Here is a 72,089-nt window from a genome sequence, read left to right as displayed (position 1 = left end):
GTTGTCCCTCTGGGCGTCATTAGCTTTACTACATCTAAGTAGGTCATACTATATCATAACTCTTACTTCGATTTATCGTTACTGAGGTTTGCTACCAAACTCCAGGTTACTCTTGTTGCTTATCCTATATGCATAAAGCTAAGTCTTTTAACGCTTCTTCATTACTGTTCATCTTAAGACTGATGGCCTAATCTCATCTCATTCTTTGTAACGTTTATCCATCCATTGTTGATTTACCTCAATGTTGATTTACGACCTTCCATTTATAACTTGAAACTTCTTACGTAATGCATTGCCACTAGGTCTTATGTTGCATCGTGGAACATTTGAAGTGACTTTCCTGATCTCCTAGGGGCAATACTGTACTCCATAACCCTATTTCATATCATAGCCATCCTAATGTGATTCACCTTACGTGGATATTTTAATCATGTACAATTCATGAAATCATTACTCAATCGATGGCCCAAACGTCATCCTTTATCTATCACAATTACAACCTTATTCTACTACCAGGACATCATTCCATCTCTTCTAAATGCTATTAGTCTTAGACTCATTTGAGTTCATTCAGGTTATACTGAACTTTCTATAACTTAGAGAAAACCATTAACTCTCTTGTTTTTATGGGCTTAAACCTGAGGACTTATCCATTCTCGTCACCTTCTCACTTGCCTTTTCTTTATCCTTGCTCCTGTCTTCCTAAAACCATGTTGCTTTATTATACTTTAGCTTGCTACCGATTTTCTTATGTTATTATGGAACAACAAGCGAGGCATCATAGCCTCTCAAACCCTTTTTTACTCTTTTAGCTAGACCTCTCGATATTTAGAAACCATAAGTTGGAAGATAAGCCATTGACGAAGCCGCTATCATTCCTGGATACCGAATCCCAACGCTACTATCCTTTTGTTATAAGGACTATTCCTAACCTTCTACATTTGAGTATCTCGTACGTTGTTCACCTTTACCTTATCTGAAAAGTTCGCATCATATCTTCTATCTATTTTATAACCTCCTTTCCACATAGGTATAATTTACATCCACAACTTGAAGCTCTATTCTAATACTTGTACCTCTGGTGCATATACAATCCGGTGGGAGCTTCATACTGACTTCTTATAAGGCTGATACTCTTCTAACTGGCTTTTTCATAGAGTCGTTATAGAATATGGCTACTGTACTATCTCTCTTGTACCTCTGATATTAAAAGTGATTATACATTGTTCTCAATCATGATGTCTATAACTTTCTAGGTCTAATAATCAGACTCCTAATTTACTTAGTTGATGTAATTCTTTAGTTTTCTCTTCCCGTTGATCAACCTTTATGTAGGCTTAAGCTATCTTTCGATCTGTAGCTCATGGTATGAGTTATTACTTTAACCCTTCATGGACACTGTGGAATATCCATGATATAATCTTCTAACAATTCAATTCTTTGTCTATGACCTGGACTCAATTCTTTATTTTAACTTATACCGGAGTCTTATATGTCTGCATGATTGTCAACATATATATTGCATGTATAAAACTCTGAACTCTTAAGTGTGTTCTTAACGTAACTAACTCTGGGTCATTAATCGAATAATTCTTTTTGTTCCTTCTCAGCTTTTTTTAAATGTAAGCAATTAATTTTCCTGCTCTTTCTGCCCCTTGTTACGTTCATACTTAGCTTACCTTAGTGCCCACACATATTGTAATTCCATACAACTCATATGATCTTGAATATCACTTCTAATTTTACTTCCCGTTTTTATCCATGGTAGGTGCCATTTTCTTATGGAGTGCATACAATGTTGTTGCAAGACTGTTGTTATAAGACCATTTCCTCCTTAGGTTACTGAGCTTAGATTGAATCATTCTTCCTTACTTCCTCAGCTAGTCTTTCATTGTAGTACTTAAGGAGGATCCTCTGACACTTGTAAAGTTGCGAGCTTATTACATGGTATACTCGATGGATTTTTTTAATGTCTTTCCTCGCCTATAATTATCTGTAATTACTTACTTCCACACTCTTGTGCTCGTATGGTTGCTTATGAACTGAAGTTTTGACTATCTTCCCAGTGGAACTCTCTTTTATTTCTGTAACATTCATACAATACCTTTAACTACCCCAACTCCTATCTGAATATTTCTCAAGGTACACGATGTCATATTTGCGAGACTGAATTCCCCATGTAGGGGTTCACTATGTTTATCTTGCAAGATCTGTTGATTTGTCTGTATCTTCTTGTCTAGCTATAACTAGGCTCTTCCTGAATCAACTATTAACTACTCGTTGGCCCATTCTCGTATCAATATTCCACATAATCTTTCTTGGGTTATTCCCTTTGTCTTAATTTACCTCTCGCACTGGCTCCTTATTTGTCAATAACATCCCGGGCATGAACCCTTACTTTATTTCCTTGACGTCTTGCTTGCATAATGTTCTGGAATCGTAGCATATCGGTAGGATTTGGATAAGTTCAATCTAATTTCTTCCTCATTTTATCGCATTCTTCCTTTACCATTCCATAGTTACTAGAATCACTTAATTCAGACTTAATGCCACATCACTCCTTATTCTTCCCGTTAGGGGAGTACTAATATTTAGAGCTATGACGATGTACCTATAGATGTTTTACCTCTTCATCTTTAGTGTCTTTTCACATAATCAATGACCCTTACTCGCCTTGCAGTAATCTTTCTATATCAAGGATAACAAAATTCCTTACTCACAAGGGTGACAGTGTAGCTGGCACACATAGTCCCTTAAGCTTAACTTTGCTCACATTGCATGTTTTAGGAAAGCGTCCTCCTGAATGACCATTCTCTAAATTTCTCATGAATCTTCTTATGTTGTCCATTCTATTATCGTCGGAACAAAATCTGAAATTCTCATGATGTCGACCATTATCCAATCGTTCAGTCCCTAATTCATAGTTAATTTATCTTGTTCACCAGCCCATAGTGATTTCTATTATTCTGGGGTCTAACTTTTTCCTTCTGGTAGTCGCTTTGGAGTCATGAACATATTTCTCGAAATGAGAATATGACTTTATGGCCTATACTCTTTTGTTGTCTCAAGGCCTATCACCTCTCTTATTTTCCTTCACTTGACTATAGACTCCATAATACTGTCATCTTTTTGATCTACTATTTCCATCCATGTATCACATCTTACTCATAATGCTTCATTAACTTTCTTCTTATCTCCCGCTAACACCTATGTCTATCACTTTATTCTGAAAATTCGAACAAGACATTCTTTTGCTTTTAGCGCCCCTTGCTCCATCCATTGGCTCTTCGAATTGCCTAACATTCTTTCTCTACTAGGGACGTGAGTCACACTAAGGTAGTATTTATCCCTTCAAGGCTTCTAGTGCCTATCTTTGTAGTACTCATATCCAGCTTTACTATTTTAGAGTGCACTATCTAGGTGTCTCACAAGTAGATTTATTAGCACCTTTGTAATATTCTTCGGAAATATCAACTAACACAAACAATCCATTCGCCATTTTGGGTTATTCTAACCCTAACCAGATCCTGATATCCTATCGTGTCTTAAACCATATCTGCTAGCTCCCATAAGGCATAACTGAGATCGGTGTGGCCAATTGTACATACCTCTATTACTGTTGAAGGTAACTAAAAATACTTATATCTCCCTTCCTGAATGGTAAATAATGATAATCTTTATTAACTAGGTACCTCGTACCCTTCTTCATCTTGCTTCTTTTACTTGTTGAAATTTGTATTTATTTTCTAAATCTCTCATTGCCTTTCACCATAGGGGTGGATAGATATTCTTGCCTTAAGGCTCCTTATCAAGAAGCTCGCACATCTTAGTATCCACTTGTTCTGTTGGAAACTTTACATTTACTCATTATAAGCATGATGCAAAATCGAGTTCCTCTGACTCAATTCTTCCATAGCCATATTCAATCCCTTACCAACCGCCTTTCTAGATGTTGGTATCGTTGTATTACGAATATAATAGAATTTAGGAATTTGAATTTCTACGACTGAGCTCTACCACACGATCTAGAGTAAGAAGAAAGAGTAACAGTCCTAAATGCCCTGTAGCCTCCTGCTTATTAGTGTGGTGCACGACACACCCATAAACAAGACTCTACTAGACACGACTTATAGACTCCCTAGGACAGAACTGCTTTGATACCACTTTTATCACGACCCAAACATATGGGCCGCAACGAGCACCCGGTACCTTACTTAATCGAGTACCAACATAACATATCTTTCTTATTATACTTTCATTGGCAAATGGGCCAAACGAGCTGTCGTGGGCTAACCAGAATAAACATAAGGGAATACTCAATATAGGATGACCCAACCCGATATAAAACTTATACATGTGATATACGAACCTATTGGGCCAACATGATTATTTGTAAACTCAAAATATAGGTCCTTGAGGGACAAGCATTCATATACATGACATCTGTCTACAAGCCTCTAAGAGTACACACTTAACATAAAGGTTAGGATAGGGCCCCGCCATACCAAACAATACGCGTCTAAATCATACTGACCAAACAAGCAACTCCGGAGCAAATGGAGCATATCAACACCTTCAGTTGAGCTAATAGCCTACTTGGAGAACTCTCGACCTGTCTATCAGGACCTGCTGGCATGAAACACAGCGTCCCCAGGCAAAAAGGGATTTCAGTACGAATAGTATACCGAGTATGTAAGACACATAAATAAGTACATAAAAACATGGAAGAAATATAGAGTAAATGACTCAACATGTAAGTCTGGATAACTCTGTAAATCATGAAATACTTATAGTGTCATGCATATAAGTATAAATGTCATGTCGTGCATAGGTACATGTGTTCATAACATCATCAAGCCTCTGAGGGCATCTAATCATATCATCTCGGCCACTGTGGGCAAAATCATCAATGTATACCAGCTGATCAGGTGGTGGTGCGTATATAACGCCGTAACCATATATATATATATATATATATATATATATATATATATATATATATATATATATATATATATATATATTCCATATACATGTATAAATGAATGCAATGCATGAGAAGTACATCAATAAAATCTCTCGGAACGCCATAAGATCATTATACCTCCAATTAATATCATGAAACAAACTTTATCAACTTACGTATTTTCTGAGACCCATGAACAGATGATAGAATAATAAGACATATGGGAATTCAAGAACATAGACATCTCTAATATTTCTATGGATAGAGTCACTTATGGAATTTGTGCATTTGCTCATTTCGTTCGTGTCGTATAGATCATGCCAAAAAGAAAGAAGGGATAACCTTAACATACCTGAACCGATTCTCTTGACAATTCCTCTAACACATGTCTTTTGCGAAAACACGTAATGACAAATCGAATTAGGGAAAAATCCGTATGATATCCTTCTTAAATGAATTTGATCATAACCTTTCAAGACTTTTCTTGCTGAAGCTCATCCATTATTTAGAAGATGTAAGTTTCTTCATTTTGTGAATTAAAGAAGCTTTTAAGCCTTGCAACATGGAGTATTAAAGAAGCATCTCCATTTTTATGAATTGCTGAAGTTTTTACTTTGTTTTGTAGAGATACAAAATGAATTAGAATGGTTTCAAGTCTTTAGGTGTAGGCCCCACACTTTTAATGACTAAGCCACAAATCTTTCTTCACTTGCCACCTTATAACATGGACTTTAAGAGTCATAAGTGGGCTTCCACGTTATGGCTTATCCAAAGCCTTAATTAATCGCCCACTACTACTTAATTAACTTGTTAATTCCCCTATTAATTAATAATTAACTAATTATCCACATAATTAAGAATTATATCAAATTACTTAAGATACTACTCACTTTCAACACACTTTATACATCTTATATTACGGTCATGTGGTACCTTGTATGGTACTAGTCCATAATACCAGGTATTATAGCTCAGACCGTCATTTATTCCAAATTGTCAAACTTCGACGAAACTCATTTTCTTCGATCCACTTACCCTCTCACCTTCACGAATTTACTTATCACTTGTTTGAAGTAGCATAATACTTGTAATCTTCAAATAATCTTATCCTTGAACTGATATCAATTATCTTACGATAATTTTCAACGTACAATACTACATGGTGTAACATCATCGTAATATAATACTGCAGAGCATAACATCGATGTAATACTGCAGGGCATAACATAATCGTAATATAATACTGCGGGACGTATCATCATCGTAATATAATACTGCGAGGCGTTACAATGGCCTCGTGCCTCCCTGGTTCGGAGGCTTCGACCACTGCCTCTTCATCGGCCACCCTGGTTTGAGGCAGTTCGATACCGCCTCTCACGCGGGTCATCAGCTCGGAAGCTTCTTCATCTTCGTCTTCGGACTCATCCCTCAGTCGATTCAGTGAGTCCAATGGGACCTTCCGGGCGCTAGTACTTTATTTGGATTTGCGCACCAGCCTCCTTTTCGATTTTTCCTTCTTCGAGTTCGGGGAACTCGAATCCCTTTTTCTTTTCTTCTCTTTATCCTGCCCCGGAGCAGATGGTTAGGTGAAGATGTCTTCATTACCGGATAGAGGCCTCATTTCTACATCTTTAGGAAGACCTGCGAAGGAAGAAAAGGTGAGAAGGATCACTACAAGAAAACTAAGTGTTATGCATTCAACAGAGGAATCTCACTGTGGGAATGTGCCTATCACCGGCCCTTCAAAAGTTCGTCCCACGCGTGCTCGAAATAGGGCTTCTGTGACACGATACCCTTGACCTACTCTTTGAGTCGAGGAACTACATCCATCATCTAAGCAACAACTGCACCGCAAAACATCGATAAGAAGGGAGGAAAAGGAAAAACAATAAACGAAATCTTAACACAAGGTTATACTTACATTTCATGTTCCTTTTTTCAGGAAATGGCATGTCCTCGGTGGGGATAAAGTCTGAGGTCTTCACTCGAACAAATTGGCCCAATCAGCCCAAGTCTTGATCCTCGTCTATGCTCGAGAATGGGGCCTTACTGGCCCGACGTGCAAGTTTTATTAATCCCCCTCGATAGGGTCGGGGACTATACAGACGCATGAGGTGATCGATGGTGAAGGGACACCCCTCGATTTTGTTTATGAAGAAGCGGAGGAGAATCACTATCCTCCAGAAAGAGGGATGAATGTCACACCTCCTTTTTCCGCCCCCGCGAGGGGGGAAGGAGTTTTTCCAATTAAAGGACAATCGAAAAGGGATTTGTTTATTTATTTCAGAGTCGCCACTTGGGAGATTTAGGGTGTCCCAAGTCACCAATTTTAATCTCGAATCGAGGAAAAGAATGACTCTGTATTACAGTCCGCGAATCAGAAATCCGGATAAGGAATTCTGTTAACCCGGGAGAAGGTGTTACGCATTCCCGAGTTCCGTGGTTCTAGCACGGTCGCTCAACTGTCATATTCGGCTTGTTTATCTGATTTTATACAATTATGAGCTCATGTGCAAATTTTAACTCTTTACAGCTTTTATTATTATATTTTAAAAGAATGTGTGCATCATTTAAAAACATGTCTTTGGATTGCGTCACATAAAATGCACCCACACTCCGGAACATATTTTTATTCAATGTTTTGGGATTTGGATTTGGGTCGCATGAAATGCACACCCGAATTTAAGAAGGTAAGATTATTAAAATGCGTGCCTAAAGCGATTAGCATATTATTATTATTTCTGGGTAAGGCCGTGAAATTTTGCTAAACGGTCCATCCCGAAGTCTAAGCAATTTTAAAACAAATATTTACCGAGGGCCCCGCAATTTTGTATTTTTTATTCGACGAGGCTCATCTCATTCTTATTTTTTAAGGACAATCCTAAAATGCCTACATTTTTCTATTAAATTTGTCTCTACAGAATGAAAGAGAAAAGGTCTTAATTTATTTACATACTTGAGTCAATATAGTTGGGTTTCAAATATGATTCATAAAATCTGAAAATGATGCAAACAGGACAGTCCGTTGCCAATGCGGGCCCAGGCCCAACGTGTATGACATAAAACTAGACCTGGGCCGTCTTATTCATATGTTACTACCTAGTTACATTATACTAGGCATGTTCTCAGTTTGTCAAATTAAAAAAAAACTTAGCAATCTAATTTTAATCCTAGACCATTTACATGCTGAAATTAACCAATATTATTTAACTAAACAATATTCCTACCAAGTTCCGAAATGGCCTACTCATTTGATTTTTAACTAGTTACTACACCATTTATTTATTTTTAGGCAATATATAGATAGTTCATCCGTTAAACTATCGTCAGATGTTCCACTATATATATTAAATAGCTACATGATTCTGATTTTTGCAAGCTAAATAATTTATATATACAAATAAAATTCAGAATATAATTAAAATAAATTTAGAACTTCAACTCTTCATTTTCATATTCATGCTTCATATTTTAGTTTACAGTAACCAGTGTGTCAGTTGTGTACATGATATTGGAAGCAAAAGAAAAGGGAGATCAGCAGAAATTCAGTAGCATACAACAACAGCAACCCCAGCAACCAGTAACAACCAACAACGAGAAACCAGTGACAGATTTTAAAATCAAGATAAAAATCCAGAAACACCGACAACAATCAACGGACAGAAGCCAAAGGAATCTTTTCAGATTTGAAAGACTAATTAATATTCAAACCTTAACTTCTGAATCCGTATGTCAGAATATTTAAATTGTATATCCGGTGTATACTCCTCACTCTTTTAATTTCCAGAATGTTTTTATTTGTATTTTTGGAAGATTTAATATTTTCGGAATTTTTCTCTCTCTTCCTCAATATTCAGCTCTCTCTTGTCCTTTTTTATCTGTCTCCCTTCTTTTCTTCTCTTCCCGTTTTTTTTCTGTCTTCTCCTTTAAATCTGATCAAGTCCTCCCCTTTATTACCATCTTTCAGCATATTTTAAACATAAAAACTCACTATCTTCCCACTCAACCCCCTTTTAATTCCACTACTTAATGTTTTGTCCCCCATTATATTAAACAAATACCCTATTATATCTTGTCCCCCATGCTTACATTAAACAAATACATTATTCCCCCACATTATGTCTTGTCCCCCATGCCTACATTATTTTAATATTATTAACAAATTATTTAATCTTAATGGACAGAGCACTCAAAATAAACAATTGTTCAGAATTTTAATTCCAAAAATACCCCTCTGACCTTACTAAAATTACCATTTTGACCCTGAAAACACTATAATTTACCAATCTATCACATCAGCTATAACAAGTTCAGCTAATCAATTCTAACCAAAATATAGCAGCTATAACCAATTCCTAAACAGATTTTATGAACAAACTCAAACTATATGATGAACAACAAGGAAACAACTGGAATTATTTTGATTGAACAATCTTTAAACAACAAATCTACTTTCAGATTCAACAACAATAACAAATAAGTATATTCAAATCATGAGCTCAAATTCAAATTAAACTTTAAACAAAATAAATAAACAGATTCAAACTCTAAACTCAAATAATCAATTGATCTTCAAATTAAATCCAACAAAATACAACAAAGATACATGATTCAAACTAAATCAAAAAATTAAAAACTAAAACATAAACTCACATTAAATCACTAAATTAAAACGAACTTCAAACAAACAATAAACACGAATTAAATCTAAATTAAACAACAAAAATGGACGATTTAAGTGATTAAACTAACATATTTCTATATTACAACTAAATTCTTTTAAACAAATAAAAATAAACCGAAGAAGAAATAATTGATTGAATTTCAACTTGAATCTAACCACATTAAAATTAAACTAACAATTTCTTTTTGAATCTAACAACATTAAAATTAAACTAGCAATTTTCTTTTTGAATCTAACAACATTAAAATTAAACTAACAATTTCTTTTACAAAAATAAATAAAAACACATGAAACAAACTGAAAAACAATTAATTCACTCAACAAAATACGTGAACAAACACATGAATTAATTCAACAAAACATATGAACCAACTGGAAAGTTAATTCAACTATATACATGAACAAAACAAGAATCGAACATTTACCGATTTTAAATCCGAAAATATCAAAACAAAATACGGAAAACATGAAATTCAAACCTACTGACCAGATCGAAGCGACGATGAACTTGAATGAAAACAAATCTGTCCGGAAACAATTATCGCACCAAAATAACTTGACGCCGAAGACGACCACGAACGGACGATCGAAGAAGATGGTCGTTTGGTGTCGTTTGAAGACGAAGCAGTGGCGGTGAGGATGAGGCGAAGCAGTAGCAGCTGCTACTGCTGAACATGGAGCTCGACGAGGCAGCTGGTGGTCGACTGGGCAGTGTTGACGATGGGTCGTTCGACTGAAGGAGACGACGACGAAGTAGCAGAAAGAGCAGCAAACGCAGCAGTGGCGTAGCATCATCATCGACGGGCAGCAGCAGACGCAGCAGTGCCGGAGCAGCAGCAGCAGACGCAGCAGCCATGGCGACTGTGTGTGGCTGCGTTTCTTGGCGTAGATGGTGGTGGTTTGGTGTAGAAGTGAAGAAGAAGATGAAGACGAGGCAGCCATGGGAGCTTGACAAGCTCGTCAATGGCGGATAGGGGCGGAGGTTGTTGGACGAAGAAGAAGGAGCAGTTAGGGTGGTCGACGAGCAGCTCTGCGTGTGTGAGTGTGTGTGTGTGTGTAGACAAGGAAAATCCATGGACGAGCTTGAGGGGGCAGCCATGGATGAGCTTGGAGAAAATGGAGAGGAAGAAAGAGGGGGGAGGGGCGGGTAGCTTTAGGTTTTGTTTAGGTTTTTTTTTTTTCAAGAATGAAAATAGAAAGGGTGGGGTGAGGTTTTGGGTTATGGACTGGGTCGACCCGGTTTGAAATGGACCGGGTCGTAGGGAAAGGTTGGGTATCCTTGGGCTTGTGGTTTAAAATTGAAGAAGAGGCCCAATCCGATTTTCGTCTATTTTTTGTTCTCTTTTCTTTTACTTATTGATAAAACTAAAATGTATGAAATTAAATTATAAAAAACAAAATTAACTTAAAATACTAATTAACTTCTAATAATAATTATCACCCAAAATTAAACATCAATAAAATCACATCACACAATTTGGACATTAAATGCTAAAAATGCAAAAGATGCCTATTTATGATTTTTTCATTTTGTAAAACAAACTATATTAAATATAAAAAATGCAAATGCGACATATTTTATTTTTTATTTTTTATTATTAATTTAGCAAATAAACATGCACAGACAAAAAAAATGAAAACAATACAAATAACAAAATTCACAAAAATTCAAAAAATTGCACACCAAGGAAAAAAATCGTTTTATTTTGGACTTTTTGGGAGTAATTCTCTCATATGGCAAAAATCACGTGCTTACAATGAATTTGACCGAGGGTCACCTCGTACTTCTTACAAAAGGCGATGATGACCGGGTCCAAGGGGTCAAACGTGAAGGAATAAGTGTAAATACTTAAAAAATCCTCCACGTGGGTAGTAATCGCTTCCTCGGGCGTAGGCACCGCAACGTGCTTACCAACCCAGTTGCAATCCTCCTTGACCTTGGAAAGGAGACTGTCGGTGATTGAGCATATATATATCAAGACCGGCTCGCACCGACCCGATACCGATGATGGTTTCTCAACCTTAAAATCAGCACTGACCGGGCACCCCCCCAGGAGCGAACATCGTCAAGGGGGATTCAGTGTCGTTTTCTCACTAGAAGCAGACGAAACATTTTCCTTTTCAGCCAGTCACGAAGTAGAAGGAGTTTATTTTTGGGGAACGGACTTTAAGGTCTTTGCCATTTTTTTTAAAGTTAAGAAAAAGCAGGAAGTAAAAAGGATATGCTTGATAGTTTGGGAAAAAAAGAACAGAAGTTCTTATAAAGCGATTTCAGAGTAATCAGAAAAGTGATGTTTGGGAATACTGAAATTTCTAAGGTACGAGGGCAGAAGTTTTGAAAGTAAAGTTTGGATGAGATAATGAGGGATATTTATAGTTTCTCGGCAACTGTTCATATCTGGGAGTGGCCGACGGGCAACTGACATGCATTTAATGCCCTTAAGACTTGACTGACGAGACATTTTATTTTTTTTGTCGTTTCTGTCACAAAATATCAAGATCAGGATCGAAAGTTTATGTAGTTTCTCATCGTCTACTCTCCGAAAAATGAGGGGACTATCTGTATACGGTCGAAGTCGAGTTCGACTTCAACTTCAACTTGGTAGATTTGGCTTAGAACATGGCGACCAGGGACTAGAGATTGACCTCGAGTCTCACCGAGCTAGAACCTGAGGTCGGAAGACCTGCCTTCGAGGAATATTGAGTCCGGTATCGACCTTAGCCTCGAGCGAGCTCGAAAATAACAAATAGAAGACCGAAATATCCGCAACCGGACAGATATTATGGAAGGAATCTCGACTCATATCGACAAGGAACCGACAATTAGCATATCAAGAGATTTTTACATTTTATAGAAATATACCTAGAGTAGGACTCCTATACTATATAAGGGGGAGTCTGATAATTCATTTCACACATTGTAACACGCATCCCAAAGCAATATACTGTTATTACTAGTTCTTATTATCGCATTATTCTGTTCCGATATTGAGTAAGGCATTTTTGACTCGAGGTTGACCAACCTTCAAGGCCAAGATTGTTTTAACTTGTGTGGTTTGCATTTACTTTTCTATCATTAATTTCAATATTAATCTGATTTCTCAATTTGTATCATGTTAGATCACGTATCTTTAGAACTGCATATAAATTCAATTGTTATCCAATTTTAAGGGTAAACACGTTCGTTCGGTTCCAAATTGAAAAATAATACACTACTAAAACTATTCAAGTCACACTCTTTTTAAGTTCAACAAAATGTAACCCTGCTCTAACTGCAAGCTTCTGAACACTTGCAGGATTACTTAGCACTTGCAAATAATTTGATTTAAGAAATGGATAAATTAAAATAGAAATATATATCACTTAATTATGGTTAAAAGACAAACTAATGTTTATATAGTAGGCAAATATCTTTGTAAATTTGGTGCAATCAATGAGTACAAATAAATATGTGAGCAATCCCAGTTTGATAGTGTAGCATTATTTAATAATGACAAAGCTTCTGATACGTTTCTCGAGGTCATTAATTGGACCCTGCAATTATTTACAATGAAAGCTTTCTGCTTAGCTTCTTTATCATAGATCATAGCTCAAATCAGCTTGAATTTGTTATTGTCTCTACCAAAAGAAAGTACTCCACTATATATGCGACAAAAGGAAGTTTAGGGACAGATTAAGTACTAATTTGATCATGAATGAAGGTTAACTTTTATATTATGCCTAGTCCGTTCACTTTTACTTGTCCTTACTTTGTACACCCCTTAATAAATGCTCTCTCCGTCCCGTATTAATAGTCATGTTTACTAAAAATAGTTATCTCAAATTATTTGTCATTTTAGAAGTTCAAAACAAAAATTGATTGTTTTTTTCCTTTTTTACCTTTAGTAATAATTGTTCTTGAAAATAGAGATAACACATAAAGAATGAGATTATACCTTAAGACATAAATAAGGGTAGAATAGTCTAATCCTTTTCTTAATTAATTTTCTTAAGGAGCGTGTAAAAGAGAAACACGATACATAATATGAGACGGAGAGAGTAATAAATAAAGTACATAATTTATCATGATACCCATATAAATTGGTGTATAATCTTAATGAATTTGAAAATAATTTAAAGTGAGTATTAATGGTAAGGCCAAAACAGAAAAATAAATTATTTTCCCTTAATATGCGAAAAGTGACAAAAATAAAATAAAAATTTATTCTTAGAATACTTGACAACTAAAAGTAAACGTACCAAAGTGAGTATATTGTCCGAAATGTGATGCAGGAGGTGCAGTTGTACTATTGTACCATATGGTTCTTCTGCTCATGAATTAATTACTTGTGTAAAAGTTAAAGTGGGCTTGTGCTGCCTATTTGATCGAGATTTGAAATGTCATTCTTTAAGTCTTAGTGGGCGTTTGGATATAAGAATTGTAAAATTTCAATAAAAAAAGTGGGAAAAAATTTCAAGTGAAAATAATTTTTGAAAATTAGAGTTGCGTTTGGACATGCATATAATTTTGGGTTGTTTTTGAAGTTTTGTGAGTGATCTGAGTGAAAATTTTGAAAAACAACTTTTTGGAGTTTTTAAAATTGTCGAAAAATTTCAAAATGCATCTTCAAATGAAAATTTGAGATTTCATGACCAAACGTTGATTTCGAAAAAAAAGTGAAAATATTTCAAAAAAAAAAAAAAATTTTCTTATGTCCAAACGGGCTCTTAATTTAGCGGCTTGCATCGCTTTTAGGAAAGGTGTTTAGCAAGTTGAAGCAAATGTTTTCCTGGTGGTCGATAATCATTTTGACTTTGTAAAGGTTATCACAACACCTTTAGTAAGAGTGAGGAATTATTTGTACACTTTTTTTGTTATTAATCCAATAATGAAAACTTGAGTGAGCGAGCGACTTTCGTTCATTGTATTTCTAAATTTGAAGCGACAAAAGCTACAAATAAAGCCAATAGAACAAGTAAAAGAAGAAATAAAGAAACTAGTAGCTTTCCGATGAAATAAATCAGAGAAGGAAATCAAAAAAACATATATTATGATAGGTTTAAGTTGTATACGTTAAGTAGCACGAACTTTTCACATTGTTTAAACCTAATATGATAGGTTTTGTTATCATTTTTAGCAGGTTATCGACCGATACTTATTATAATAGCATATAATTATTTTATAATTGACCTAATTGTGTATATACTTTTATATTATCAATGTAGGGAACTTAAACTTAATGTTTTAAGGGGTCGTTTGGTAGGCGGATTAAATTATCCCTGGATTATAATCCCTAGACTAATTTATATGGGGTGGGCACATATGAAGTTTTAGAAAAAATGATATTGTATAGCCACTGTAAAAATAATAGCCGAAAAAATATAAAATTTGTATATATATACATTATGTATGTTATATATAAAAATTATACAAATTTTATATATTTATTTGGCTACCGGATGTAAATAGTTTTGGCGCGGGTTAAAAAGGATAATACCCCAAAGTTTTACGGTGAAAGCCCAGATAGCTTCAAGGTCCATATCTATTTGATCCGACAGTCAGCCCATATGCATTCTGTTGGGCTAAAAGTAGTCCTATTAAACCTGACCCAGACAAAACGTTCAATCCTTGAGGCCCAAAAATGAAAATGGAAGTGAGGCTAAGCCCAACCCGAATTCTTAACTCATTAGATTAAATCAGTTCTCTCTTTTTTTTTAAAAAAAAAAAAAGAAAAAGATTGTAGTAGACGGGAGTAAATAAAGGAACTTACATTTAGCACTTCGCAAGTTGCAAAGCATTAAAATATTGTGAAAATAGCTCGAGCTAATCAGTTTTCGGACTAGTAATTAAAAAATAGTCATCGTTTGCAAAGTCATTGAAAAATAACTACTATTTTGCTGCAATACGGAAAGTTCCACCATAATATACTGGAGATTGGTGCACATGTGTATGAACTTCCAGCATATTATGTTGGAACTCCAACACACGGAAAGTTCCAGCATAATATACTGAAGATTGGAGCACATGTCTATGAACTTCCAGCATATTATGTTGGACTAGTATATTATACTGGAACTCCAGTATATTATGCTGGAATATTTTTCGGATTTTGAACAGTATTTTCGTTCAGATTTATCTTTATATGAAAAGTAATTAAATTTCAGTTACTTTTGAAATTGTGGCTATTTTTAAATTATCACTTAAAAATCTGACTATTTTTTAATTTCTCCCTAAAATATTTTGTGAAATATAACATTAGAAAAGATTGAACTTTGTAGGCCCAATACAACTGCATTGACAAGTACAGTTTGGGCATGAGTTGATCATGTTATCTAGTGGTTGGAGGACAGTTAGGGTAGGTTAATTTATTAATTTTTTAGGGAATAGAGATGGCAATAGAATGCGGCTACTATGCGGGATAATAATGTATTGGTATGGACTATGGACCATGCAAACACATGCCTCTTGATAGTCCGGTGACGTAAGCATAATTTTTACCGAGGAATTCAAAAAATCATAAAAAGTAAATACGCAAAGAAGTTAAACGGAATTCAACATTTAATATATGTATGAGAAAAAAATAATTTTATATGCACAATATAATTTTCGGAACAAGGGAGTTCGACTGAACCTCTTTCTGCCTACCTAACTCCGTCCCTGCTTGTCAAATATTATGATGTATGCTTAGTCACTTGGGCTAATCTAAAGCGAGTACACTCCAAAGTGCAATGAAGGTCATCAATGGTCTTCTTCATCACCCATTGGCTCCGTCCATTCAAGTTGCTAGGTCAAATAAGATTAATGTTACTTTTATAATTAAAGTCCTTTTTTGAATTTCGTGAATCATAAGTTTGAATTAGAGCTTTCTTCAATTGGAAAGAGGGATTAGGCACCATTAATTTCATAAAATATCATAGCTATTTATCCTTTTCTCATACAATCCAGAAAGTTTGCAAAAATAGCCATAAATAGACACTCCACATGCAAAAGGGAAAAATGTGTTAGGTCCATTTGATGGCCTGTTCCATTTTCCATGCTTTCTTTTTCCAATGACATCAGATGGAATTTTTATAATAAGTCGCCATAGATATAATGGAGCCATGTGATGGCTGACATCTTTTAGCTAAAAAATAATGAAAATGCCAAATGTCATAGAGATGATAAAATTTAGTACCCAACACCTACAAGTTTTAATCAAAGGAATTTTTATCTCCTATAGCAAAGGTTAATACCTTATTTATTTTAAATAAATTATATTTTATAGATATATTTTAAGGTTTATAGCAAAATATTTAGTTAAGGTTTATATGCCATGTATGTATTCATAAGTTTTTTTTAATTAATATAATTTATGTATTCAGATGTATTATATAATTTCTCTGAAGATTGCTATGTTTTTGGGGTATTTTTTCGGTTGAAAATATTTTTTATAACTGAAAATACAAATTTTGTGTGTTATAATTGAGTTTGTTGAGTTATATTAGGAGTCTATTATGTTAATTGATTCATTTTCCCTTTTAAAAACAATGTAAGCCCCTATTTCACGCCGTGAATACAGTCGAATACAATAATTTGTCCAGCTGTAATCTCATGTTTCACTCCATTAATACAGTCGAATACACTCGAATACAACAACTGATTAGCTGGACTTCCCTGATTCACGCCTATTTTTGCTACTGTATTCATGAATACAATAGCTTAAATACATCAAATACATCTTATAGCCACATAAAAAGTATCTATAATCCGTAATATATCAAATGGTATCTATAGATGACTAATTACTACTAAAAGATAGTGCGTTATGAAAATTTTCTTTAATCAAACCATTAAAACCGACAACGAATTAATAATGCAAATAGTGTTTTTATAACTTAATAAAAAGAAACAAGAATGTTAATTTTGAAAAATTGTCTATATTGCCGAAATTTTCTCTTACTGTTGTCTACTGATTAAATGATAGACATTTTCATCCTTTCATGAGTTTCAACCATGAAAATTATTATTCTTTCCGTATTAAATTATCTTTCGTGGTTTCTAAAAGTAATTGTCTCAAATTATTTGTTATTTTAGAGATATTATATCTTACGACATAAATAAGTATAACATAATTCAAACCTTCTTCTAATTAATATTTTTTAAAGGGGTGTAAAAGAAAAATTCGGTAAAAATTTTGAGACGAAAGGAGTAACATTATCCCTATTTACATTTGCGATTAGATGTTGATGGTCAATTTGACCAATTTGTAGAGGTAGTATATTTTTTGAAAAAATAAAAGTAATACCATTAATTCCATGATCATTGTTCCTGATCTTGACTCTTGATCATTAAAATCAATTTATGAAGTAGATGAATTGTGGCAAATAGGGGTGTCAATGGCAGGGGTGTCAATGGATATTCAAAAACCGATTAAACCGATCTAACTGTATCGCACCGAACCGATTTTTAGGTTTCTTTTTAAGAAATCGTAGGTTTTTATATAAATCTATAACCGTACTGATAATTAGGGTAGATTTTTATTTTATAAAAATAAACCGAAAAATTACCGAACCGTACAGAATAAATTTTAGATGTGAAAATTTTATTTAGTAAGTTTAAAAATAATAATGCATTAAATTTTCTTTTGGCCTTGGAATTATGAAAACTAATACAAGCCAACAAGTAATTAAACTCAAAATACTAATTCCTAAAACCTATTATACTACTTCTACTAAAACTAAGTTATTTCAAGCATCTTTATTAGCAAGACACAAAGTATTCTAGCGATTATGAGTAGCAAACTACAATGTATTGAATATGTTTCCTTTCATATAATTTAGATTTATCTTTTTAAATATTTAATCTTTTATAGACTTTATTCTTGAGTCCCAGCTTGGTATATCTTTCAACTCGTGTGATTTATATTTATTTTTTGTCTTTGTTTGATTTCTTTTACGTTGTTGTAGAATAGTTGATGGATCTATACTCTAGCCATCTTTTTTTTTCTTTAATTCATCACCTTTTCAACAGTAAACATGTCTAGAGAGTTTTGCTAAGTCCTATAAAAGAACGTATGTTATTGCATTCTACTTCTACTGGTGAATTTTACATGATATTTTAAAAAATACCGAATATTAACCGAACCGTACCGATACCGAAGAGAAACCGACATGATTGGGACGATTTCGAAAAGTCTAATTTTGGTTATACATAATAGAATAACTGAAAAATTAGTATGATACAAATTTTATAAAATAACCGGCCGAACCGAATCATTGGCACCCCTAGTGGCAAAGTTGTACATGAGACGGCAATTGACTATTCCTAAAAAAAGGAGACTCTTTTTCAAAGTGGAATTTATATTTTAAGCAAAGAAAAAAAAAGGAAATTATATGAATTGACGTGTAAAATTATTACCAACATTATGGTCAGATATGTATTTCAGAATTTATAACGTAACAATCAAGAGGCCATCATTTGTCAATGTGAGGGGAAACTCTATGATAGGAAGAATCACTATAAAAATACCAAACAAATAAAGATTAAAATAAGTCTTTATGTCATAATATTAACAACAACAACTGTATTTCAATCATAAATAAGTTTGAATCAACTATATGAATCTTCATATTTTCTCTATATATATATATTAAAAATAAGGGTGGACTTGCAAATAAATATTAGGCAAGTGGAAGGAGATATTTTTTTTTAAAGCTCTTCCAATTTAAGAGGGTCTATAGCGTTTTCACACTTCCTCTTCAATGTGACTCGAACCCTAGACCTAATGATCGTCAGTGGATGTGCTTTTATCAATTGAGCAAGTCTCACTTGTCCACCTATTCAACAACAGAAAACCGAAACTACTGCCGTCACCAATAAAACCTTTTTTCCTTCTCCTTCTTAACAACCAACAATCTTGCACGTTAGCCCAACTCTTTTGTTCCATCAATCTGAATATATTAAATAATCATAGTTGATTAAATTAATAAATGGATCTTAGAGTTGAATATTCCGACGCCAAACAAGTATGTACGACTGTATCCATTATTTTCTTAAAAGGTAAAAATTCTGTTTAAACACGATAATCCAATAACCAGCACTATACAATATATTATATTCTTCGAAAATGGCAATAAATTAGAATAATGTACTATGTGGTCACATGTCTTCTTTTTTTTTATTTGTGGCACCACGGAGTCAAAGATGTAGTCACGTGCCTCAGATTTTTCAGATCTGCTTTAAATTGCGGGACTTGCCCCCTCAATAATCGCTAATTATTGATTTAACTAACTTTTATACAATACTCATTTTATTATATATAAATGTGTGTGTGTTTTATATCAATTTATTACTTAAAAAGTATAATTTAATATAAATATCGATTGTGAGTAAATATTTTTCTTCTCCACAACCCTTGGTTAAGTTTGGAACGTTAGTTGTTCTTTTTTCTATTTAAATTAAATTTCTTAACTTCTCATGGGAATAGGCTAGACACAAACTTTAGTTTTAGACAAGTTGAAATGGGAAAGATTCAAATTTCTCAAACATTTGAATTACTTATCTTAAAAACTTTGACCAAAAGAAAAAGGAAAAAAACTATAGAACCAATTACGAGAAGCTAGAAAAATAAATATGAGCAAAGGATGAGTAGTGCATAATTGTGAAGAACATAATTAGATTTAAATAGGGTGACTAGTCGACAGTAGAATGTGAAACAATGAATCTAGATGTGTTTAAATTAAAATCGTTTATAAACAAACACCCTTTCAGTACATGATAATCGCACTAATAATTTGTTCATCAGGTTCGGAAGAGGAAGAATATTATAGTAATATCTAATTTTAAAATATGTATTTTAAAGTTACAATTGAATGTAAGAGTTCGACAAGTTGATTAATCTTACAATCTTGTTCGAGCATCAAAAGAATATTATGCTTGGACTCTTTTGTAAGCTGCTTGATCGTCGACATGAAATATTCTAACTTTCTAAAACAAAAGTGTATACGGTTGAAATCGGGTTCGTCCATTGTATGACCAATCGAGGCTGAAACGTGACAGGTCAGAGCTCGAGCCCGGATTATATCGAATCAATGCACGAAGTTAAATCGTTGAGCTCGTGACTCCAGGTCCGAACAAGATCGAGGGAATTTTGTCGAGCCGAATAACGTAAGGCCGAAATATCTAGGATCGGTTGGAGATCACGGCGGAAATCTCGACATGCATCAAAGAGAGACCGATAAATTAGAAAATCATGAGATTGGTTAACTTTTAAAGAATTGTATCAAGAGTGGGATTCCTCCACTATATAAAGGGAGGTTTGATCATTTATAAAATACATTGTAACGCACACAAAGAAAACTGTATATTGATCATTTCTAGTTCTTATCATCTTGTTGTTCTGTTCTAACATCAGTTGAGGCATTTCTTGGATCGAGGGTGATTAAACTCCAAGGCTTAGGCTATCCAATATGTGTAGCTTGCATTTATTTGCTTATCATTAATTTCAATATTAATCTGTTTTCTCAATTTGTATCAAGTTTCATCAGGTATCCTTATAACCGCGTATAAATTCAATTGTTATCCGGTTTTGAGAGTAAACAGTTTGGCGCTCACCGTGGGGCTAAGGATAATAGTGGTTACTTGATACAAACTTTCATAACACATACTATTTTACACTTGTTCTTTGGAGTATCTTTAATTCTAGTGCAAAAATGCCGACTCTCAGTCAGCACCCCTACACGTTGATAATGATTTCGGCCACCACGACAAAAATGATAACATAGCACCACGGAACGACGTACCCCGGTTGATCTCAACGGAGTCCCTATTGTAGATCCAATTGATGTTAACTCACATGTAGCCATCAACATAAATTTGGACGATGATCCCAAGGGCAGTGTCTGTAGGGATGTTCGATTAGCCGGTCAAAGAACACATGGCGGTGAATATGGCGGAATCAACTTGCGGGTGATCTTGGAAATGTTGCAGGCTCAATAAGCGGCGATAGCCCAGCTCCAGAACAAGAATCACCCGCCGAGTTGGATTGAGCCCGATTCGCCCCATGAAATTGTTCACAGAGTTGAATCAGTCTCAAGGGAATCGAACGATAAAGAATCGGGGACCAATCCTGTAATCATGAAGATGCTCGAGGAACTGACAAAATGAGTTGAGTCGGGGGAAAAGAAGAATGAGGCAAACGACAAGAAGGTAGATACTTACAACTCCAGGGTCGATCAAATCCGGGAGCACCACCTATATTGAAGGGCATGGATTCCAAAAAGTTCATGCAAAAACCTTTTCCCCCGAGCGCAGCTCCCAAGCCAATCTCTAAGAAGTTCCGCATGCCGGAGATTCCTAAGTACAATAGAACGATCGATCTGAATAAGCATGTCACCTCTTACACATGTGCTATCAAAGGGAATGATCTAGAGGATGACGAGATCGAATCTGTCTTGCTAAAGAAATTCGGAGAGATCCTGTCGAAGGGAGCTATGATATGGTACCACAATTTACTACCTAACTTTATTGACTCATTTGCTATGCTTGTAGATTCTTTCATAAAGGCACACATTGGGGCTATCAAGGTTGAGACCAGGAAGTCGGACCTTTTCAAGGTAAGGTAGAAAGTCAACGAAATGCTTAGAGAATTCATGTCTCGATTCCAAATGGAACGGATGGACCTGCCACCGATCGCTGATAATTGGGTTGCTCAGGCTTTCACCAAAGGACTCAATGTTCGAAGCTCGGTGGCTTCGTATCAGTTAAAATAGAATTTGATAGAATACCCGGCTGTCACTTGGGTCGATATGCATAATCGATATCAATCGAAGATCAGGGTTGAAGACGATCAACTTGGGGTTCCTCCCGTGTCCGTTTATCCTATCAGACCCGTCGATAGAATCAAGAGAGATATTGACCAAGAACCGAGGTTGAACAGAGATTGATACCAACCATATAATGGAGATCGTAGAAGTAGGGGATCTAGGTGAAATTCTGTACGAAATGAAATGAGAAGTGATCGAAGCCAGACCTCTCGAGGGCTCATGAGCAAGAATGGCTTCGGCATGCCTATCGGACCTAAAAAAGCACCACGATTATCAGAATACAACTTTAATGTTGATGTGGCTGCCATTGTATCAACTATTGGACGCATCAAAGATACCAAATGGCCTCAATCTTTACAAACAGATCCAGCCCAAAGAGATCCCAACCAAATGTGCAAATATCATGGCACTCATGCCACAGAATGGAAGATTGTCGATAATTGAGAGAAGAAGTAGCCCGGTTATTCAACAACGGGCACCTTCGAGAATTTCTAAGCGACGAGCCAAATCATTTCAGAAACAGAGACTCCAACAAACAAACCAGAAAGAAGAACCTTAACACGTCATTCATATGATCATCGGAGGGGTCGATGTTCCTCAATGTCCAATGTTAAAGCGCACCGAAGTATCCACCATGAGGAAAAAACAAACTCGAGATTACATACCAGAAGGAACTCCGTCTTTCAACGACGAGGACACAGAACGAATCGTGCTGCCCATAACGATGTACTGGGAATATCTGTACTCATGAATAAATCTTGAGTTAAACGTGTGTTAATTAATCGAGGTACCTCGGCCAACATCATTCGATCGGGGGTTGTAGAACAACTCGGCCTATAGGACCAAATTGTACCTGCAGCCCGAGTGCTAAACTAATTCAACATGGCATGTGAAACTACTAAGGGAGAAATAACGCTACCCGTAAATGCAGCCGGAACCATCCAGGAGACCAAATTTTATGTTATCGAAGGGGACATGAGGTAAAATACCCTATTCGGGAGACCATGGATCCACAACACGAGGGATGTACTCTCGGCCCTTCACCAGGTGTTAAAATTGCCAACACTAGAAGGGATTAAAACGATCTACGAGGAGCAACCCACCACAAAAGAGATGTTTGTCGTCGATGAAGCAATTCCAATATCAATACTCTTATAGACAAAAGAGTCAGGTTCAAAAGCAAAACAGGAAGCCAAATAGCAATCTCTGATGCCGGCCTCGACCCAACCGGACAAGCAGGGGACTGACGAAGACGATGATTACGGGGTTCCTCAATCCTTTATAGTCCCAAATGATTCCGATGCTAAAAAATCTAACGGTCGAAGAGCTAGAGCAGGTTATACTGATCAAACACAAGCCCGATCATGAGGTATACCTGGGCACGGGATTAACTCCCGAGCTTAGGAAAAAACTCATTCAATTTCTTATAACTAACATGGATTATTTTGCTTGGTACCATCTCGACATAACATGGATCCCACCGGATATCGCTACTCACAAGTTGAGCTTGGACCCGAAATTCCATCCGGTCAAGCAGAAAAGGAGACCCCAGCCCGAGATCAACATGGTTTCATCAAGTATAAGGTACTAAAAACCTTAAAATAGGGTCCATCCGGGAGGTCAAATACCCGGAATGGTTAGCAAACGTAGTAGTAGTCCCTAAAAAGGGAATAAACTAAGAATGTGTGTGGATTATAAAGATTTAAATAAGGCATGCCCCAAATACTCTTTCCCTTTGCCAAACATCAATCGCATGATCGATGCCACAGCCGACCACGAGATCCTCAGTTTTCTCAATGCCTACTCCAGGTACAACCAAATACTAATGAACTCGGATGATCAGGAGAAGACCTCCTTCATCACTAAGTATGGCACATACTGCTATAACGTAATGCCATTTGGATTAAAAAATGTTGTTGCCACATACCTACACCTAGTAAATCGAATGTTCGAAGAACAAATAGGGAACTCATGGAAGTTTACATTGATGATATGTTAGTTAAGTCCCTACGAGCAGATGACCATTTAAAGCATTTGCAGGAAACCTTCAGTATATTGAAGAAGTACAACATGAAGCTAAATCCGAGAAAATACGCATTCGGAGTCGGATCAGGTAAATTTTTCGGGTTCATGGTATCCAACCAAGGAATCGAGATCAACCCCGACAATATCAAATCTATCGAGAATATCACGGTAGTGGACAATGTGAAGGTCGTACAAAGACTAACCAGACGCATTACCATCCTGAGGCGATTTATTTTGAGGTCCTTCAATAAGAGTTGTCGATTTTTCTCTTTACTGAAGAAGAAAAAAACTTCACATGGGCCCTAGCATGCAACCGGGCATTAGAAGAACTTAAGCAATATTTATCGAACCCGCCACTACTTCACAAGTAAAGGTCGACAATACTTGTATTTGGAAGTATTAGAAATAGCGGTAAGTGGAGTCTTAGTTCAGGAAGAACAAGGTATGAAATTTCTAATTTATTATGTTAGTCAGACCTTAGTTGAGGCCGAAATTAGGTATCCTCACCAAGAAAAATTGGCGCTCGCTATACTAAGTGCCTCTAGGAAACTGAAACTATATTTTCAGTAGCATTATATATGTGTTGTGACAACTTATCCATTATGAAATAAAATGCATAAACCCGAAATCTCGGGATGATTGGCCAAATGGGTCGTAGAAATCAGCGGGTACGATATCGAATATCGATCCCGGGCAGCCATTGAAACTCAAATTTTGGCATATTTCGTGGTCGACTTTATGTCGACCTTAATACCCAAAGTCGAAAGAGAGTTGTTGGTGAACTCAGGGATGTCTACATGAATCTGGACTCTCTTTACGGATGGTGCCTCAAATGCAAAGTGGTCCGGACTTGGTATTGTACTGAAGTCACCCTCAGGCAATATAGTTAGACAATCCATTAGAACTGTGAAATTGACTAACAACGAGGCCGGATATGAGGCCATGATTGCAGGTCTCTAATTGGCCAAAAACTTGGGGGCGGAGGTGATCGAAGCTAAGTGTGACTCCCTCCTTGTGGTTAACCAAGTTAATGGAACATCTGAAGTTAGAGAAGAACGAATGCAAAGGTACCTAGATAAGTTACAAGTAACATTACATCAGTTCAAGGACTGGACTTTGCAACATGTACCTCGAGATCAAAATAGCGAGGCTGATGCACTTGCAAACTTAGGCTTATCGGTCGAGGATGACAAGCTCAACTTAGGGGCAGTCATACAACTCATGAGATCGGTAGTGGAAGAAGGTTATGCCAAAATAAACTCCATAAGATTAAGTTGGGATTGGAGAAATAAATATGTAGAGTATTTAAAGACCTGGAAACTACTCTTAGATACAAAAGAATCGAGGAACATGCGCACAAAGGCAGCCCGATTCAGCTTGTCCGAGGACAGAACCTTGTTCAGAAGAATGTTCGATGGTCCGCTAGCAATATGTCTGGGACCGGGAGATACCGATTACATTCTGAGGGAAGTCCACGAGGGCACCTGCGGAAACCATTCAGGCGTTGAATCATTAGTTCAAAAGATAATCAAAGCCGTCTTTTACTGGATCGACATGGAAAAGGATGCGAAGGAGTTCGTACAAAAATGTGACAAATGCCAAAAGACATGCTCTGATGATTCACCAACCCGGGGAACTGCTGCATTCGGTCCTGTCACCATGGTCATTTATGAAGTGGGGAATGGATATCGTCGTCCCTCTTTCATATACACCAGGTAAGGCTCAATTTATCGTATTTATGACTGACTATTTATCTATGTGAGTTGAAGACCAGGCGTACAAGAAGGTCAGGGAGAAGGAATTCATCGGTTTCATTTGGGACTACATCATATGTCGGTTCGGGATGCCATCAGAAATTATATGTGACAATGGAAAATAATTTATCAGTAGCAAAGTGACCAAGTTTCTCGAAGATCATAAGATCAAAAGAATCTTATCGATACCTTATCACCCTAGTGGTAACGAACAAGCCGAATCGACCAACAAAACCATAATCCAAAACCTTAAGAAAAGGTTAACCGACGCCAAAGGAAGATGGAAGGAGATCCTGCCCGAAGTCCTTTGGGCATATCACACGACTCGAAATCTACTACCGGGGCTACTCCGTTCTCATTTGTTTATGGCACTGAAGCTTTAATATCGGTCGAAGTCAGGGAGCCAAGTATCATATTCCAATATGCAACAAAGGAATCAAATGACGAGGCCATGAATACGAGTCTGGAACTATTGGATGAAAGGCGTCAAACCGCCCTTGTTCGAATAGCTGCCCAAAAGCAACAGATCGAGAGGTATTATAATCGAAGGGCCAACCTTCGATACTTCAACATCGAGGACTTAGTACTAAGGAATGTCACACTAAACACCCGAAATTTGAATGAGGGAATGTTTGACCCGAACTGGGAAGGATCGTACTAGGTTCTTGAGGTCACCAGGAAAGGTTCCTATAAGCTCGGAATGGTAAACGGAGAACAACTATCGAGCAATTGGAATGTAACTCACCTAAAACAATATTACTGCTAAGGTAAGACCTTATTCATTTTCTTTTATTTCGGACTAACACTTGTAGGTAATCGACAGAAGCAACACGAAGTTTTAGGCCTGAAAGCATGCGTTGCACTCTTTTTTCCTTGAACCGATTTTGTCTCAAGTGAGTTTTCTCGCAAGGTTTTTAACGAGGCAACAGTGGATCGTGCTAACTTAGAATGGAAGACCGATCATGAATCGGATTGCATCAATAGTATCCGAGGTTTTTTCTATAATCAACCTCAATACTAGGGGCATTACCCTCGGATATTGACGTTAGCAAGGAAATTACTTCGTGATGGAAGGGTCTTAATAGGTAGGATTTATTGTAAGGGCCAAACGGTCAAAAGAACCATGCCTATATAGATTGTTCGAGCCCTAGCACAAAGCATGCACGCATGTATAATTGTTTTACACAAGAATAAAAAGAAATGTCTTCCTTGCAATTATCCTGTCTTTCAAAATATTTCTTATTTACATCTCTTATGGAATTCCCTGCTTCCAATACCCTAAAGGAAATGAGCCCAAGGAATACCTTAACCTAAGATTAAACAGTTATTCGATCACTTGAGGACTACCATCTAAAAACAAGCTCGAATGGCTCAAGCTATTAGACATTAGGGCATAAGACCTATTAAGCAAATCCCTAATTTTAAAGGCCACAACCACTCTTACTCGAGGACTATTATCTTAGGCAAGCCTAGATAACTCGAGAAAGCGAGCCCACTGGGCGACACCCGAACTAAAAGGCTACAGCCACATTAACACGGCTCAGAGACATCTGAGACCCATAATAAAAATAAAGCCTTCAAAAAAATATATTTCATAAATGGTTCTAAAAGCTACTCTCGGCGAACTACAATCTTAGCTACTTACTTTGGAAGGAAATTTTTGGTAACACTGAACCCCCAAAAATGCCTTAAAGCAGATTAATAAAAAGGCAAAGTTTGAAAGAACCCTCGAGCATAACTTGATTATTTCGTGCTAAGGCATTTTGATCTTTGTGAATATAAATAAGAAAGCAAAGAGAAAAATTTGAAAGCTGAGAAAGGGAAAGAAAGCCTTATATATTCATAATAAAATTCTTCTTAGAAGGGCTAAACAGCCCGATAAAATTTTTACAAAGGCCTAACGACCTTAACAAAATTGCAAAAACAAGAAACAAAAACTTCTAAAGGCCTAAATGGCCCGACCCTCATCGGAGACAACTATTTCACCCTCGGGATCTTTCCCGCCTTCGGACTCGCTTAAACCCTCAAAGTCATCTTCGGGATAAGCCAACCTTTTAGCCTCAGCTTCGAGCTCCTTGGCGTTCTCGATCTCCACTGATAGGTCGAAACCTCGAGCATGGATTTCCTCAAGGGTCTCCCTTCGAGATTGTCGTTTAGCATACTCGGTGATGTCTCTTGCTCGAACCTGAGCAACCTTGGCATCGGCTTTATAAACATCCACCATTTCATCAGCATTAGCCTTAGATACTTTGGCCGATCTTCTTGGCCTGTACCAAGGACTTCTCCTTTATACCTCGGAGCTGGACTTCAGTCGAAGTCAGTTGGGCCCGGGCAGTTTCCTTTTCTGAGGCCAGATGATCCATGTTATTTTTCTATTCTTTGGCCTCAGTCTTTACCGCATCTACCTCTTCATGGAGCTGCCCGATCATGCCAATCTTTTGTTGGACCTGCGGGTTCGGACCATTAGTCACCATGTTTGTTTTGTCTTTACTAACTGCAAAAATGCTTCTTACTTGCTCAGCCAGGTCGGCATGCTCTTTCCGAGCTACCTGCAATTCATCATGAAGGCCCTTAGCATCCTCTTCTCTTTGCTCACTGAGAAGCTTGTAAGTGTCTTTTCTCTTAGTAAGTCTTCGGACCTCGGCCTCATACTGGTCCAACTCTTCCCAATGGCGGAGGAATGACTCATGATGGAGTACTGAGGCCTACAAACATAGAGAAAGAAGTTATGGTCACATATAGACTGATCTAAATATAAACCAAAAACCATCAAGAAACATCTGAAGTACCTGATTCAACGCTTATTAAGTTTCATTGAACAAGAAACACACCTCTACCCCGTCCATCTTGGCCTGATCCTCCTCGGTTACCAAGCAATGAAGGTAACTAACTACCCCTACGGGGGCATAGAGAACCCGAGCATTTTCCGAGATGGATAAGACGACTGGCCACTTCCGTCAGGATTCAAATTCGGGGCAGGGAACCGGTTGACTAGTTTTGGGCTCGAGGTAGGTCCACTCATCCCCGATAATGGACTCTTCTTTAGTACAGGTATATCACCCAACCTCCTCCATGGCAGTGCAGTCTACGTCATCAAAAAAGTTTTAAAAGGAGTCTACCGCCCCTTATGGATCTTCGATTGATCGTTCTTTCAACGCTTGAACATCGGCGATCATCGACTCAGTAAATAATGGTGAACCAGAGATGTCTATCACTTCGGGTACGCCCTTCGGAGCACCAACTATTGTCCGAGAAGAACCTGCTACAATCTCATCGTCGCCATTCCTATCTGGAGGCAAAGTGACCTCGCCCTCTTCTGGTTCAGAAGCTTCGGCTAAAGCTCCTTCATCAGCCTCCCCGAGTCAGGATAATTCGGTCTCGGCTCCCGCCGGTTCGGAGGTCCCTCGCATCATGACACCTAACCTCACATGAGGAACCAGTTCATAGTTCTGTTCTTCTTCTTCTTCTGACTCATCCTTGAACCGGTAGAGTGAGTCTGAAGGAGGCACCCAAGCACTGGTTCTACCCTTAGGTTTATGCACCAGGCTTCTTTTTGTTTTCTTCTTTTCCAAGCCTGGAGAACTCGAGGCCCTTTTACTTTTTTTCTCACTATCCTACTTCGGAGCAGGGGAATCGAGAGGCACATCCTCATTACCCGATGGAGTCCTCATAGCAATATCCTTAGGGAGACATGTGAAAGAAAACGGAACCGATGAGAACTTGACAGCGCGAGGAGAAAATCAAACATTATTAAATCAGAAAAGAAAACTTACCATGATTACGGGCCTCCCACTGACCTTTCGACAATTTGCGCCATGCATTTTCGGAATATGGCCTCTATAACACAAGGTCCTCGAACCACTCCTTGATTCGAGGAGCTGCATTCGGCATCCAAGCTATAACTGCACCGCAAAAACACCGATAAAAAGGAAGGTAAATGGAGAAACAATAAACAAAATCTTTAAAGCGAAGTTATACTTACGTTTCATGTTCCATTACTCGGGAAATGACATGTCCTAAGTAGGGATTAAGTCTGAGGTCTTCACTCGAATGAATCGACCCAACCAAACTCTGTCCCAATCCTCATCTATGCTCGAGAATGAATCCTTAGTGGCCTGGTGGGCAAGCTTTATTAATCCTCCTCGATAGAGTCGGTGATTATACAAGCGCATGAGATAATCGAGAGTGAAGGGAAATCCCTCGATTTTGTTTACAAAAAAGCAGAGGAGAATTACTATCCTCCATAAAGAGGGGTAAAATTGACCAAGGGTCACCTCATACCTCTTACAGAAGGCAATGATGATTGGTTCTACGGGACCCAGCGTGAAGGGATAAGTATAAACACTTAAAAAACCCTCCACGTGGGTAGTAATTGCTTCCTCAGGCATAGGCACCACAACGTGTTTATCTACCTAGTTGCAATCCTCCTTGACCTTGGGAAGGAGGCCATCGGTAATTGAATATATGTATATCGAGACCGGCTCACATCGACCCAGTATAGAGGAAGTTTTTTCGACCTTGAAATCGGCACCGGTCGAGCACCCGCCGGGAATAAATGCCTCAAGAGGAGGCTCCGCCGCTGGTTTATCACTGGCAGGCCGTGATGAAGAGGTCATCTCTTTATGTGGATCAGCTTAGAAGTTTTCACCATTTTAAAGCAGATATGAAGAAGAAGAAATTAAGAAGTTACACTTAGTGGTTTGCAAAAGGTTCAAGAAATCTGGGTACAAAAGTTTGAATGAATGAAAGTTAGGATATTTATAGTTTGCAAATGACGGTTCAAAACCCATAGTGGCCGACCAATAACTAACATATATTTAATGCCTTAGAGATTGGATTGACAGGACATTTCAATTACCTTTTGTCGCTTACGTCATGGTTTATCAAAGCAAGGCTCAAAAGTTCATATCATTTCTCGTCATTTCTCTCCGAAAAAATGAAGGGACTATTTGTATATGGTTAAAACCGGGTTCGTCCATTATATGACCAGCCGGGGCTGAAACATGACAGGTCAGAGCTCGAGCCTGGGTTATATCGAACTAGGGCACAAAGTTAAATCATTGAGCTCGTGACTCCAAGATCAATCAAAATCGAGGAAACTTTGTCGAGCCGAATAATAAAAGGCCGAAATATCTAGGATCGGTTGGAGATCACGGCAGAAATCTCGCCACGCATCAAGGAGACGTTGATTAATTAGCAAATCCTGAGATTGGTTACCTTTTATAGAATTGTATCAATAGTATGACTCCCCTAATATATAAAGGGAGGTTTGGTACGTTGTAAAACATGTTGTAACACGCATAAAGGAAGTAGTATATTGATCATTTCTAATTCTTATCATCTTGTTGTTCTGTTCTAACATCAATTAAGGCACTTCTTGGCTCGAGGGTGATCAAACTACAAGGCTAAGGCTATCCAATTTGTGTTCTATCATTTTTTTCTCCAGATCTGTTCGTTTTGAGTTTTTTTGTTTAATCCGTTTTTCTTCTGCTCAATCGCATCAATTTCTGGTTCATTTGATCTTTTGATTAAAATTGTATTTAATCATTTTCACTCACGATTTCCAGAAACAAAAAATACTTCATCCAAATTTCTGATTCCGATTGTCAATTGATCCTAATTAGCTCAAACAAAAAGATCTTTTGCCCGATTTTACGATGACTTCTCCTATACCAAATATCCCCATTATTTTTCCACCTTCATTTCTTCTTATTTTACTCTTCTTTGCTTTCGTTGGGGTTCCACCGGTGGTAGCAAAGGCTGCACCTTTTTTGGTTCTTGTGTTTGTTGTGTCTTTCAGGTAATATGTGGTGGCTATTGGAGACGAGCAAGGAGCGGGCACGCATCATAGGAGGGCTGCTAAGTGTCGCATCAGTGTCGTGTACACCAAATACAACTTCCAAGTTCTTTATCGGGAGTTGGTACCTCCCGTATTCCTATTCTCATTCCCCTTGCGTTAATTAAATTGTTGCCTTTTTAGTTCGCATTAGTGTTAAGCTTTCTATTAGCTTCAACTTGTTTTCTCCTAGTCTGGTCCGTTTGCCTATTGTGTGTAAGTGATTCTCCTCAGTCTGTTCTAGGTATAATGGCTGTAGTCTGGGATGGTAGAGTAAGGCCATGTCCTCGGGGAAGCCATGCGGCGGGGCTGGGGTAGGGCAGGGGTCAGGGGGTAGGACGGGAGGCAAGGGAGGTAAGGGGTACACGGGTGCTTGTAGGTTGAGAATTGTGTCATGGAACATAGGTACATTGACAGGTAAACCTATAGAGCTGGTGAAGATCCTACAGAAGAGGAAAGTCAATATAACGTGTGTCTAAGAGACTCGGTGGGTAGGATCGAGGGCGAGGAACGCAAACGAGTATAAGCTATGGTACTTTGGAGTTCTGAAGGGTAAGAATTGTGTAGGTATTTTGGTGGATAGGGAACTTAGAGAGTTTGTGGTAGAGGTTAGGCGGGGGAATGATAGGTTATTGTCTATTAAGTTGGTGGTTGGAGAGCACCCTAAATTTCGTTAGTACGTATGCGTCGCAAACAGGTTGGATGAGGAGGTCAAGAGGCGCTTCTGGGAAGGGTTGGATGAGATTGTGTGTATTATTCCACCTGCTGAGAGGTTATTTATAGGAGAGGATTTTAATAGTCATATTGGGTCGACTGCAGACGGCTATGGCGAGGTGCATGGTGACTTTGGTTTTGGGGATAAGAATGCAGGAGGAACTTCACTGTTGGATTTCACAAGGGCATTTGAGTTGGTGATTGCTAACTCTAGTTTTCCAAAGAGGGAGGAGCATTCGGTTATTTTTTAGAGTACGGTGGCGAAGACTCAAATTGACTACTGCTCCTTAGGAGGTGTGACATAGGGCTCTGTAAGGATTGCAAGGTTATCCCAAGTGAGACCCTCGCGACGCAACATAGGCTCATGGTGATGGACATCGGTATTATGATGAAGAGAAAGAAGAGGACTGCACGAGGTCGACTGAGGATCAGGTGGGGAGCCTTGACTAAGGATAAAGCTCAAGAGTTGGAAGGGAGGCTATCGGCCGTGAGAGCCTAGAGGAGTAGCGGGGACACGACTGTTATCTGGTCGACCACGATGGATTATATTTGGGAGGTAGTGAGAGAGGTGTTGGGAATCTCGAAGGGTTTCGCTGGCGGGCACAAAGGCGACTAGTGGTGGAATGAAGTGGTCCAAGGTAAGTGGAAGCAAAGAAGGCGACATACCTGAAGTTAGTAGGGAGCACATGCGAGGTTGAGAGGAGTGCGAACAGGGAGAGGTATAAAGTAGCTAGGAAGGAGGCTAAACTGGCGGTCACGGAGGCTAAGGCTAAGGCTTTTAGTCGTCTGTACGAGGATCTAGAGGCCAAAGGTAGGGAGAAGAAATTATTCTGGCTGGCTAAGGCGAGGGAGAGGAAGGCGCGGGATATGAATAAAGTGAGGTGAATCAAAGACGAGGACGATAAAGTATTGATGGGAGAGTCCCATATTAAGCGGAGATGACAGACTTACTTTTATAAACTTACGGTAGCGAGGTTCTTTGGAGATGCCTAGGGGCTAAAGGTGTGCCGTTTACTTACATTAGGGCGACTAAGGACATGTATGATGGAGCTAAGACTCGGGTTAGGACAATGAGAGGTGGCTCCGAGCATTTTTCGGTTGTTATAGGGTTACACCAAAGATCTGCGCTCAACCCATTTCTATTTGCTCTGGTGATGGATGCACTGACACACCATGTTCAATGAGAGGTGTCATGGTATATGTTATTCGTTGATAATATTGTTCTGATTGACGAGACACGGAGTGACGTTAATGAGAGGTTGGAGGTTTGGAGATAGGCCCTTGAGTCAAAGGGTTTCAAGTTGAGCAGGACAAAGACGGAATATCTTGAGTGTAAGTTCAGTGCCGAACCGAGGGAAGCGGGCATGGACGTAAGGCTTGGATCGCAGGTCATTTCCAAGAGATGCAGTTTCAAGTACCTTGGGTCAGTTATCCATGGGGATGGGGAGATCAACGAGGATGTCACACACCGTATATGGGTGGGGTGGATGAAATGGAGGTTAGCATTTGGAGTCCTGTGTGACAAGAAAATTCCTCTGCTACTCAAAGGTAAGTTTTATAGAGCGGTGGTTAGGCCGACCATGTTGTATGGGGCTGAGTGTTGACCAATTAAGAACTCACATACCCAGAAGATGAAAATAGCAGAAATGAGGATGTTGTTGTGGATGTGCGGGCACAATAGGATGGATAAGATTAGGAATGAAGATATTCAGGAGAAGGTGGGCGTGACTCCTATTGATGACAAGATGCGAGAAACGAGACTCAAATGGTTCGGGCATGTTTAGAGGAGGAGCTTGGATGCCCCGGTAAGGAGGTGCAAGCGGTTGGCGTTGGTGGGTACAAGGAGAGGTAGAGAGCGGTCTAAGAAGTATTAGGAGAGTTGATTAGGCAGGATATGGCGAGACATCAGATCTCCGAGGACATGTCACTCGATAGGAAGCTGTGGAAGTCGAGCATTAAAGTTGTGGGTTAGGAGGTAGTTGAGCATATTTAGTCTTCTAGTGTGAGGCTAGGTTGATAGGATTTAATCTTAGATTGTTAGTTGTCAGTGCTGTGTTTACACTACTCTTCTGTTTTCATAGTGCCGGGCATTATTTACTAATCATTATTCTACCTTTCTTCTATTCAATGGTTCTTATGTTGTTGTTATTATTTCCATGATGATACTGATATATTTTCTCTTTTTGTCTTTTCGTCTTTTTGAGCCGAGGGTCTATCGAAAACCTCTCTATCCTATCGGGGTAGAAGTAAGGTCTGCATACACACTACCATCCCCAAACCCACTTGTAGGACTATACTGGGTCGTTATTATTGTTGTTGTTGTATAATTAGATGTAACTGTACGGTTTTAAATTATTTGTCCGACCAAATAATTTTTGATCTCATGAAACTAAGTGTAATTACAGGGGGACTAATTGTGTTCTCTAATTTTCCAGAGAGAGATGAGACTTGGTAGTAATTGCATAGTGTATATACAATGTGACTTTTCAATACCTCATAATAAATAAAATTTAATATTTCTTATATGCACATATATTTATCACATATTGAGTTTATTAATTTATACATTCAAAATAATTTATTTAATTGATATTATTATTAATTTATTTTAAAATAGAAAAATATTGTCATATTTGTGCAATCAAATTATATCATTTTATTACATTATGCCAAACCAACATGTCTATGTAGTTACCATGTTGTGCAATTATAAGGAATTCTTCCAAACATGCTCTAAGTGAACGGACAATTACGAAGAACAAAAGGGACAAAGACATCAATTAGGCCATTTTCGAGAGTAAAAGCTTACCAATATGGGGTATTTATACGAATTCAAAAAATACATGGCATATATTTTTAAAAATATAATGGATAATTTCAGAAACCTCCCTCCAGGTTTTGCTCTATTACACTGACCTTCCTTATGGTTTATGATATTACGTCCACCTCCCTTATTTTGGTTTTTTTTTGTAACCCTTCTTTAAACCTATTTAAAATGAATATAAATAAAATACAAAGGGTGAGGCAATAAAGAACGTGAAACACATGGATTTGCTTAACAATAATATCATCTGACAAAGTAAAGCAGTAAACCATCCTTTTTTGACTCGTTGGTTGCTTTTCCCAAAATTGTCATTAGGTGTTTAGGGCAGAGGTTGGTGACAGCATGATGACAATAATATGGACATAAGAACTATTGAATGGCTGAAATAAAATATACTCATGGAATAGGAAGAAAAATATGAAAAGAAATTGCTGGTGGATTTGCTGGGACTTAATATTAGAATTGGGTGCCCCCTTTTTTCATGCCACATTTTCAACAAGGCTTTTCAGATAAACCATCTCTATTTTAGCGGCACAATCAGGATTTTGAATTTTGGGTTCTGAATTTGCCGCGGAACTTATAATTCGTCTCAGATACAAATTAAGAAATTCGATTAGGACCAAAAGATGAACATTGATTGCAGATTCAATATTGACACGGAGAAACAGTTCAATGGCCTATCGACATGGACGGAGCTAGAGGAGCGGAAGGGAATCATTCGAACTACTTTTATTGAAAAATTACATTGTATATATAAAGATAATATATTTTGATGTATTAGACGTTAAATGCTTTTGCCTTCTTAGCATACTTTTTATAAATTCCCTAGATAAAAAACATATTTCTTGCACTACCTATAGGTTACAATTCGAATTAGGAATGTGCATGGATCGGATCGGATTTTGGATTTTACAAAATGCAATCCGAATTATTATCGGATCGGATTTCAAAGTTTGGATCAGATCAATATTTTGGATTTCGGATCGGATTATTATGCCTCAAAGTTGCGAACTCATATGTATATTTTCTTTGTAAAAGAGGTTGGTGCCAATATAGCTAAATCCAACGATTATAAAGGTAATAATTTGGAGGAAGCTGTAAAGGAAGTACTGAATATCCGAAATTAAAGTTTACTATTTATACATGCCCTAATAATTTCGGATTTCGGATCGGGTTAAATTATACCAATCTGAATCTGATCCGAATATCCAAAATTTTAATAAACATAATATGAAATCCGATCCAAATATCTGAAATCCAAATTGAACGGATCGATTCGAATTTCGAATATCCAATCCAAATGAACAACCCTATTCGAACTATAACGTCATGGGTTTAATGTATTAATGACTCGGTCAGTCCTTCCCTTCAAAATTGTTTTTAATACTTAATTACTTTCGGGAAAATATTTGTATTTTTAATTTCCCTATCGTGTATTGCATTTTTAGCATTAATGATTTTTTTCTGGCCATGTGCAATTACTGTATGTCCCCATTACTTTCGTGCTCTGGAACCACGTCCCACATCCAAAAGTCTCCTTTTCTAATAATGTAATCTCAGATATGATTTAATATATAACATTATCTTTTTAGATAATTTTTTTTTTAAAAAAAGGACTTCCACTGCACTCAAAGACACGAGCCATTTTCCTTGACAATATATTTTAGGCGGCTACCCGTACGTCTGTTTGGTTGGAGCAATATGTTCATTTAATACAAGAATTTAAATTAGTTCTTAAACTTAGTTGCCATAATTTTTACTTCGTATAAAACACAAATATATGCAATTGCTTAAGTAAATAATAGGAGCTAATAACTAAACAATCATTAAAACTTAATATATATGTGAACTATAATACTATGTGAGCTTGCATTGTAGTTTTAATCTAAAAAAGAATTGTAATAGCTAGTAACGAACCTAAAACTAGGTAACGTACGATGAATTTATGAGTAAATGCGATTTTCAAAATAAACAAACAAGCAGGATTTAGAATCAATACTAGTACCAATTTGGTACTATGAAGAGTATTTTTAATGAAAAATGTGCACCTAAATTATTCTTATCCTTTTCTTTTTCTTGCTTTAATTATTCTTTTCCTGTCTTTAACCAAAGGTGGCAAACTATAGTAGTAGCAAACTGGGACATGTGAACTGTGATAGTGACCACTAGAAAAAGATTGTAAATATTGATGAGTTGTTTCCCCTTTTTTGTTTGTCATAAATTTCAGAACTTGACAACGGAAACTCAAAAAGTACTCGGTTATTAGTATATACCACCATGAGACATCCATAAATATACAATTATAGCTAGCGCTCGGATATAAATATGATTGAAATTTAAAAAAAAAATGAGTTTTTGAAAATGAGATGAAAAATAATTTTTTAAAGTTAAAATTATGTTTGAACATATATTTTACTTGAATTTTTTTTAAAGTTTTGCTAGTAGAAAACTTGACAAACCACTCTAGTTCAGTTGTTTTGGAATTCGAAGATTTTGTTTTCGAAATCTACCAAAAAATAGTTAAAATTTATAAACGTCCAGATATTTGAAAATAAAATCTGGAAAAAAAACCCTCTTAAATTCTATAGCCAAACGGGAGCATAGTATCTTGTATTACTTGGTCGATTTTTCGCATCATAACTTTGCCCAAATATTCATATCTTGAGCCTTGCGCAAATAATTTTTAAAATATTTCAATTTCTTAGTATACATTGTTTACCATACTGTTTAGTTAATTGAATTAGACTTAATTTAGTTAGATATTTGTTATTGCAGACTGCCTTTATCTGATTGCTGCAAAAAAAATAATTATATACCTTCAGTAAACCTTCTCAAATACTCTGTCCTTACACTTTTACTTGTTCACTTTAGACTTTTCACGTCCCTTAAGAATAAATAAATAAAGCATATTATTTACCATTATACCCATAATAATTGGTGTATAGTCTTAATGGATTTGAAAAATGATTTGGAATGAGTAACAAGTTCTAAGGGCAAATCATAAAAAGTAAATTATTTTTTTCTTGATATGCGAAAAGTGATAAATAAAAATAAAAATTTATTTTTAGAATACTTGACAACTAACGATGAACGGAGGGAGTAATATCAAATTCGTGGGAAATTAATAATACTACCTAACAATCAATATAAAAATAAAAGTTAGACATAAATCTATAATTTAAGTAAGACTCTTAACTTGATAATTTTCACACTGATTAAGTTCGTTAAGTGTTAACCAATAGACTAATACTTCAACAATAGTCAATAGTTGGTACTTTTTGTTAATCCACTAATTTGGAACCCAATCTTGTCTGGTCCTACAATAATTTTGGGTAACTTTGCTTTCTTGATTTATTATTAATTATTAATGAGTACTTTACGTAAGATTAGGTTAACCTAATAAAATTTGGTTTTATCTACGAAAAGAAAATATTCGATTTAGACTATGGAAATCCTAGGTGGCCTGGGCTAGCCATCTAAAAACGAAATTTCACCCAAATTATTAAGGTTTTCTCTAATCTTAATCTTAAAGTTATTTACGGCAATCATCAACACATCTTGCTCAATATATATATACATATATATATTAGCGCTGACTCTTCACAAAATCCTCAGCATTCACGCAACTCCCGCTTCTTTCTCTCTTTTCAGCATCCCCAACATAATATTGTAACATAGAAAATTTGAGAAAATTCAAAGAAAGTTGATTTCTTGGAAGTGGGGTTTATGTATAGATTCATGTACAGTGATATATACAGAGAAAGAGGGTAATAATGGAAGATCAAGGTGATATAGAGAATGAAGGAGGAGGAATTGGGGTGATGATAATGGAGAATGGCAAAGATTTGGAGAGGAATATTTCAGCGGTTTCTGAGAGTGGTGTTAGACAGCCATTGCTTAGTTCTAAAAGCAGAGTCAATAATACCTCACAAATTGCTATTATAGGAGCCAATGTTTGCCCCATTGAAAGTCTTGATTATGAGTATGATTCTGTTTTCTTTTATCTTTATCTGCTAATTGGTTATTTTTTCCCAGTGTAAATAGTTATGGGGTTATTTTTTGCCCTCTAATTCTTCTATCTTATTTGCATGTTGCATCTTTTTGTTGAATGTTTTTTTTTTTTTTTTGCAAGTCAAAGATAAGTAGTAGTAGTAGTTTGCACGGTGTTGTGTATTTTTGTTGAATGTCTGATCATTTAGTTCAAAATCATGGCTTTTGAATCAGTTCCCTATATCTTTTGCTAATTGGTTCTCCAAGTTTTTTTCTTTTTGTTTAACTAGATCAGGAAATCCGGCGTTGATAAAAGAATTTTGTAGCTTGATGATGCCAGAGAAGAAAACAAGGGAAAAATTAAATAAAAGGAGCCACTAATGCTTGCGTTAGGGTATTTCTTTGGTTGATGTCAGTGAAGAAAAAAAGGGAAAAATTAAATAAAAGGAGCCACTAATGCTTGCCTTAGGCTAGGCTGTCTACATCACACGCTTGGGTGCGGCCTTTCCCCGGACCTGACGTATGGTGCACAAGCCTTGTGCACCAGGCTGCCCTTTATAGAAGAGCTATAGCAAATTAAGAACCGTCATGCCTAAATCATAGTCTGTGTTGTTAATTACAAACCGGAGGGTTTGTTTATAGTTGGAGTCATCCTCATTGCTCTAACAAGGTAGCAATAAAATTGAGGGTTGAAATTCTGGGTGAAGTGTGGTAATGGGCACAGTCTCATTATGCGTAGAGCTTTTGCTTTAAGTTAGCGCTGTCAAACCTTCTGTTTGGATGGTATTGTCCCTCAGATACTGCTTACAATTAACAATTCACTGATTCGGAGAAGAAAAATATCAACTTTGTAACAGCTTCACCCATTTTAACTAGGAAAAATCAAAATGCATAGATCAGTAGCTTGCTAGGTAGAAATATACTTTAACTCAAGTTGTTTGCTTTTGTTATTGATCAAAGAATGTACAAAGCATCCGGCATTGATATTTCCTAATTACATGTACAGTACCGTCGTAAGATCATTGTTCATATTCAAATCAAGGGTTTTAACTAAAAAATTTATCGAAGTTCTCTGATTTGGCATTGCTAATTCGTTTTTTGCAGGATTATTGAAAATGACCTTTTCAAGCAAGATTGGAGATCTAGGAAAAAAGTCCAGATATTTCAATATATATTCCTAAAGTGGACACTTGTGCTTCTTATTGGATTGAGTGTAGGGCTTGTTGGTTTCTTTTTAAACATAGCAGTGGAAAATATTGCTGGCTTCAAGCTTCTGCTCATTAGTGACTTAATGCTTCAGGACAAGTATGTACAACTTCCATTCATGATAATAGCTTCTGTGGTAACTTTGAACTGATTTATCCTAAATTTTCATAATATCAAAACTTGCAACCAACATCGTTCAAGTTATTTTACCAAACCGTGAAAAATGCAGTTGAAGCTTTTTGAAGATTGAGTTGCAACTATTGTGTGATGATGTCTTATGTAAGGTGCCTTAGGAACCTCGATGATGTCATATGTAAGGTGCCTTAGGAACCTCGACCATCTACTAACTGCGTAATTGTTTCTGATGCATGACACATTTATCAGTATGCAAACTTCACAACAGAACATTTAAGTAGTCCTGCACACTCAGTGACGGAGCCAGGATTTTCATTAAGGGAGTCAAAATATAAAGAAATAAACTCACCACGAAGTTAAGGGTGTCAATACATAGTATATATACATATATTTTTTTTTTAAAATACCTACCTACACAGTGTAAGTTTTCGACAAAGGGGTGTCGGTTGATACCCCTTGAGTGCATGTGGCTCCGCCACTGTGCACACTTTCTTAGCTACTTTTAAAAAATAGTTGTGGATTAGGAATATGAGACTGATGAAAGAACGTGCAAAGAAAGCAAAAGTAGTTACCAATTGTAAGCGAGGATATTTACTTTTTTGTCAAACTTTTCTTTGTCTTGCTTTTCGTTTGAATCTTTAGGTGTTAGAGAGTCTTTTATACTAGTAGTTCAATTTCTTAAAAAAAAATCGCGTCTGGATGGAAACTTGGATCTGCTTTATTCCATTTTTGTTATTAAGGTTAAAAATGTAAAATGAAGTCATGGACTTCATGTCTGAAAAATTTGAGCTAATACAGATATCATGGATACTTTTGCTCATTGTTATCGGGGTGGTGAAGTCCGAGCAACTTTTCTAGTTAGTAAGGATAGTGACTGGTTTATTTCCTTTACTTCTTTCAAACTATAATATAAAGTGATTTTAATTCCACTGCAGGTATTTCCGTGGATTTGCTGCTTATGCATGTTGCAATTTGGTTCTTGCGACTTGTGCTGGAATCCTATGTGCATTTATTGCACCAGCAGCTGCAGGGTCAGGAATACCTGAAGTGAAAGCATATCTCAATGGTATCGATGCTCATTCCATTTTAGCTCCAAGTACTTTATTTGTGAAGGTCGGTCTCTCTCTCTCTCTCTCTCACACACACACACACCATGTTTCCATATTTGAGCACATTGGTGATAGGGCATTCTTATCAAACTGAAGTAAGGCTTTTGACCTTACTAGTCACAATTCTGATATCTATGCTAAGTTTCTAGGCATGACAGATGAAAATTTAATGCACATAACTAAATTGGGATGGTTGAATTGGAGGATGGTGCAGAATATTATGCGATAGAAAGATATATATTCTTTAACATGGTAGCAATACGAACCGTGTTATATGAGAGTGAATGATGTGCCGCTAAACTCGAGCATGTCCACAAAATGAGCATGGTAAAAATGCAGATTTTTTTTGATAAAGAGAAATGCAGATGTCAAAAGAAAACCATTGATTGAGCTAAAGGAGATGGGATGGCTGCTCCAGGTTGAGAGGCCACTGGCCAGAGGCTTGTGGTGGTGAGGCTCTGCATTGGGAAATCAGGGCCTCCAAATAATTGTTTTTCATCATTCATAAAAGCATTATATTCTAACACTCTATAAGCAGGCATATTTTTGTATGCTGCACTCCAGTCTATTCTTTGTTGTTTTGCCTAACTACGACATCATGGCAGCAAATCAGCAATAATAGAATGACCCTCTGAAGAGAAAAAGTGATTGATTTACATTACATGTTTTTTATATTCATCAGTCAAACTGTTCCTTTGATTTCATAAACCATCCATGATAGCATTTCATTTTTTTTCTTTTGGTTTCGATGTCTGTTGTATTACATTGAACTATCAAAAATTTAAGGGTCGATGCTTTAATACCTTTGCTGTATATAAGCCAACTGTCATTCCTCTAGCAAACTCAAATGATACTTCTGCTTGTGGTTCTGTGGTTGGGTAGGCTTTAAATGCTGTTATGCTTTATTTTAGCATTAATTATCTCAGTTGCTGAAAATCATTCCTGGAAATACTAATTCTTAAACATCTGACAGATATTTGGTTCTGCTTTGGGTGTTTCTGCTGGATTTGTTGTTGGCAAGGAAGGACCCATGGTCCATACTGGCGCTTGCATAGCAAACTTGCTTGGACAGGGCGGCTCCCGCAAGTATCATCTGACTTGGAAGTGGCTGAAGTATTTCAAAAATGACCGTGACCGTAGAGATTTGATCACTTGTGGTGCTGCAGCTGGTGTTGCAGCTGCTTTCCGAGCCCCAGTCGGTGGTGTTCTTTTTGCTCTTGAAGAAGTAGCCTCATGGTCTCTCTCTCTCTCTCTCTCTCTCCCCTGTGTGTGTATTTGATTTCTGAATGAGGTTAAATTGAAAAAGCTTGGTACTGCTAGTATCTTATTATATTTACTGGATGATCCAATAAATTGGCGCTAACTAGGAAGAATTTGCGACGTATCTAATTCTGCTTCAGAGGGGTTTTGCTTGGAATACTGTAAATTTAATGTCTCTCTCGACCCACTCAGGAAGAATGGGAGTTACCGTGTCAATAAGCTCTGAACTTAGGATTGCAGGAATTGTTTGCAACTATGGACCCCAAAACCATTCCCAAGGATACTGTCTTTAGATGAACCCGAAACTTAGATTGCCGAATGTGTAAGGTGGTAGATGTTATGTATCCTCAGGAGTGTCAAAAGGTTCAACATCATGTGGTTCTGTGGCTCTCATGAACCTTCTAAGGAAAACATACCTACCAATAATACATTCGATGATGCTATTGTTCTCAAGTTCATTTGCTTACTGATTACTGGCTTGTAATTGTTGTAAGAACGCTTGCAGTCTTAAATATTCAACTATTCTATTTCCTGTTTTAGGTGGCGAAGTGCTCTTCTTTGGAGGACCTTCTTCTCGACTGCTGTAGTAGCTATGGTGCTCAGATCTTTCATTGTATTCTGTCGGAGCGGGAAATGTGGACTATTTGGTCAAGGAGGTTTGATAATGTATGATGTGAATTCAGGAGCACCTAATTATAACACTATAGATGTACTGGCAGTGTTGTTAATTGGAGTTCTTGGAGGCCTTCTCGGAAGCCTTTATAATTATCTAGTGGACAAGGTCCTCCGGACTTACAGCATCATTAATGAGTAAGTATCTTAATTCTGCTACAAAATATGTTTAGTTACTTCAGCTTCTGTTACTAGTTATTACTACTAAACAACTCATCTTTGTGCATACACGATGTTTTTCTGAAGCATGTCTTGAGCTTCTTTAATGCTGCTGCTTTACCCCTCCCTTTCATGCCACTATTTTTCAGATGGGATTTGGAGTAGATAAACGCAACTGTTATAAAAGCGTAACTTATGAATATAATCAGATCTCACGAACATTTGTCTGAAAAAGCTAATTTTAAAGGGATCCTTTGCTATTTCCATCAAAACCTATTTCTCAATGTTCTTCCCTTCCCAAGTTATTTGATGCTTGTCAAAGATATGCTTTATTTACGAATTACCTCCATATTTTTTCTATTTTTCTCTGGTTTTATCTACTTTTACTTCTACTATTTGAATTTTCTTGGGTGAATTAGTTTGGATTTCTCCTGTTTGCTTTTCCTTTCCAATAAGGAATGTGAGAATTTGAATATTCTTTGTGCTTGGGTTGCAGGAGGGGTCCTGCTTTCAAAGTCTTGCTCGTAATGACCATTTCAATCCTGAGTTCTCTTTGCTCGTATGGTCTACCGTGGTTTGCAACTTGCACACCATGTCCTGTAGGCTTGGAGGACAAGTGCCCTACTATAGGTCGCTCTGGAAACTATAAGAATTTCCAGTGTCCAGCGGGGCATTACAATGATCTAGCCTCCCTGTTTATGAATACCAATGATGACGCCATCCGCAATTTGTTTAGCTCAGATAATTCCAGCGAATTTCACCTCTCTTCGCTTTTTGTCTTCTTTGCTGGGGTATATTGCCTTGGCGTCGTTACTTATGGAATTGCTATTCCCTCTGGGCTATTCATTCCCGTCATACTTGCCGGTGCCTCCTATGGACGTTTTGTTGGGACTGTCTTGGGTTCGATATCCAATCTTAATAACGGCCTCTTTGCTCTCCTTGGTGCTGCTTCCTTCCTCGGGGGTACTATGAGGATGACGGTATCCATCTGTGTCATACTACTTGAGCTCACCGATGACCTGCTAATGCTTCCATTGGTGATGCTTGTGCTCCTTATTTCAAAGACTGTGGCTGATTGTTTTAACCATGGTGTCTATGACCAGATTGTGAAAATGAAAGGCTTGCCTTATTTGGAAGCACACGCCGAACCATACATGAGGCAATTAGTTGCAGGAGATGTTTGTTCAGGGCCTTTAATTACATTTTCAGGTGTTGAGAAGGTAGGGAACATAATACATGCTTTGAAGTTTACTAGACACAATGGGTTTCCCGTGATTGATGCACCGCCATTCTCAGACGCGCCAGAGTTCTGTGGACTTGCTTTAAGGTCACACCTACTTGTTTTGCTCAAAGCAAAGAAATTCACGAAACTAAGTGTATTGAGCGGCTCCAGTATTTTGAGGAGTTTTCATGCGTTTGATTTCGCTAAGCCAGGATCGGGGAAGGGGCCTAAGCTCGAGGATTTGTCCTTCACCGATGAGGAGATGGAAATGTATGTAGATCTCCATCCTGTCACAAATACATCTCCATACACAGTAGTGGAAACCATGTCTCTGGCCAAAGCTGCAATCCTTTTTCGACAACTTGGTCTGAGACACTTGTGTGTTGTACCAAAAAAGACTACCGGGGTAAGTCTGTTCTTTTCCCTTTTCATCCCCCGCCCTCCAAGATAAATATATGTGAATGTCCACAATAAGTAGGATTAGAATCTAAATACTAAGATAACTTACTTGCTACAACAAGTTAAGATTCTTAAGTTAAATCCGAAAAAATGACAATACAATCAGACTTCTCTATAGCAGCATCCCATAAAACAGTCATTCATTATAAAAGCCAAATTTTATCGGAACTAATTTTTTATGTTATGTTATAATATATGTCCTCTATAACAACATTTCACCATAGCATCCAGAAAATATTGGAACTAACACGACTGTTATAGAGAAGTTTGACTGTACTTCCATAGCATAACAAAATTACCATATGATTGTCTGGACATATAGTTTGATGTTTCTGATTTTTGTTTCTGCATTCAAATTCATAACACTGGTTCTAAAGATTTAGCTCTTTTGAATTTGCAGAGGGATCCAATAGTTGGAATTTTGACAAGGCATGACTTTATGCCAGAACATATAAAGGGACTGTACCCACATTTGGTCCATCACAAGTAGCAGAGAGAAAGTAGCTCTTTTAACAGGCAATGGGGCAACCTTTATTTAGGGAGTGTTATACATCACTCCACATTGAGCTCTGTACACTATCTTGCCAAATTTTCTCATTGACAAAGAATTTAGTGGTCTCAATTAGAGCAAAAGTTTTCCTTTACTTTGAATTATTGAACTTTCTTGTTTTGATGGTTTAACAAATAGTATTGCATAGATGATTATAATAACACATTAAGTAATACAATGGTCTGTTTCTGATAGCACAACCAATGCCCCAAGAAAGATGGACATTTCACTAAGTGCTTTAATATGCGTTGGATATTGTACAGAAGTGCGATTGCACCTAATCGGGAGTTGGCGTATGTAAATGAAAAAGTAGACATCCCCTTGATAACTGAATGCAAGCGAGGCTGGACCTAGATTGGCGTATGTAAGTGAAAACGAATTGAATGCAAGCGAGCCTGGACCTAGATTGGCGTATGTAAGTGAAAACGAAAAGAAAGGAGTTCCCTTCTCTTTTCTTGTCTAGAAAGGGAAGTAGAGCTCAAACAAGGTTCAAAGATCCCCTCCCCAAGTATGGTTTAATGAAAGCTTTTTGGGTTAGTGAGGAACATGATAGTGAAAGAGAGAAGAAGGGAAATCAGTTTATGACGGCTTACTTTCGTACATTCAAGAACAGTTGTGACTCCAAAAGCGGTGAATTTGAGAAGAGCATTAAGAGTAAGCGTTCAAGTATTGGTGCTATGACCAAGAACAGTTGTGACTCCAAAAGCGGTGAATTTGAGAAGAGCATTAAGAGTAAGCGTTCAAGTATTGGTGCTATGACCAAGAACAATTGTGACTCCAAAAGCGGTGAATTTGAGAAGAGCATTAAGAGTAAGCGTTCAAGTATTGGTGCTATGACCAACAAGATGGAAGATCCTCATACATTATAATAAACCCTCGTGCATTCAATAGTTTGAGCGACACAAAGATATTGCAGCTAAGCTAAAGATAATGTCGTGCTAACATATTGACCATTTGATGTCATATCAATTAGGAAGATTCTAGTACATTTATTTGAGTTAATATAAAAGAGAAAAATAATTATTGAAGTATTAATAAATTGAAATTCTATTTAACGGTCTTCTATGTCAAGGTGTAGGCATGATCAAGAAAATAAGCATCTTAAAAGGTGACAGCTAATTCTTTCCCGAACCACGATTCCACGAACATAGTACTAAATTTTGTTGGTGGAAACAAATACGTCAATAAAAGAAATATCAAAAGCTAAAATTTAAAAAACTTAAGTCCTTGCGACGAAGCAAAAAAGGGTTCGGCTTCGTTTCCCTTAATCTTTTTTTTTTCTTTTAATTTGTCATCCGAATTTTGCAAATTTTAATTTTTCCATCATCATGTTCAAGTAACATTGATCCAACGGCCCTGAATTTCTAAGAAAAATTTGATGACGAAGCGATATTTAGTGAATCTAATGTTAGCATGGGGTACTAGTAAACGATACATTATTGATGATAACAATAAATAGTAGGACCGATGCTTATAGTAAAATTCAAAATATTTTTACAAACATCTACTTTGTATTCAAAGTTTTTTGGGGTTGATAAAGTGAAATGGGATCACTCTAGCTCATTGAGCGTCTACCTCGAGCCATCGATATCACAATTCCGTTGATATATATTTCACGAAAAATAAACTAGTCGATGTTGGTTGGCTTTCACATGTGGGGCTATTCATATTTACTGAAGGGGGCTTAAATTAGCTTCTCCTTATCTGATATATTTCTCTCGAGATAAAAGAAAAGATCGGCTGATTTACTTGATATCCCAAAATGGCTATCTAATCGGATTTAGAATTGACTAGATAAAGGTTATGAACCTTGTAAACTATCACTATAAATTGACACGTTATAATTTGTATCATAATGCTATTAGTTAAAATGCAGTATCAAGATTCGAAGACCACCTTGAATCAGTTGGTTCTTCTATTTTTTCATATTAACTCTATACAAAAAAAAGAGATTGTTAAAAAATGTGGCTCATAATAACAATATAAAATAAGAAGATAAGTAGAATAAGAGAAGTTGAGATAACTTTCTTATTTTGTTTTCGCACAAAAACCCACTTGTACCCCACTGGTTTGACACCTTCGGGCGTTCGGACTATTGGTCCGAAAACTTCACGTTTTTCGAGTGAAGACAATTCCGCTTAAATTGCGTTTTTTCCATTTTGGCCAATCATTTATCTGTCTACATTCATTGACAGATTTTGGCTCAAGATCCTCATCTTGTTGCATTACTTCAACTGCAACGTTATATGCAAAATTATTGTCAACAACAATATTATTCCGGTTCCACCCTTTTCCGTAGAGACATAACTTATTGAGATCTCTTCATTTTCATCATGTCCAGTTACTAGAACCTCCTGTGAGGTCTTGTCAATTATTATGTCTTTATGCTCCTCTTGAGCAATTGCCTCCATGTTATGATCAACTTGAGCATTTGCTTCTTTCCTTTTTCGGGGATTCTTATCCTTGGAACCGATTGGTCTACCATGTTTAAGGTGTGGCCTAGACTCATTTGCATTATCATACTGTCCTAAGGCTGTATTGTGGCCCGGGACTGGCCCGGGACCGGCCCAGGACCGCGGGCCAAACGGGCCGGTTCAACCGAGCCTGGGCTCTAGTGGTGCAAAAGCCCGTGGTGGGCCGGTTCGACACAATTAGTCCGTGAGCCCGGGACCGTTAAGCCTGGGACCGACGGGCCTGGCCGGTTCAACCAGGCCCAACGGGCCTAAGGGGGTCCAACGGCTAATTTTTAAAAAAAAAATTAAAAAAAAATATCAACGGTCAGATTTTTAAAATCCAGTCGTTGGCCTTCAAAATTTATCCGTTGGGTACTTTAAAAAATAGCCATTTGGCCCCCAAACTTTGCTTTAACCCCAAACTTTTTATAATTACACTTTTTTCCAATTCTCAACTATAAATACCCCCCATTCTTTTATTTTTACTCACAAATTCATCAATCTCTCTCTAATTTTCTTCTATAATTGCTTACTTTATTATTGCAATTTCGTGAAAAATTGTGAAATTGGTGAATTGAAGTATTCAAGTCTTCAACGATATTCAATTTTCAAGAAGTTGTTCGTCAATTCGTTAACTCGTTCCAACCCTTAAGTTTTAATATTATAGTTTTTTTTAGTTTTATTTAGTATAATTATAATTAATATGGCATTTTCTTTGAAAAATATTTTTGGTGGTAAGGGTAAGGAAAAATCTAAAATTGGCCAATCTAGTAGCCAAGCTACTATTCTTCCCCCGGCTCCCCAACCCAGACCTGTTACCCGTCCTCCTCCACCTATTATTCTTGATAGTGATAACCCTTGTTTTCAATTTTCCGATAGTCAATTTTGCCATGATGTTGCACCGGGTCAACAATTAAATGAAGAAGTTATAAATGTTATTTATCCTAATGAAACTATCTTTGAAAATGACGAGGAAAATGATGATTTAGATGAAACGCAACCGGATTTAGATGATACACCTACTAGTCCTGTTAATAACCCAACTGATGCCCTGCCTGACTAGGGCTGTGCACGGATCGGATTGGATCGGATTTAGCCTATTTCGGATTCGGATTTCGGATTTCGGATTCTGAAAAGGGCAATCCGAATCCGATCCGAATTAACATTGGATTGGATCGGATTTTAAACTTTGGATCGGATAATTTTTCGGATTGTCGGATCGGATTGTCACAAAAATTTTCAACAATTTAAAGTTCATTCGGTGTCTCTATCTCATCTTCTATCTACCAAAACAAACAAAAAAATCAAAATAAAATCAAAAGTTGAAGAATAGAACATGAAATAGACATAAAAGACAGAAGAGAAAAGAAGAGAGGCGGAAGAAAGAGACATAAAATCAAAGTAAAATCGGAAGTTTGAGTCATTGAGACTCTTTTGATCTTCACTGAAGAGAAGAGGTGCAAGAGAGGCGGAAAATCTAAGTGAGTGAGGGGGTGTGTGAAAAATGAATAAGCATAACCCTAAAATTTTAGTGTGTATTTATATAGGTACATATAATTTTGGATATCGGATCGGATCGGATTAAAATCATACCAATCTGAATCCAATCCGAAAATCCGAAATTTGAAATCCGAAAATCCGAAATAGAGTGGATCGGATCGGATTTCGGATATCCGATCCAAATGCACAGCCCTACGCCTGACCCTCCTGTAGTAACCCTTACTTTTAATAGACAACCTTCTAAACTGCCCGAAACACCTCTTGTTTGGCATTTTTTACTCAACTAAGAAAAAAAATAAGGCTAAGTGTAACACTTGTGGGTTTCAACTAGTTCATAAATTTACTGGAGACCGTAGCTGTACGGGCAGTTTGACTAGACACATATTGAAAACCCTAGAGATAAAGCTAGATTTTTACAAATGAAAGTTGCGCAAGAGGGGACAAGTGTAGATAATACGGTTAACCCTAGTACAGGTTCAAATCTAGTTCAACCAGGAATTAACACTGTTATCGGTGGCATTTTATATTATGATCCAAATAAAGATCGTGAAGAATTGGCAAAAATGGTTATTGTTATATGCTTACCCTATAGTTTTCCTTCTAACCCTCATTTTGTGCATTATATTAGAAGAGTTTTTAATCCTACTTATAAAGTATGACCTCGCGCAACCGTAAAGAGGGATATTTATTAATATAAACATGAATATGAACAATATTTGCGCTATTTATTTACTCATATAGATTGTCGCATTGCTATTACTACTGATATTGGTAGAAGTGGTAATGACTGTGATTATCTAACTGTTACAAGTCATTGGATAGATGAGGAGTGGATAATGCAAAAGCGCATTATTGCTTATAGAATAATTAATTCACGCCACACAGGTAAGTTTATTGCTAACACAGTTGCAGATATTTGTAGATATTTTTGCATTAGAGATAAAATTATGTATTTCGTATTTCGTATTTCGTATTTCGTATTCTGTATTTCATATTTCATATCTCTTATATATTGTTGTTATTTTTATTACGCATTTTTATGGTACTAATATATCATCTCCTATTGCTTTTTTGAGCCAAGGGTCTCCTGGAAACAGCCTCTCTACCCTTCGGGGTAGAGGTAAAGTCTGCGTACATATTACCCTCCCCAGACCCCACTTGTGGGATTATAGTGGGTCGTTGTTGTTGTTGTTGTAGAGATAAAATTATGTCGGTTTCAATGAATAATGCTTCTAGTAACACTAATTGTATGAGGGAGAACTTGAAAAAAATCAGTACTCTTTAGAGATTGGATCCGTTCAGAAAGAAGAAATTTTGGACTTGCAGAATCACAACCGGAGATAGATGAAGCTTATGAAGAAATGCTAGCGGAACTTGCGCAGGATGCTGCTTCACCCGGAAGCGGTGATGAACAAGCTTCTTTTCCACCACCACCAACGAAAATTCCTCCGGACCTTCAAGGATTTATGAGATTTGTTAGAGATAATACATAGACTAACATGTAACTTGTATTTTGGCACATCTTCCTTGGTTTTTTTCCTTTTAATGGTGGTATTAGTACCTTGTTGTGCTCATTTTATTTGGGGGAGGAAGACTAAGAAAGATATTGATATTCTTTGTTAATGTCGTAATAGTAAAATATATAAGACATTCCTTTGAATATTTCTTTGCAATTTATTTTATGTTTAAATTTGATATAGTATATATATTATATATCTAATACATATAAACTATATATATATATATATATATATCTAATACATACTATATATACTATATATATATATATTTATATAGCTATATATAAGCAATTTATACTAGTATATATATATATAGTTTACAAGAAAGTGCCTTAGATAAAAAAAAATAAAAAAAATAGCCTATATATATGTGTGTGTGTGTATGTATATATATATATATATATATATATATATATACATACACATATATATAAGGCAATATATATATCTCTAATACCTATAAACTATATATATATATATATATATATCTAATACATATAAACTATGTATATATATATATATATATATAAGGCAATATATAATTATATATACACATAACAGACCCTTATATATACATACTATACAAACTATATATACTATATATATTTATATAGCTATATATAAGCAATTTATACTAGTATATACATATATAGTTTACAAGAAAGTGCCTTAGATAAAAAAATTTAAAAATAAACCAAAACGAAAAAGGCCCGTTAGGCCCGCGGGCCCGACCCATTTAGCCCGGGACCATGTGGGCTTAAGACCGTCGTGGGCTGGTTCCACACATTGGGACCGTTTGGCCCGGGACCGGGACCGCCTCAGCTCGGCCCGCTTCAAGCCCAGGCCCGTTTGGCCCGGGCCCGGACCACAATACAGCATTATACTGTCCAGCTGGGACATCAACTCGAATTGGAGCATTTACAACTGGAATATACGATTTAGTAACCCGTGGAAGGTTAGTAAATGCATCTAGCAATTGATTTGCAACATTTTGCATATAAATGATCTTTTGAACTTCTTGTTCACATTGATTTGTACGAGGATCCAAATGAGATAGAGATAATACGTTCCAATCTATCTCTTTTTCCAGTTGTTTATTTTCTCCCCCTAATGTTGGAAAAACTGATTCATCAAAATGACAATCAACAAATCTGGCTGCAAACAAATCTCATGTCATAGGCTCCAAATATTTAATAATAGAAAGAGATTCATAACCAACATATACTCCCAACCTTCTTTGGGGACCCATCTTTGTGCGTTGTGGTGGAGCAATTGGAATATATACCGCACATCCAAAAATTCTTAGACGGGAAATATTTGGCTCCTGACCAAAATCCAACTGTAATGGGGAGACTTTATGATAACTGGTTGGCCTTATGCGCACAAGTGTTGCTGCATGCAAAATAACATGTCCCCACACTGAAAGGGAAAGTTTTATCCTCATTAGCAATGGTCTAGCTATTAGTTGGAGGCGTTTAATCAATGATTCTGCTAGACCATTTTGAGTATGAACATGAACAACCGGATGCTCAACTTTTATTCCAGTGGCCATACAATAATCTATAAAGGCCTGAGATGTAAATTCACCGAGATTATCAAGACGAATTGTCTTAATTGCGCTGGAAATTGTGCTCTTAACCTTATTATTTGGGCCAACAATCTCGCAAATGCCATATTACGAGTTGACAATAAGCACACATGTGACCATTTTGTAGATGCGTCTATCAAAATCATAAAATACTTGAATGGTTCACATGGAGGGTGTATAGGCCCACATACATCACCATGTATACATTCCAGAAATACAGGGGATTCAATCCCAACTTTAACTGTTGATGGTTTAATAACCAATTTTCCTTGAGAACAAGCAACACAAGAGAATTCCTTAAATTGAAGAATCTTCTTGTTCTTCAATGTGTGCCCATTTGAATTCTCTATTATTCTGCGCATCATGTTAAAACCAGGATGACCCAACCGGTCATGCCAAATGATAAAATCATTAGAAATAGTAAACGTTTTGTTTACTATGGCATGTGATTCAACCACACCATGTTTGTGTGGTACAACCCATAAGAAAATACGGGTAATTTTTTGTGCACATATTTTTACCCGCTTTTATTATAGTAATATAAAGATATTCAACATTTCCTTCATTTGATGTCTCAACATGGTAGCCATTTTGGCGAATAGCTTTGAAACTCAACAAGTTTCTTTGAGACTTACTACAATGCAATGCATTATCAATAGTTAATATCGTTCCTCCATGTAGTAATAAGGCCGCTCTTCCAGAGCCCTCAATCAACTTTGTACGACAGGATATTGTATTAATATAGGCCTTTTTCATAACCAAATAAGAGAAAAATTTCTTTTCTCTTAATATTGTGTGAGTTGTAGCACTATCCAATAGACATAAATCTTCATTACTCATCTTGGATCCAATTGAAGACTGCAAAATTTTAATTTCTTTATAAAAAATAAAAATAAAAGTACATCATGAGAAATACGGAAAAACTAACATCGCCAACGACAACATAAGACAACTTAAGTACTACTTGAAAATAAAAACACCTTTAGAACGAGACAAAAAAACATTGAAAATAAAAATAACATAATTGCATTCCCAATAAAATGATCAAACTTTAGTTTTGGTCTCCAAACAAGTCTTCAACTTCCAAATGAGTAAGGTCATCGAGACCTTGAAAATTATCATCATTCAAAGCAAGATTTGCCTTGACATTGTCATTATTTTTATTTGAAGGCCCCTTCTCAAAATTATTTTTAAAGGTCAAATGAGACTCTACTGGGGCATTAGCAGAAGATGCTCCAACATTATTTGTCTTTCTCTTGATGAATTTTTGATAAAGCCTGAAAAAATGCTCAGGTGCACGACATTCAATTTTCCAATGACCTTTCATGTCACAACGGTGACAGTTACCGCTTTTGCCTCTTGAAGTATTATTTTTGAGAATCCATATTGTTCTCTCGTTTGCCATGACCACCACGATGACAATTATTATATCATCTCTTACCATTTCCATGCCCATGTACATTCATATGGCCATGATTATTATTCTATCTTTTTTCAGACTTATCACGTCTAGCTGCTATATTCACTTCAGGAAGCGGAGCAGACCCTGTGGGACGAGCTTCATGATTTTTTAGCAAAAGGGTTGATAGGTTTTCAATATCTTTGCCTTGTGTTTTGATGATCTAACAAACTTAATGTCAAGAACCAGATAGGGAACCTGACTTACTTGGATTGCACTACATCTAACGGATTCCAGCCAAATGTGAACTTGCTACAGCTTCAAGAGGTAGGAACCCAAACAAGGACCTGATACTCTTGTGGGTTCCTTACGGCAGTACAAAGTCAATTGGACACAGCTGGAAACAAAGATTCTGCACACTGCACTGTTTCTAATGCGTACTCATTCTCTGACCAACTAAAGTGCTCACATCACTTCAAGTGGTATGATCAAGGTGTACCAACAATGAGTCTATACAAAACATCATTCAAGTTATTCAACTCAAGAAAATCTGGGCAGTGTGCACAAGAACCAGATTAGGAACCTGATCCCTTGGTGCTCTCCTAACAGAAGTACAAGTCAACTATACAACTGGAATGCAACTGCAGAAAGTGACTGTCCGCAACTGTACAAAGAGGAACACAACAGGGACCTGGTCCCTTAGGGTTCTCTGATAGAAGTACAAGTCAACTACAACTGGAAAGCAACTGCAGAAAATGACTGCCTGCAACTGTACACACAACAGTGCAACAGACAGTACAACAGTCACTTCCCATTGAGAAAAAACATGTACTAATCAAGATTTGACATTACCATTGTGAATTGACATCACCATGGTAATGTCTTTTGTAATATAACAACTTGGTGCATGGGATATGATCACTTGAACATTTTACAATAACAGAAAAGGAAATATTCTCTCAAGAGCTCAAGAACCTCTCTCAAGAACAAAACTGCTGCAACCTCAAGGACCTGATCCAAGATTGATAATATCTTAAGTCCTTAGGGTTGTTGAGTCTTTGTTATGTGTTCTTCATTGTAACTCTTATCTTGCTTTCTTAGAAGCGTTGATTAGGAAACCTTTGTAAATTCGTTAACTCCTGGGTTTATGTTGTGGCTAGGTTTAGTCATAAGCAAAAGCCTTTGTAACCGTAGGGTGACAAAGTGGCTTGTGGTGGAAGCATCACAAGTTAGTCAAAGCCTTTGTAACTAGGATAGTTATGGAGTGGCTTGTGATGAGAGCATCACAAGTTAGTTGAAATCTTTGAAATAAGGTTATTATAAAGTGGCTTGTAATAGGGAGATTGCAAGTTAGTGAAGTTAAAAGCCTACAGGAGTAGGTCATGGTTTTTTGATCCCCTTGTGTGAGATTTTTCCACGTAAAAATCCTCTGCCTTATTTACATATTGTTTTATTAGCATTCTCAGCAGAATCTTGTAGAGGACCAGCTACTCTACTGTTTGGTGGACTCACACAAATTAACAATTGGTATCAGAGCGGGTTCTTTCAAAAAGGTTAACAACTAGAAAGGATCCTTATTTGCTCTATCAAATCTTGAAAAAGGTACTGGAAGAACTTCCATTTTAAATGACAAGAACCTGGTGCTCGAAGCAAATAGAAATGACTCAGGTGAGGAAGACAGTGACATGGCTTACCTAACCAAAAGATTTCAGAAGATGGTTGGATGAAATGGAGAAACGCTAAAAAGAGGCAGCTCCAGCAAACCAAAAAACTATAATCTGTGTCATAAGTGTGGAAAGCCTGGACACTTCATAAAGATTGTCCTCTCTTGAAGCAAGAGTTCTCTAAGAATAAGTCTGAAAAAACAACTAAGAGGAACCTGATGCCCTTCAACGACTTTAAGAAAAAGAGACATGCTTGCAACATGGTGAAACATGCACTTGCATTTGCTGAGTTTGAAGATGAAACTGATGCTGGTGATAGCTCCATGATGGCAAGTGAAGGCGAGGAAAATGAATATGACTCAATCTTTGCGTTGATGGCACAACCAGATGATGATGAAGACGATGACAATAAGGAGGTAAATTTCAGGTATGTTTAGAGAAATCTGAAATACTACTCTCCAAACTCATGTCTTTAGCTAGTGTATTGATCGATGCCTATCATAGTCTTGTGGAGGATATGGATTCCGTGATCTTAGAACTAGGAGAAGCTGAACAAACCAGAGATGACTTAGTAGCTGTAGTTATCGACCATAAGGAAACTATTAAAAACCTCAAAGAAGAAAGAAATGATCTCTTGACAGTAATTGCAAACCTAAGGGAAACGATAGATAGACCGAAGATTAAGTCAAAACCTGAAAATTCTAGAAAAGGAAAGGAGATAGCCAGTGAGGAACACATTAGGCTTGAAAATGAGTTGAAAGCTGCTAGAACTAGGATATGTGGTGAACTCGAGAAAAATAGGCAGCTTCAAGCTGAATTGAAGAAAGTAAAAAGTGATCTTGAGAAATCTCTCAAGTGGACCTGGTCCTCAGATGCTATCACTGCCATGTGCTTCAACAATAGTGGAAACAGGTAGTGAATCGGGTTCCAAAAGGAGAAAACTCCTTACAACCCTCACAGCAAGTACGTCACAGTTCCTGATAACTGGCTATGTACCCACTATGGGAACAATGGGCACTTCAAAAAAAATTCCCAGGGTAGGGCTCAATCTGTTCAGAAAAACAAAGTGTTTACTGATAAAGTGACTACTAACAGTGGACCAGGCATCGCTCGCAAGAAACCAATGTTGCCTGCATGGACTAGAAAAAACCTTATCCATCCCTTTTATCATAACAAGGGACACAAACTAGTTTGGGTTCCTAAATCTAACTCATAATTAGATGTGCAGGGAATAGTGGGAGGAAGCAGACTGCAATGGACCATGAACTGTAGATGCTCAAAGCACATGACTGGAAGCACCATAGACTCTCTCTCACTGAAAGCCCTACAGGAAGAGAATTTATCCTTTAGAAAAAGGGGGTACATTCTCGGTGTTGGAAAAGTTGGAAAACCTCTTTGATACTCAATTGAACGTGTCTATATGGATGGCCTGAAGTACAGTCTCCTGAGTGTCTCTCAAATCTGTGATAAAGGGATCAATGTAGAGTTCTTATCAAAAGTGTGCACATTTACCAATATGGTAACTGGTGAAGTGGTCTTAGTAGCCAAAAGACACAGGAACATCTACGTTGCTAACTTTTGAATCTCTACAAGCTGGTGATATGAGATGCCTGAAGTAAGTTGATGATGACGCAGAATTTTGGCATAGAAGAATGTGGCATGCAAGCTTCTCACTTCTGAATAAATTAATTCAGAAGGACCTGGTTCGTGATATGCCAAATTCAAGATTCACTTGAACACTGTTCTTATAACAAAGGATGAGACTTATGAGGTATTTGTGGCCTTTGTCAAGAAGATCCAAGTGAAGATGGAATTTAAGGTAGCATGCATCAGATCTGACCACGAGACAGAATTTGACAATGCCAAATTTGATGAGTTTGTACACAACTTCTCAACACCAAGGACTCCACAGCACAATGGTGATGTTGAAAGAAAGAACAGAACTCTGGAAGACATGGCACAAACAATGTTCATTGACAGTGGAATTGCCAAAAATTTCTAGGCAGAAGCAACAAACACTGCTTGCTACTTGGTGAATAGGTGTATGATCAGGTCCCTCCTAAACAAAACCCCCTATGAGCTGCTCAATGGAAGAAAACCAAAGATAACTCATCTGAGAACCTTTGGATGAAAATGCTATGTTCTCAACAACGGGAAGGACCAGCTTGGGAAGTTTGATGCAAAAAGCGATGAAGGAATCCTTCTGGGATACTCCCCTCAAAGCAAAGCCCACAAAGTCTATAACAAAATGGCACATTGTGTGGAAGGAAGTGTTCATGTGCTATTCAACGAGACATCCTCCTCTAAAAAAGGAGGAAACAGTGATGATTAAGATAATGAACCACTTTTGGACCTTGGAAAATATCTGGGGTTTCAAATGGGAAGGCTGATTTGATGAGTAAGATGAAGGAGACAGGTGAGAGACAATGCAACATCCTCTTCTACTTCTCAAGAGGAACCCAATACTTCCATTACTACCCCTAAAGCAGAAGAAAGAGTTAGATATGCAGTGTAAGGCGCTCCCTAAGTAACAGAACAAGGAGTGCATGGAAATCTATTTAACTTACCTAGTTTCTCTACCAATAAAGCTTCAGTCCCAAATTGGAAACACAAAAGCTCACATCCACTTGATAATATAATCACCCCCTTGATTCTGGAATTCAGACAAGATCAAAAACCAGAAATTCCCTAGCCTTCTCAGCATTTCTATCCCAAATAGAACCCAAAAATATCAAGGAAGCCTTGAAGGATGCAGACTGGATTACTAAAATTCAAGAGGAACTGCATCAATTTGAAAGAAACAAGGTATGACACCTAGTACCTAGAACCTCAGACAGAACCATCATAAGGACCAGGTGAGTATTCAGGAATGAGCTGGATGAACATGGAAATGCTACAAGGAACAAAGCAAGGTTTGCTGTCCAAGGATATAATCAGGAGGAAGGGATCGATTGTGATGAGACTTTTGCCCCAGTAGCTCGCATGGAAGCTAGGATCCACATTGCCTTTTATTCACATATGGATTTCATCCTATTCCAAATGGATGTGAAGAGTGCCTTCCTGAATGGTTTTCTCAGGGAAAAAGTCTATATCAAGCTACCTCCAGGTTTTTGAACGTCATGTACATCCTGAACATGTATTCAAATTGGATAAGGCATTGTACGTATTGAAGCAGGCCCCTAGAGCCTGGTACGAGAGACTATCCAAGTTTTTTTTGGAAAATGGATTCACAATAGGAAAGATTGACAATACATTATCTTTGAAGAAATGGGGAAGGAACCTGCTCGTTGATCAGATTTATGTGGATGACATCATATTTGGAGCTACAACTAACTCATTATGTGAATAATTTGCTAAACTCATGGGAAGTGAGTTTGAAATGAGTATGATGGGGGAACTGAATGTCTTCCTGGGTCTTCAAGTGAAGCAGTCCATAAAGGGAATGTGTATTAGTTAGCAGAAATGCATTAAAGAACTCTGGAAAAGGTTTGACATGGAAGCATGGGAATCATTAGATCTCTACTCTACCTTACTGCCAGCAAGCAAGACATTGTATTTGGTGTGAGATTATGTGCAAGGTTCCAATCAAATTCTAAGGAATCTCATCTGAAAGCTGCTAAGAGAATTTTGAGATATTTTAAGGGCACACAGAACCTAGTTCTGTACTATCCTTCAGGTGTCAATTTCAACTTTATTGGTTATGCTGACGCTGATTATGCAAGTTATCCGGTGGACAGGAAAAGCACATCTGGAATGGCTCATTTCCTTAGTCATGCTTTATCTCAAGGGTACAAGGAAACAAAACTCAGTAGCTCTCTCAACAGCTGAAGCAGAATATGTTGCAGCTGCCTCGTATGTGCTCATTCACTGTGGATCAAGCAATAATTGGAAGATACATTAATTGTGTACCGCTTCTATGTGTCAACACCAGTGCTCTCAACATGGCAAAGAACCCGGTTCAACACAAGAAAACCAAGCACATTGATGTCAGACACCATTTTCTCAGGGACAATGTGGAAAATGGTCTTATTTGTATAAGATTTTGTTGCACAGAAGATCAAATTGCAGATTTCTTCACCAAAGCTTTGAGTAGGGAACACTTTGAGAAACAAGATGACATTGGGATTACTTAAACCTAATTGAGAACCTGGTTCTGCTGACATGACTATGATACTCACACTAAGGTAAAATTGGCTAAAATATTTTCTGACTAGGCCTAACTCACATCTATACCGTTGCAGGTAAACACGCATGATGATCATAGAAGCTAAAGGTACAATGTTGAACTTCGGAGGAGAGATGCAAAAATCCTTTTACAAAAATAAGTCAGGAACCTGGTTCCTGCACCACATGTTAGTAGTAATATGTTTTTTGTATGCTTGTTCCAAAAAAAGGATAGCAAAATTAATTCAACTGCCATATCATCCGACTTTTCAGACCAGCAGTTCTAAACCATTGTCTCCCTTTGCATCTTTTTAATTTTTCCTTCAGAACTCTCTACAACTTCTCTCACCATGGCCAACAAATAATCGTCTTTTTCTCTTGCCATCAACATCACTCCCATATCTCCTCCTCCCTTAACACCATCACCAGAAACCCACTTCTTCACTATCCCTGATACTACTATACCTATACCAGTTTCCTCCTCATCTCTGGTCACCTCTACTCATCCATCAAACCTTGTCTCACTTCCATGTGTTGCAAACCCTACTTCTTCTCTGTTCCTAAATCTCGGGGGGAAGAAACTCCATTCTTAGAGGATGAAAGGACTCTGGTGCTTTTTGAGTCTTCGGCTCATGACACCATCACACAAGAACCTGTTGAAGAACCTGATTCTCTTTTAGCTGAAACAAACCAGGTGGTTGTAGAAGAAAGAGGCTTTTGAGTCTGCCTTGCAGAAGAGTAAGCAGAGTATTAAGAAAAAAGAAGAAGAGGTTGATGAAATAGGGGGAAGTTGTGGCTCATAAACACATTCCAGTGGTTGAAGTTGATAAAGATATTGTGGAGGAACCTAGTTCCTTAGTAAAAAGATCTACAAAAGTTTGTGGTTGAGAAAGATTTATTTTGAAAAGTGCCATTGTGGATGTTGCAAGCAGGAACGGGAAGTTTGTTGAAATGTCTAGAAAACAAAAGTAGAAAACAAAAGTTGAAATGTCTTGTGGGGCTGCACGCTTGCCCGACAATCTAGGATATGGAAGGTATGAGACAAGTTCTGACTTAGGCAACTAGTGGAGAACCTGCGAGAGAAACTGCTTGACTAACAGTTGTCTGCAACTGCCCACATGGACCTAGATCTCAAAACCATTGCTGCCTCCTCTTCCAAGCCTCCCTCTTCCAGTACCCTCTAGGATCCTCTCAGTGGCCAGATATCTTTTGCTCTGATGATTTTGTGGCTGTTGTTTTTCTTTTTTGTTTGTCTTTTTGTGATGGCATGTTGGATTTCACCATTGTTGCTCCTGTTGAAATAATCAAATTTCTTATCAATAAAACAGCTCTTCTTTTGCTTGTACAATATTGTTTTCCCTTTAGCTTCTCTTTTCTATCATGATTGTGTGCACATACGTGGCATGGGTTAGCTTTGTTGGACTTCTTTATGCCTTTTTGTGTGTCTGTATCTTTTTGTTGATGCCAAAAAAAGGGAAGAATAGAGTCAGGGGGAACATATGCAAACATATGTCAGGGGGAAGAATAGAGTCAGGGGGATCGGAACATATGCAGAAACTAGTTAATTTATCCGCGCTTCGCACGGTTAGCAAGAAAAATTAAAATATGCATGAATAATTATTGTTAGAATCTTTATAATAATAAAAATCAATCTTTACTATATCAAAAAAGTAGCCTAAAACAGGAAAATATAATTTGTAAACTCATGGTCTTTAGATAGCCAAGCAACAAAAATTTCAAAGTCATCCGTAAGATTGATTAACATATAATTCGTATTCTTTGATATTATCGTATCTTTTATTTCAAAAATAAATAATATCAATAGCATTATATTCAATGGCTTATCCGGAAAAGAGTACTCTTTGATAAGATAAATGATTTTTTCCATGTTCTCCAAGCGTGACACTTCAATTTTGTTCTTTTTTTTGTTTAAAAACATGGTATCTAATTACTTATTACATGAAACACTACATATAAGTATGCCTCTTGAATTGACCACTCATGTGCCTTAAAACCAAAACTATTATAAATTACAAAGAAAAAGAATTCCCCTAAAAAGAAAAAAAGGCATGAAGTCAATTTGTACCTCACGCGATAAAATAAGACTCATATTTTAAGTCCTTTAACATAAGTGCAAAATGTAACAAAAATAGGAGAACCAAATATCCCGTAAAACATGAGTTAAGTAGAAGCAATAACCTGGAATGCAAAGCTCCTGTTAATTATGAATATATAAAAGAACATTTTGAGATCCAAATTATCCACCCCCCCCCCCAAGTATCAAATTAAGAATTATAAAACTATTAATTACATCATTACTTCATGTTAATGTTATTAAAAGGGGCATCCAAAATTTTGAAAACAATGCTATAACCTAAAGAATCCTAACGTTGGAAACATCATATATAGCATATGTTATGTCAGATGTATAATACTTGTTAGGCGAATCCTATAAGCAATATCTGCAAGAAGACCAAAAAAAAAAGATAACGAACAAATATTTAGTTATTTGTGTATTGAGGCTTTGACAAATATTTAATTAATTTACTCTTTCAAGCTTTAGTTTTGTGTCTCTTAGAAGTAAAGAAGCTTGGCAAAAATCTTGTTGTAGCATAAGAGCAGCCAAAAATTTGGATAAAATTCTGGCAAATCCTTTACTGCAGATTGCAATAGCATCAATCCCTAATGCATGCACTTATATGACACTGGTAAAAACAACAGGAAAAATGATAAGTGCAAGAGAATTTTCTTGTAACATTCTCAAAAGCAACTTTTGACAAACATTGCTATAATGGCTAATACATTACAAGTTATTTTTTTTATTGTTATTGCTTTTACCGTGTTTTCTTTTAAGAGATACCAACTATCAAGTTTCATATCAGTGTTTTTTTTTCTTTTGTCTTTAATTTTGAGTTCATGTAGGCAGATTTCAAGTCTAAAATTTTAAGTTCTTTTAAGAGTTTTAAATTAAAACCATCACTATATTTATTTTATGTATTTCGACTTTCACATGTTTTAAAGGTGACCATACTCAAAATACATACATATATCAAATTCAAACAATCAAAGCAAAATGGATAAACGGAAAAGGTTATTCCTTTATGAGACTTGCACCCATTTGAAAGCAAATTACATAAACTCACTATTTTTCAGTGAAAGAGAAAAAGAAGAATGAGCCTCATACACTCTTTCTGATTCGTGATTCAGCTAGTGCATGTATCTTCAATTCTTCCATAAGCTACATAAAAAGATAAAAGCAGTATCAATTAAATTTATTGAATTATATTAGTGATGATAATTTCAGAAATAACGAAATTATGGAAATTCGAAGAGGAGACTAATTAATTGAAAGATAGTAAAAGCACGTTCGCTAGTCAGATACTTGGAATTAGCCATACTGATAATTTTCAAATTATCAATAAATAAAAAAGTTGTTCAATGAAGAAAAAGAAGAAAGTCATATCCTTAAACAATTAGAACCCACCATATTTACCAACTGAAGGAAGAAACCTTAATTTGGGGATGACACGATTAAATGCTCCTTTTAGAAGATGATAATGTGGGTATTTGCCTTTCCCTTGTAGACAATAATGTTATTTTTTCTCCCAATGAGACACACCCATGTACAATCACTTCATATTTTGCACTATCCATTAGTAATTATCAACAATACATATAAATCAATTAATTATGAAGAGAATAGGATATGAAAAGAAAGACTGCATGTTGCCAAATGCTTTATAGTCGCAACCGTTTTAATAGTTGAGATTCACAAAGATTATTGGTTAGATTATACGATTCTTTACTCTTTGCTCTAAAGGAACGATTCTTTAATTCTTTACCAAAGTAACGGTTGTTTAACTCTTATTAACTCTTTGTTATGTCATATTAGGTGACACTTTATTAACATTTGTTGAGATATAGTAGTGATACTAATAGTTTTGGAGACTTCAACCAAGGAATAACAATAACACTTTCAAGTAATAAGAGAGCTCCTTGTATGAATCAGGCAGCAAGAGTTGAAGGTCACGCTACTGGATGTGAAGATTGGAAGGAATATGGATATCCATAGAGTGAATGTTTTAAAGTTTCCCATCTTAAAAAATTCCTAGTTATCTTAAAACTGACACTTGTAAAATATCAGCAGCTACATGCTTTCTTCTGTGCTTACAGAATCAAACCTGATTTTGATTTTCTTCACAAGATACTTTCCTGTAGTTCTAGAAGTATAAGAAAAATTCCGCAAAAGAGTGTAAATAGGGACCTGCACGGTAGACTTATCAACAAAAGAAAGACCTGCCAAGTAGTTGCTTTAAGAGGAACTTGAGATATCAAAAGAACTAAACTATCAACACTCCACCTACTACACTATCTGAATATTGTAGTTACTTTTTTTAGTCGGTCTGATGTATTCACAACGGGATCCAGCATTCATCCGTCCTGTTTCGCGGAGCATTTTTATATGCCTTGTTAGATGGTAGGATGTGCATTGTGATTCAGCCTGGCTTTAGAACAAGTAAGAAGCTTCTGAATATGTGTAATCTTTTTAATATGCTACAGGCTTGTTCAATAGCGAACGAATGCAACTGAACATCAAGAACTCAATCAAGTATCTTTGCCATTGATTACGTGGGTGCAACTATTGCCATCAGATGTTGGAAGTAGGATACAAGTAGCTCATCAAGGTAGTAATTTCTAATAAAACGTTCAACTGGATTTTGTTGGTCAAGGATCTTATGAGTGCATATCGATGGGGTAATCTCATTCATGTTACGAGTTCACTTCTTTTTATTCTAGAATTACCCTGAGTTAATGTTGTCTGATATATATTTGAGTCATCATCTGCTCTCTAATATGTTAAACTAAACAGTCATTCAACTAGATCAAAAGTTGTAAGTAGTTAAATAGGAATAAATAGAACAAATTGTTTAACACGTTACTCTTGCTAGTGAATCTCCATTTTTTTTAATTCGGTATTCGGTACACACATTGGAATACGACTAATCCGGATTCGCGTCGCATAGGGCCTATTTGGGAAAGCGTTTCTTACCAAGGATTTCTCCAATACAGAGCATACAACTATTTCTATTCCATTCCACAGTTAAATGTGGCATTAACCCTATTTTGCTCCCTATGCTTTTTGGTGGCTAATGTACCATGTGCAACATATTGTGTAATAGGGGTGTGGTGATTAATTCCTGTTGGTCGAGCATTTTGATTGATATTTTTTTTTACGGTTAGACTTCGATAGTTTTTTTTCCAGGAGCGACACTCTGAATCTTGACATTACTTTTTCATCTAATGTGACACTAAATAAAAGCTTTTTACTGCTGCATTTCAGGTACTTTGGGGTCACGCTCATGCTTGTACTGATGATGTCCTTTGGTCATTACAAAAAGGAAAAAAAAAGGAATTGTGATTAAATCTTGAAGACACTTACTAAATTATCTATTTTGCATAGGTAGTAAATTTTCTATTCAGACTAGCCTGCCATTGAATCCACATAGCCATCAAAGATGTAATATTGCAAATGCCAAGGGTTAAGTTTGAAGGGAGCAAAGAAGAAAGGATATTCATGGGACGAAGTGTGCCAGGAACTTAACATAATATGATATTCAGTGTCTTTATCTCATAGAGTGTTGCAACATTTAGAGGTGGATTTTCATTTCTTCTATTGGGCATATGAAAAAATTGAATGAAGCAAACAAACCTTAAGCTGAAATTGGAAACTTGCCTTCTAACACAGTCTACACTTGCATTCTAAGTTGACTCCTTTAATCATCTACTCGGCCTACCTTTTCAATAAAAGGAAAAGAGGTGATTGGCTCAATATTGACTCAACCGGTGATTGGCTTGTTAAGCACTCAAAATCAAAGAGCTAAGGATGGCATGTTTTTTTTGTTCTATCAGATTGTAAGTTAAATTTGCACGGCGATTTGTTTTTTCTACCGGTTTCTACTACATCGGTTATGGTCAGTTTTAAGTTGAACGTGTGCATTAACTCAGCTCATTGTTCTATGCAGTTGGAAAAAGCAGAAGACGCTAAGAACTCAACATGAATGCACCTTCTAACACAAAATAAGGTAAGCTTTTCATGTTACACAAACATTCAAGGTCATATAAATCTGTAGATATGCAAAATTGCATTCTAACATTGTTTGAGACTCAGTTTGGAAGAAACACAAAATTATTGTAGGGAAAGGACAATGTGTTGGTGCAGAAATTTGAATAAAGTAAACTCTAGATATTGTTAACTACTTTTTAGTCACTCCACCAAATTTTGTTTATGGATTTTTCATTCAAATGCTAACTCACATCTTTTGATACCAATTCAGGATCTCAACAAACTCTAACCTTAGATCAACTCCTCCTCCCTTGGTCACTACAACTATATATAAAGTTAAAAAAGAGAGGGGTGGGGGGTGGAGAGAGAGACCACCAAAAAGCAATATGAGAATTCCTTTTCAGCTCGCTAAACGTTGGAGTATGTCAAAAGAACCTTGCTTCTACTCGCTTCACGCAAGGCATTATCTTCCTGATTCTGTTTTGGAACTGGGTTAAAGATGATTTATATTCAGGGTAAAAACAACTAAGACATGCATTGCATGAAGCAACATAATTATAAGTTTATTTGATGGGTCATATGGAGGGAAAAGAACTTGAGAATATTTGAAGACAGAGAGGAGAACATAGTTAGCCTTAAGCATAAATGATCTTTGCTCCCTTTTTTGGTGTAACATAAGCTAGAATCAATGTTAATGACGTAGACGCCATGATAGATTTTATTAGTAATTTTCATAGTTTGTTATTGGGTTGTTCATACCAACTAGCACTTACTTTATTCTGGTTTTTCTGATATAATACTACTTTACCATTATTTATCAAAATAATAATAGTATAAATGGATTTATATTTCCTATGTAGTGACCTTGTCTGAATTACTGAGTTTCTTACTTTAATATTTATCTTTCCGTCTTTGTAACGTAGGCTCTGATACTGGAACAATAGAATTATAATGCCTTTCATGCTCTAGCCAGTGTATCCTCTTCTTAAGTGAAAGGCGCAACAAAATTGGCCTTTCACAGTATTTTCAAAATGGGATAGGTCTGGGTACTGTCAACGATGTGCTCTCCCTGCATTTTCTTTAGCTCAAGCTTTGACAAGTTTGGTATGGGATTGGCTTATGTAGCCAAACAAGTGCAATGTTGTTCTCTAATGACGTTTGTAGTGTACTTTAGTAAATTTAGGCATTTTATCTTTACAGTGAGCTCGAGAGAAGAAGGTTGTGAAACAGGTGAAGATCGATTGTCTCTATATAGCTGCAGCGGAACTCTCCTCCTTCCAATTTGTACCATGCAAATTCTAATTATTCATCTCCTTTCTGCTACATTAATTATTCACCAAGAATTATGTGTTGATTTTCCATAAGAGTATAGAGTAAATAGTGATGGTGAATCCAGTGACCAGGTTTTGGGGTGAGTACACAGCGACTGTAGAATCTTTGCACAATGTCTATCAAATCATTGCCAATATGACAATCTGTGCAGTTGGATCTCAAAGTTATGTATATACCTAATTTATAAATGTAAATGTTGCTGTCGTCACTCATGTTTCTTTACCAGCTTTAGAATACTTTTTAAAATCCCTTTCACGGTATTGCTGCTGTAATACCATATTTGAGGCATGAAAAGTCGTAAGAGTCTTTTCCAATAAATTCTCATCATTCATAACATCCTCACATAATTTTAATTGGGAAGTTATTTGAAATACAGAAGAGTTATACTCACTTACGGTCTTATAATCTTGCAACCGTAAGTGCATCCACTCATATCGAGCCATTGGCAGTACCGTAGCCTTAAGGTGATCATACGTTTCTTTCATGCCAGTCCACAATTCAAGTGGATCTTTCATTGTTAAATATTCAACCTTCAAACCTTCATCCAAATGATGACGAAGGAAAATCATGGCCTTCGCTTTGTCCTGGCTCGATGCCCCATTACCCTGAGTAATGGTGTCATGAAGGCCTTTAGCGGCTAAGTGAATCTCAGCATTGAACCCATGATAGGTAATTCTTTCCAGAAATATCAAGTGCCACAAACTCAAGCTTTGACAAATTCGACATAGTGAAAACTATCAAAGATGATAAATAATTAGGATATAGCGTAAAGAATCTTAAAAATTGACATAATATCAAATTTGTGATCTATATGCACTAAAGTGATAATTCCATAGAAAAGAATACTATTTGTTTCTTCAACTTATTAGTATATCTTTGATGTTAGCTAGAACAAAAGTGTCTTCTAACTTTAACACAATTTCAAATGTCGAACAACGTAAAATAAGTATTCTTCTCTCAATTAATTCTATTAACATGAAAATTAGCAACTTTCACATGACAATCATACAAATAACTTAAAATAAAGAGACATAGAATTCTTTATTTTTACACATATCTAGAGATGTGAGAAATTATAAAACTGCATATTAAAGATACTAATCATGAAATCAAAATATACAACAAAAGAAAACAAAATGAACAAATATACCTGAACAACGAAAAAAACTCAACTTCATGGTGATAACGTGTTAAAAATGTAGCTCAAAGTAACAATATAAAACAAGAAGATAAGTAGAATAAGAGAAGAAGAGATAACTTTCTTATTTCATCAAGTGTTAAAGTGTATTTTTTTTTTGGCAATCCACTAGGCAAGCGCCTAGGGCTAGATTTTTATTAATAAAAAGAAAAGAAAATACAACAATTCGGATAAGTACAAATAAGGGGGACAATAGCACCGGTTTTGTTACCCATATGCCTTGGCTATATAATCACTCATCTGCGCCTCACATTGCCTTATGATGACAGCCTCATGTAGAGGATTCATGGGGTAGTTGTCGGCATAGTCTCACGAGGGCATATAATCTCATAGCCGTGTGGATATTTTCCAAAGGCATAGGACCAAGGTAGCACTAACCCGGCTAAACCTTACCTTACTATTCCTATTGAGGCTTTAAATAGCCTCACCTACTAACATGCATGTAAAAAATAAGAACTGGAAAGTACCAAATATTCAATGATCATCACAGAGTTTATAACATACTCTGTGATGATATTACAAATGAGAATACTAATATAATGGTAGAATAAAATGATGAAGGAATTAAAATGTTGTCCCTTCTTGTCCGAACTTGTAATTTCTTCAATTTGTAACTCTTTTTCATCACAATCCCAATTCTTCAAGATGTATTCAAAATTCATGATTTCTTTTTTGAACGATTGGACTTTGTAGATGTAGTTGGGGCGGCCTTCTTTTGTTTGGCAACTCTCATTGGAGGTCGCGTAACATTTAAAAAATCACTAACCTTGTCGTCCCAACTATTTTTCCTTGTATGGGTCTTCTTACCTTTGCCGTTATGCATTGGTGATAGATCTCTTTTTCTTGCTGCCTCTGCTCTACACTGTTGTAACATTGCTTCTTCCTCTCCGTCTTCATACAAGTCTCTCCCCAGGTGCACTGGTTGTGGAACATTTTGGTCGATAACAATTGTCTCAAATGCATATTGACCTTGTGTATTTGTCACCATTGTCTTGCTTTGTTCTGTGTTTTGCAATTTGTTCTTTCTTCTGCTCATGTGACCAGTGCTACAAGTAACAGGATTTAAAGGTTTTACTGGATGTGGACTCACCATTGAATCCAATAATTTTCTTTCCTCTACTGAAATGACTGGATTGGTTGTGACAATTTGCTGCTGCACAGCTTGTATTGTTGCTGCTGCTTTTCGATCTCCAAGTTGCATAACAGCTGAAGTATTTGAAGTGAGCTGCTGCTGTTGCATCATAGTTGTATATGGTTCTGCATGTTGGCTTGAGATATCCATTGAAGAAGGCTTCTCAACATTTGTTGTTGCATTGTACTCCAATCTTTCAGTGGTCACCATTAGCTCCTGCCCATATTTTCCTCGATCAACTGTATTAATCTTCCCCTCGCCTGTTGTAGCAGCTTGATTTAAACTTCTTGTTGGAGAATTAGTAGTAGCACCTGGAGTGACCTGTTTGGAAGATGTTGCTATGTCTTGAGGTAAACTTCCAGTTGCAGCATTTTGGCTTAGCACCAGTTGGAGAATTCCTGGGAATGAAAGCAGGTGCATGATAGTTCAAATTGCTCGTTGGAGGTGCTGTAGTTTTCCCATGGGACTGTGTTTTGATTGTAGCATCAAGGTCCTCTCCTGCACTCTCCTGATCAAACTCCTGCTCGCCTTCTTCAGATGAATAGCCAGCAAATCCATTACCCCGATCTTCTTCATCATCATATTCTCGTTGGTGATGCCACAACTTAGAATTGATATCCATTTCCTTTACCTTTGACTGGATAACCTCATTATTGTTCCCAGTTGACAACACAAGCTGCCCAGATTCACCTTCAAATTCCCTAAACGACTCCACAGATTGAGAATGGATATCAAACACGGAAGTGTTCAAGGTTACCAACGGTTGTTTCAGCAAAGTATGTTTCATCATCATTTCATTCTGGGCATCTTTGATTATTTTTTCTACATTAGGATTGGAAAAAAGCAACTTAGGATTATCCGATCACCTGTGTTTGTGGAAGTTTGTTGCTGTGAGTTACTGCCTGGAGCTTGTGGTTGCCCATTTTTTGAAGTTGTGTTCATCAGCATAGCTGTAGAGCTGGTTTTCCCAACTATTGATCGTGTGTCATCATCCATATGTTGCCCCGTATTTTCAGCCTCCTTCGTAACATGCTCACCCTCATTCACCAAAGCATCAAAAGAGTTCGAGACCCCAATAACATTTGATGGAACAATTTGATTTTGCGCACCTGTAGCTTGCTTCTTGTTAGTCGATTTATTCACCACTGCCCACTTTTTGCTCTTTGTATCGGAGTTGCATGGAACTGTAGCATTTTGCCTTGGATTATTCGACACCTGGCCCTCAACATGTACGACTGTAGCCTTGATACCTGGTGATCTTCCAACAATATCAGCTGCAGCATTAGTTTTAGGATCCCCCACAGTAGCTAGATAACCAATTGTGTTCAATGCAACAGTAGCCCCCACATTTGAACATGTAATAGCTGCTTCAATTCCAGATTTTTGTCCTACAAACACATTTGTTTCATGATTCTTGGCATTGGTTGCTCGATCAGCTGTTGGTTCAGCGACCCCAGCAGCATCTCGATCCCAAGCTCCCTTCAATGCAACAGTAGCCTTCAAATTTTTAACTTTTGCAGCTCCACGATTATCTCCAGCATTGTCATCCAACTTCGAAACAGTAGAAGCTGCACCAGTTTGACCTGGTATTGCATCTCGATCAACAGCTTCCATTAAATTTGCATCTTTTGACGCAACTATTACTGCTGGATTATTCTTGGCATAGAGTGCTCGAACAGCTGCAGCTAAAGCAGTGTCATCCATCAGCCCAGGTTGAACAACATCGT

General features: G+C 36.9%; 2 protein-coding genes and 1 long non-coding RNA gene across 4 annotated transcripts; all 3 read left to right on the top strand.

Moving 5' to 3' along the window:
* The first annotated feature begins 31,869 nt into the window (after positions 1-31,869).
* Positions 31,870-33,013, top strand: LOC104239135 (uncharacterized). Its single transcript, XM_009793678.1, has 2 exons — positions 31,870-32,012; positions 32,746-33,013. Exons 1-2 carry the CDS (start codon positions 31,870-31,872, stop codon positions 33,011-33,013), a joined length of 411 nt encoding a protein of 136 aa, XP_009791980.1.
* Positions 33,014-39,108: 6,095 nt separating this feature from the next.
* On the top strand, positions 39,109-46,449 carry LOC104239129 (chloride channel protein CLC-c-like). Its single transcript, XM_009793669.2, has 7 exons — positions 39,109-39,568; positions 40,681-40,881; positions 41,853-42,030; positions 43,000-43,262; positions 43,827-44,096; positions 44,614-45,745; positions 46,199-46,449. Exons 1-7 carry the CDS (start codon positions 39,360-39,362, stop codon positions 46,286-46,288), a joined length of 2,343 nt encoding a protein of 780 aa, XP_009791971.1. The 5' UTR covers positions 39,109-39,359; the 3' UTR covers positions 46,289-46,449.
* An 18,292-nt stretch (positions 46,450-64,741) lies between these two features.
* On the top strand, positions 64,742-68,042 carry LOC104239128 (uncharacterized). Of its 2 annotated transcripts, none has more exons than XR_714054.2 (4): positions 64,742-65,321; positions 65,978-66,549; positions 66,660-66,719; positions 67,931-68,042. It is a non-coding gene; the product is annotated as an uncharacterized lncRNA (long non-coding RNA). The 2 variants fall into 2 exon arrangements; XR_714053.2 differs by lacking the exon at positions 67,931-68,042 and adding an exon at positions 67,624-67,837.
* Positions 68,043-72,089: the final 4,047 nt, after the last annotated feature.

This window comes from Nicotiana sylvestris, chromosome 1, assembly GCF_000393655.2.
Source record: "Nicotiana sylvestris chromosome 1, ASM39365v2, whole genome shotgun sequence".
Taxonomy (NCBI): Eukaryota; Viridiplantae; Streptophyta; class Magnoliopsida; order Solanales; family Solanaceae; genus Nicotiana; species Nicotiana sylvestris.
This window is presented reverse-complemented; position numbering and strand designations above follow the sequence as displayed.

Coding starts and splice junctions, on each gene's coding strand:
- LOC104239135 (XM_009793678.1), top strand. CDS start 31,870: ATGACTTCTCCTATACCAAATATCCCCATTATTTTTCCACCTTCATTT. Junction 32,013..32,745: donor GTGTTTGTTGTGTCTTTCAG/GTAATATGTGGT, acceptor CGTCGCAAACAG/GTTGGATGAGGAGGTCAAGA.
- LOC104239129 (XM_009793669.2), top strand. CDS start 39,360: ATGGAAGATCAAGGTGATATAGAGAATGAAGGAGGAGGAATTGGGGTG. Junction 40,882..41,852: donor GACTTAATGCTTCAGGACAA/GTATGTACAACT, acceptor ATTCCACTGCAG/GTATTTCCGTGGATTTGCTG. Junction 45,746..46,198: donor TACCAAAAAAGACTACCGGG/GTAAGTCTGTTC, acceptor TTGAATTTGCAG/AGGGATCCAATAGTTGGAAT.